This window comes from Micromys minutus (genome assembly GCF_963924665.1).
Source record: "Micromys minutus genome assembly, chromosome: 1".
Classification (NCBI taxonomy): Eukaryota; Metazoa; Chordata; class Mammalia; order Rodentia; family Muridae; genus Micromys; species Micromys minutus.
In genome coordinates, this window is record NC_137969.1 from 74,031,658 (window position 1) to 74,103,746 (window position 72,089).

A 72,089-nucleotide genomic window follows, 5' to 3' on the forward strand; every position below is an offset into this window, starting at 1 on the left:
TGGGGAAAGGTTTTCAGGTGACAATCATCACTGCAAAGCTTTAGGCAAGGCTACATAGAAACCCTCTTGCACTTGTGTGAGGTACCTTTGCCCCTGCGAAGCAGCTGTTAACTTTACCATAAGAATGGGTTCTTATTCACAGTGCTCAGAGTATGAGCCTAGGGAGGAAGGATTTGTAATCAGCATAAAGATGGGTTCTATCAACAGAGGATGCAAAGTACCCGGGACCTCAGTCCTAAGAAAGGGTTCTACTCACTGGGAGACAAAGCTCCCAGTTAAGACAACATCCATGCCAGCCTACCAGGTGAATGGGTGTCAGTCATTTTTTCCCTTGAAGAAAAAAGCCTACCATGTCGAACAGTTCTGATTTTTCTAGCGTTTTCTGTAAACTGTGCCTCTTACACATAGACTATGAAGTAGAAAAGGTTTCATTTGATATCTCACTTCAGCTTCCTAACCAGCTCTATTACCTCCCTTCTCTCTGCCTGTTGACAATACCTAGGGAGAGGTTCAAAGCAGCTCATTTCTGTCACTGAAATGTCCAATCTCATCCAGAGCTTGTAGTCCATCCATTTGTTGATCTCAGACTTTCATTACCATTGTTTCTTTTTAGGTCTTTCCTTTGTCCACTGGAGAACTTGTAAGAGCCAAATTGAATCTTTTCTATTTGAGGCTCCCATGAATGAGAAAAGAGATTGGGAATCGATGCAAAAGCAAGAGGTTTGTTCATCCAGTGCACTGGGGTAGCCTACATCCAGAAAAGAGGAGACCTTTAAACCTATTGGTTAGTGAGCGTATGCATCAGGACCCTAACTGGGACTCTCTAGAGGGTCAGATGGCTATCAGTCAGCACATTCTGCAGTTTTTCAAGAATGTTCCTGCTTCTCCCAAGAACTTTGGCTAGAGAACTTGAACTAGCCTTGACCTGAGACAGTAGAATTAAGTCTGACAAAAGCCCCTAGGGTCATTCAAACTGACTGAGAAAGTGAACTATAGTCATTTCCTGCAGTTAAGATAAAATGCTCTGAGTAGACCAACTCTAAGGAGAAGGGTTTATTTGGCTCTGTTTTATGTTGTAGCCCATCATTGTGAGGAAATCCAGATAGAAACCTGACACAGCTGGTCACATGGCAGTCAAGAGCAGAGAGAATAAATGTATGCATGTCTACTATTCAGCTCAGGACCTAGGGAATGGTACTGCCCACAGTAGGCTACATCTTTCCACACAATTAACATAATAAAGACAATCTCCTCCACAGACAGGCCAATGGATCGATTTGATCTAGCCAATCCCTACTGAGACTCTTTCCAGGTGATTTTGATGAGACAGGCTGAGTCTATGACAGGCTGCAAATTGGCAGTTCAGGAGATTAGGCCTAAGAACTCAGGCTTTAGGCAGCTAATCAGAAACTGCCCCACCACCTAAAGTAAAAACAATGAATCAGCAGTTTCTAGCCAGTCCCCACTTCCATTAATAGAATATCTTTTGAGATAGAGTAAGACAAAGCCCACCTACCCCAGAATTGCCCTAATGTGCTTTATTTAAGTCAGGCCTGCAAGCTTACTTGGTTTTCTCTCTATCTTGGTAATTGGAGACCCCAGAATGCTGGACTTCTGCAGAATAAAACACTCTTTGTGTTTACCTACTAATTGAATCCGGGTGTCATTCTTGAGCAAATCATGGACCCATACATTTGGGGGCTTGTCTGGGATTTGCTGGAGACCCCACCCACCCACCCAAATAGTGGACTGTACACACACACACACACACACACACACACACACACCATCATTTCTTTCAAGGCCTGGTTGTATTTTGTCTTGTCCATACCTGTGTTTCTGTTTCAGGTTTAATTCCATTTTGGGTTTAATCTGGAGGCCAAGAGGGACAAAGCAGTCAACCAGCCAGAGGCAACAGAAGACGCTCCCAACACCCTACCAGAAGCAGAAGAACTTGCTAGTTCTCATTTGGATTCTGAACTGGCTATGGGTCTATGGCCCAATCAAGCTTAGGGAGGAAAACCATTTGAGACAGCCTTCTGGTTTTATTTTCTGGGGAATTTTTTTTTCTTTACAAATTTTTCTTTAAGACTCTGGTCTATTTGTTTGTCCCAAAAAATCTATCTTTTGCAGGAATTAATGGACCACCTATAAAGTAGGATGGCCTAAGGAGGGGACTTTCCATCTCCCCATCATTGACAGGGTGAAGGTTTAGTTTATAGGGCCTGGGGCCACCCAGACCAAGTTCTATAGGCCTTGCTGCTCCCCATCCTTCTTCCTCTAAAGGAAGGTCAGCCTCAGCTCCCTGGCTTGCTCCCCTTTCTGCTACCAAGGAGGATCTCTGTCCCCCTCCTTATATTCCTGCTCCTGCCACCACTGCCTCTGCCACTGTTCAGCCAGCACAGGCAGAGGGAGGAGCAGCCTCTGACTCCCCTGACTCTAACTGGAATCTAACTTTCACTTGGACCAGTACCGCCCAAAGGACCAACTATTATGTCCTTACCCCTCCAGGCTTTAGGGCCCCCAGATGCTCAGGGGAGACAGTTCAGGACATGTGTATCATTTGCTAATAATGATCTTTACAATTGGAAGTTGCAGAACTCCCCATTTTTAGAAAGACTATCAGCTCTGGAGGGTCTTCTAGATTCAATTGAGCTGACTCACCTGCCTACCTGGGACTAGTATCAGCAACTACTCCAGGTCCTCTTCATGACAAAGGAGAGAGGATCATGGGAGCCACCTAAAAATTGGTTCTGGGAGCAAAAGGGGTGCCCACTCAAGTTAAGGCTGAGATCAACGCAGCCTTTCCTTTGACTCGACTCTGCTGGGATCTTAACACTGCTGACGGTAAGGAAAGGCTCCAGGTCCACTACCAGATTCTGATGGGGACCTTGAAGAGGCTGTCAGATGGTTCACAAATTTATCTAAGTTGTGCTAGGTGATACAGTGGGAAAAAGGAAAGCCCCGGGGAATATCTAGAAAGACTTTTAAAAGCCTATAGGACCTATTCTGCTTTTGACCCAGAAGTCAGTGAGCACCAGTCAGCCATGAACAAGGCTTCTGTTAACCTAACTACCCCCGATAGTCATTGGAAGCTTTGAATGGCTTTGCAGCCTGCCTCTAGCACTCAAAAGTCAGCCTTTATTTGCCTTTGAATGGCAAGACTTGGAGAGAAGTTTCAAGGGACAGCTGACTTGGACACACCTGCCTCAAGGATTCAAGAACTCACCCAGGAGTTGCACTACACACGGAGGACTTGGATGAGTACTGGTGTGCACACCCACAGATAACTGTGCTCCAGTGCGCATTGTGGGGCCCCGGACTTGGTGACATGCCTGCTACAGAAGCTGGATCAACTTGGCTACCAGGTGGCTGCTAAGAAAGCCCAGCTTTATCAACTTGAGGTCACCTATCGGAGTTCATATATTCAAAAGGAGCAGCCAAGGCATGCTGTCAAATGCCCTGGAAGCAAACCATCCTTAGCACCCCAGTTTCATCAGCCTGAAGTCAAATAAGGAAATTTCTGGTATCTTCCAGACTTTGGGTGCCAGGGTTCACTGAGATAGCCAAAGCATTATATGAGGCTACCAGGGGCCAAGAGGACAAAATAGAATGGACCCCTGAGATGGATGTGACTTTTAAAACTCTAGGAAGAACCTTACTGGAGGTGCCAGACTCGGCCTTCTCAGACATTCACACACCTTTCCACCTGTATGTGCATCAGAGAAAGAAGATAGCAGAGGAGGTGCTGACCCAAAGTTTGGGATCATGGAAAAGACCTGTGGCTTATTATCTAAGAAGCAGAGCCGGTGGCCCAAGGACGGCCAGCGTGCCTTCAGGTTCTAGCTGCCACTGCCCTGCTAGTCAAGGATGCTGAAAAAATAACCATGGGGCAGATATTTGTTATCACCCCCCCCATTGAGGGGACCCTCAAGAATCCACCCAGCCAGTGGCCATTCAACACAGCGCTGGTGCCCTTTCAGGCTCTACTTTTGAATCCCCCTCACATAAGATATAAACAATCTTAAACCCAGCCACCCTGCTACCTGACCCATCCTCAGACATGAGTGAAATTGCTCTATAGTTCTGGGGCACATCCAGAACATCAGGCCAGACTTGACTGACAGATGCGGAACGTATCTACTTCCTGGATAGGAGAAGCTTCATCCAGAACAGAACCACTTATGCAGGGATGGAGGTAATAAACGTGAACTCTATTATTTGGGCAACTGCTTTGCTGCTGAGAACTTCAACACAGAAAGCTGAACTAAAGGCTCTAACCTAGGCTTCAAAACTAGCAAAAGGAGCCATAGCCAACATCTACACTGACAGCAGATGAGATTACTGACTGCCGAAGGAAAAACCATCAAAAATAAGGAAGGAATACTTGCTTTATTGGAGGCACCATGGCTTCCTCTCAAAGTGGCCATAATTCATTGCCCCAGGCAGCAGAAAGGGACATCGGAAATATACCAAGGGTACAGGCTAGCTGATAGAGCCAAAGGTGTGCGGGGGTGGGGGGGTGGAGGGGCGGGGGACATCCAAGCTTCTGCTGCCAATATCCTACAGAATACATTCTCCCCCAGAGAATGCTTGGTGGGCTTGTACCTCGGCGCTTACTCCATGCATTCATGGCCTGGTTGTAAACTTGACTGAGGATTTTTGTATTCTAATACAGCTTGTACCTAGAGTGACTTATTACTCTGGGAAGATGCCTTTAACCAGCTAGCACCTCCAAACAATTGGGTGAAAAGAATATTCATTTCTCCTGTGTTACTAGGTTCTTCTTGATATAGGGCTGGCCAGAGCTGCTAGTGTAGGGGCCTCAGCCCTCATACTCTAAGGCAAAAACTACAAGGCCCTGTGGATGGCAATAGATGCAGATATACAGGAGATGGAAATCCACCAGAGCCCTGCAGGATTCCCTATCCTTTCTAGCAGAAGTGGTCTTATAGAAGAGGCCTAGACTTGCCGCCCCTCCAGCAAGGCCGACTCTATGGAGCCTAAGGAGAGAAACGGTGTTTCTATGTTGACCACTCAGGGGTGGTCAAAGAATCTATGACCTTATTCAGAAAGAGACTACAAGGCAGACCCTACTGATGTTAGCTTTGACTTGTGGTCCCTGCATAATCAATGCTTTAGTTAGGTATACTGAAGAGGGAAATGAGACAGGCTGAATCCATGACAGGCTTCAAAATGGCAATTCAGGAGATTAGACCTAAAACCCCAGGCTTCAGGTAGCTGGTCAGAAAGTACCCTGCCATCAGAAACTGCCCCACTACCTGACCCAATGTAAAAACAATGGGTCAGCAGTTTCTATCCAGTCCCCAGTCCTCACTCCCCTTAATAAAATGTTCTTAGAAATAGGGTAAGACAAAGCCCACCTACCCCAGAATCCCCATAATGTGCTTTATTTAAATCAGGCCAGCGAGCTCACTTGGTTGTTTTTCTGTCTTGGTAATGGGAGGCCCCAGCACACTGGACTTCTGCAAAATAAAAGACTTTTTATGTTTACCTAGTATTTGAGTCTGGGGACCATTACAACTCTAGACAGTGTCAAGTTGGTATCATTCATCACTTTAAACCATCCACCACAGAAGGTTAACAAGAAACTTTCTAAAGTGCATGGGCAGGTGATAACTGGTTCAGGAAGTCCCCGATAACAACAGAACCACTTGAATAATATTTGCAAAGTAGAGCCCTGTCTTTAGAGGCCTGAAGGATGATGCCAGTCTCTATGTTGATAATAGTCCAACCCCTTTTTAACATTTCTTGCTGTCTGCGGTGTGCATGAGGGTCTGAGTTCCTGCTGTTTAGTGAGTAGCTACCCAGGAAGGTCAGACCCTCTTATATAAGCAAGCATCCACTTAGAGAGTCATTATGTTCTCGAATTTGCCTTGGGATTGGTCCACTCTACCCCCAGTAGGAATAGAACCCTTCCCCCAGATAGTCCCCATTCTTTGGACATTTCCTTTTCCACCTCTGTGAATACAGTCTTGAGGAGACTCGAGACGAGAAGGAGAAGAACCAAAGTGGTTAACTCTGAAAGATTCTCGAGATGTCTCAAGCCCAGCTCAGCCTCTGACCTCAGCCATGGACCACAGAGCCCAGTGCTAGCCTATACCTGAGCCCCTGTCCCCTACATTCCAGAGAGCTCCCCAGCCTCACAATAACATACCACACACTTCAAGCAGTGCCAATATTATATTTATTATTTTCTTTTCCATTTGTTTGCTTTCCATGGCAAGTGAAAAAATAATTTAAACCAATTATATGTACAGAGGCTTGGCTACTCTTCCCAAGAACTGTCAGAAAGACCTCAGCCCCTTAAATAGCAAAGAAGGATCACCTTTAACAGCCATACAAAACTCCACCTAGAAAAGTCTCATGTGTAGAAAGGGTGTGTTTATTACAAGCATCACATTTTGGGGACAGGAAGGGAGGTCAGAGTGGGAGATGGGACAGTGTGCAGGGTGGGGCTACACACACACCAGCCCAGGGGTCACCCTGGGTGGGGAAGCTGCAGCTGAGGAGGTTCAGGTAATCTGCAGTGGGGTCTCCAACATCTCCATGAGGAAGGTGTCAATGGGGGTGTCTCCAATGAGCTTGAAGAAGAAGAGGTGTTCCAGGCATTTCAAGCCAATGGAGCGCAGAGCAGGCAGGCGCAGCAGAAGCTTTGCAAACCTGTAGGGAAGCCAAGGGGCATTGTGACCAGGGAATGGCAAGAAGAGACATGTGCTGTCATTGGTGGAGAGTGATTCGTCTACACCAGGCTTCAGTACAAAAGCGTGGAAGCAGAGATGAAGGAGTTGAAGGATTGTAACCCAGGGGGCTTCTAGGAATGTCCAAAACCAGCTAGAGGGCTGGTTCAAGTTAAAAGAAGAATCAGCATGTTGGCAGTCTTGGATTTTATGACATGTTGCAGAATTGCCCTCAGCACCCCCCATCAATCATGGAACGCCTTGCCAGCAGTTTCCCTGCACTCCTCAGGGTCTGCCAAGAATAGTAGTGGGAGCCTTAGGACAGGGTGTGACACATGAGGTGTGCTGCGCTCAGGACAGCTATCCACACCAGAGGAATAAAAGACGGAGCCTGCCGTGCACCAGGCAGGGGCATAGACACCGATTTTCCTCTCAGTCTAGCTGGTCTCTTTACACTGTGTGACCTCGGTCTGCTTCTAATATCAAGCTTTCAATTTCAGTTAGCCAGTTACCACGAATTTCTGTGGCCAGCTCCCACCTCTGAGTTTAAGTTGGGATGAGGAAGGGAGAGAAGCCCGTCTGTTTTGGGAGAAAATGCATGTACACTCATACACACTGATCACACGACCTCATACACCCGAGACCCACAACATGTGCAGCTGCTATTACTCTCATACATGCGCAGTCTCTCCATCATTCTCGCGATTTGAGCATGGAATATCCCCAATAGGCTCCTATATATTTACACTGGTCTCCAGCTGGTGGCGCTGTTTGGAAAGGTTGTGGAAATCTGGTGAGCTAATGCCTCACTGGGTGAAATGAGCCCAAGCGCAGGACTTGGGGGTTTAAAGCCTTAAAGCCTAGCCTATCTTTCGTCTCTGCTTCCTGAGTTAGGTATGATGTCACCACCTGCCTCCTGCTCTTGCTACTAGGTTTTTCTGCCATGATCCACAGTATCCCTCAGGAACTGTAAGGCAAGATAAATCCTTTCTCCTCTAAGTTGCTTTTGTTAGAGTATTTTACTACAACAACAGAAAGACACCCCATGGGCTTGCATGCCTACCCTCAGTTATACATGCTTACTTACACACATATGTGTGTGCGCACACACGTTTTTGCACATGCACATTCACACTCAGGCTGCTATACATACACAATCCCGTGTGTATGTGTGTGTGTGTGTGTGTGTGTGTGTGTGTATGAACGCACGCATGCGCACACACGTGCAAACATCTTTACTCCCACATGTACACACTTTAACATTTGCCCACACTGTCTATAACGGAGTGCTCACTGCGAGTCTAGAGAAGGGAGAAATAGTCAGGGAAGAGTTTGTGTGTCATTTGTACAGCCTGTTAGGTCCCCTGATTTGAAGCATCCTTTGGTTTGCCTATGTGACTTCAATTTATGATTTCGAGAAAGTTTTGAATTGGAATGTCAGTGTCCCTTGGAAATGTGCATACTTCTATAATCATATCATATGATGTTTAAAAATACAGCACCAAGGCTGAAGAAATGCCTCTGTTAGGAGACTATTCATCATATAAGCATAAAGACTGGAGCAAAAGACGGGAGTGTTGCTGGGGCTAACTAGACAGCTAGCTGGCCCTACACACTCTGAGTTCCAGACCAGTAACCCCCTCTATCTATCTATCTATCTATCTATCTATCTATCTTTATCATACACATTCACACATGTATACACACACACACACTCATAGCTAGCACTTATGAAATTAACTTCTGACCTCTAAATGCACATGCATGCACACCAAGACACACAAATGCACCTATACCAGCATACACCCAAATAAGACAAAAATAATTTTAAACACACACACACACACACACACACACACACACAGAGAGAGAGAGAGAGAGAGAGAGAGAGAGACATTGGCACATGACTAAGAGCTTTCCCTTTAAAGTGCAAAGTTAGGCTGAGATTCTGGCACCTGTAAAGCTGTCAATGTTTTCCAGTCGCTCCACACATATACTGTTGGCACTGGGTTTGAGGACTGAGACCAGAGCTAAGAAAATGAACCCATGCATCAGAAGACTCTGTCATGGCATCCCTGGCTGGCATGTCAGGATCAAGATGGCCTTTCTAGGAGCTTACTGTGTGTGTGCAAGATGTGTGCAGGTCCTTTACCCTGCTTTCATTTCTGCTTCTAACTTTCTCAAAGAATTTGGGCCCTACAGGGTGTACTGTTAACTCCTATCCACAAAGTGGCAGCACTCCACCACTGTGAAAAATGCCCAGCTTGGGCAGTGCCAGCACGCAAGACCATCCTACACCAAGTTAGTGACCTGCCTAACTAAGACGAGCAATTCCCACCTCGTGCACCTGCTGAACCTCTTGTGAGCTCAGACAGAGAGATCACCCCTTGTCCAAGGTATGCTGGAGACAGAAGACACCGCCTCTGATACCTCCTGAAATTCGAACATAAGAATTGGCTTTTCTCCCCAGCATCTAGAGCAGGAGCTGGTTGAGATTCTGTGAGTCGAGATCCCTTTGGGGATCGAATATCAGATATTGGCATTATGATTCATAACAGTAGCAAAGTTACAGTTACAAAGTAGCAACAAAATACCTTTATGGAACTACATGGGCCACTGGAACCATACCCAAAAAGCTCACAGTGAGATTTTATTACCCGATTTTAACAAGTATTTCTCCTAAAGCAGTTGATGCTGTTGTAGTTTGGAAGAAAGAGAGTCAGGCTATTCTGGGATGTGCTTTTATCTTAATGATTAATAGAAATACCCAGTGTTAGTGCCACACTGTAAGAAGACAGCACAGAGTACAGAAGGGCAGGTCTGATGGTACCTGGGGGCTGAAAGCTTTGCTAGAAATTGCCCTGCTCAGAACTTCCTGTTACTGTGGTTTGACCAGGACTTATAATTGCCAAAGGCAGCGTCAGGTCACTTCCAATCACCAGGGCAGGCCCCTTTTGAACAGACTACTAGAACAGGCTACCAAATGGCCACTGAGTTCCACTGTTGCTTTTTCTTCTTTGACATTCCACAGCTGGCTAGACCACAGGACTAAGTTTTGTTTAATAAAAGTAAGAGGGTAGAGGACCTCTCAGGATCTGATCTACCCACTTGATTTTTTCACAACCTGTGACAAAATACCATTTCGTCTCTGCTGAACATTTGGTAAATATCAGTATATAATCAGGATAATCAGAAATTTGACTTCACAGAGGAGTAAGTCACTAGTGTGTGTCGGGAGTAGATATGCAATTAATCATAAGAGTGAAATTAATGTCTTAGGCAGTCTTCTACTTCATCTGCTGTCTATGGGGTGTGTTGATTTTGTCAGTTTGTAGAAAGGGTAAGTCCTTTGCCTACAATGCTTTGAAGGACAGTTTAACAGGTTTTGACCAAGCAGTAATACTATAGACAGATACCCGGGGACCTCTCAGCTTTCAAAGCCTGTCCTTTGTGCTCCATGAGAGTCACCATGGAGCAAGGACTGTGAGAGACCTGCTGCCACTCCATAGAGTCACGGGTCCTCGTCCTGCCTCCACCAGCAACCAGCTTTGTGATCTCCATTAAGTGACTTGTCCTTTCTGACTCTGTAACTTGTTGGAATAGAGATCACACTCCCATACCAATCTATTCATTTCCTTGTTCATCCAGCATTTAAGGATGTGTGTTCTGGCTTCCCTCCCCATCTGCAAGAAAACCCCAGGACCCTGTGTTTTCCTAAAACTGGAGATACGACCGAACCTGTACGTAGACAGACACAGACACGTACGTGTGCATATACACGTATAGACCAGTGGAAAACTAAACTTATAAGTCAGACACACAGTAAGAGATAAACAACAGAAACACAACACAACCATCATATCAACACACTGTCCTAAAAACTACTGAAAGGTCGTCGATTCACTTCTGGAATTTTCCGTTTCTGGAATGTTCCGTTTAATGTTGACGTTTTCAAACTATGTCTGACTGATGGCGACAAAACAGCAAAAGAGCAAACCCTCAGGCGGACTGGGCAAGGTGCTCGTCTACCTGTAGCCATTGCTGTAAGCACTAACAGCAGCACAGGGTGAGTGCCACCCTGGACAGACAGGACCTCACTGAGGCTTTAATCTCATGGTGCTGATGTCAGCCCAGTGAGAAGGTGCTCAGTCGGTGGGGGTGGGGAGTTGTGCTGCTCCTTCTTCATCTCTCTCACCTGCCTGGCTGTTCCGGATACTTCTGCTTGGTATAGGCCTCGAGGGTGGCATAAACCTTCTCTCGAAGTGTCTCCACCTCAGAGGGGTTGGACAAACCCTTGGCATCTGCAGAGAGCAATGGGTTTGATTTCTGGTTAATATCTCAGCAGGACACCCTCCTCCAGACAGTGCCATACTGGCCACCTCCCTTAGAGTTAAGAAAGACACATGGACCTCCTGCATGGGGACAACTGGGAAGTAAGCAGATCGGCCACCTGTGTCAGGCGGATGTCCTTTCTGTGTATAATTTTCCTAACAAACTCTTGGTCTGACGGATTTTAAATTGCTAATAGTGAAACAAACCCTCTGCTGACTGAAGGGGAGGTTAATTTTATCCAGGCCTGTCTCGAAAAGCAATATTCACATCCTCCCCGGATGCTTTCTGCACAGCAAACGGGGCTAAGTGTTGAGATGGAGCATGAAAGCGAAACCATGGCCTGTATCACAGCTACACCAAACTACAGAAGGCTGGACAAACACGGCCACGTTTGATGAAGCTGGCCACTTCCTCCTCTTAAAGTACTTTGCCCTGGACCTCCAAATGCCATTCCCTCCCCACTCCCCACATACTAGGCTCCTTTAACAGCTCTTTAGTCTTCCACCAGCCTGTGGGATTCCCCAGCTCTTTTTGCTGCCTTTGCTCACAAGTAATGTCCCCCACAGGTTCATGGCTGCCTCCCAATTCAGGCAGAGGAAGGCAGCTCTTACCTATGTATTTTTGGTCCTGGCTTCTCTTGGATGTCTACTGTCCACCCCCAAGTTTAATGTCCAAAGATAACACCTTGGCTATCACCCACTCACCCTTAGAACATGCTGCCCCTGGAGTTTTACCGATGCCAAGTGAATGGGAATTCCACATCTGCAATAGCTCAGGGGAATGAACCACTCCTGAGACATCTATGACTCCTGTCATTCTTCCATATCCTACATCCAGTTCACAAAAGATCTTGTCTCCCTCAGCAGACCCTAATGAAGCTCCACACCCAGTTAAAATACGTTCAGGGTGGCTCTGGACAAGAGAAGACTTCATACTCTGATGGGTGCTGGGCTCAGACTGCTCTGTCTCTGCTGAGCTTAGAGGTGGGGGAGGGGCAGAACAAATCAGAGCCCCAGAGGTCAACCTCGAGAGAGGGCTGACCCCCACGGAGTGGCTGGAGTTAAACAGACGTCACCTGGGTTAAACAGCACAATGGCCCGGAGGCATCCCAGCTCCGACTTATCCATCTGCATGTCTTTCATCTTGGACACCAACTCTGTAAGGACTCTGTTCACAGGAAGCAAGGACAGGGAAGGAGAAAAGGGCTGAGTTCGGGATCCTGGACCAACGAAATAAATTCCACCAGTACTTGTGATGGCCCTATTCAGGTTTTAGATCTGCTGTGGGTATTTAGGGTGAAGGAATGAAGACAATGAAGTCCCTCATCCTAACGATTACAGTGTAGAGGAAGAAATGGTGTGGACCGGACCAGCTACAGGGCTAAGTCAGCAGGTAACTGCCTCTGTGGCTCACCAGGGTGGAAGCAATGGCCTCTCAGCAGGGAGCAGAAAGGCATCTTGAATGAGATGGAATTAAGAGCTGCAGCAAGGGAAGCCAGCCCGGGGCACTGCATGCCAAGGTAAAAGGGCAAACATCTCCAGGAACCATGGAAGTGATTGAGTGTGTCATAGAAAAGAGCAAGGAAGATGTCAACCCATCTAAACGGAGCATGTATATCCCTCAAAAAAAGACTATGATAGAGCCTGGGTCCTGGAACTCGATAGAAAGACTTTCTAATTATCAGCAGCTCATTCCTTTAGTCCCAAGTCACTAATCTACTTATTACCTGAATTATTTTTATTTACTATATATCATATTTCATATTAGATGTATACTTTATATTACTACTTACTTCGTTTTTAAACATGCTTTATATAAATATACACTTTATATTATATTTAGATTTTATTTATTTTTTACATGTAAACTTTAGTATACTTAAGAAAATGAATTTCTGTCATGGTATTATTTTCTGACTGAGCTTGCTCCTGCTGTAGCAGAGAGATCTGGGGTTCAGAGAGAAAGAGTCCAAACCATTGTTAGCCCAAAATAATGAGCCTCTTAAAGACAGATCTTGACCCTTTCTCCATGCCGGCCCCATGATACACTGTCTGCTCCCACTGTAGCTTTTCTAGCTGGTGCCAGTGGTCCACTCATCTAGAAAGCATGAGGGTACCAGGTCCTTCTAAATGCCAGGCACTGATGCTGGCTTCTGACTTGCTCTGTTTTATTACCATCACCTTTGCCTAACGCCCTCTTCTGATCTCCAGATTTATATTCTTACGTGCTTAATCTTCTCTGGAAACTGGGCTCACACCTGTAATCCCAGTACTTGGGAGGCTGAAGCAGGAGGATTATCACAAGCTTGAGCCTAGCCAGAACTATAAAATGAGACATTTTGCTATAGTCATGTGCACCTGTTTGGGCTGCCTACTGCATATCGGAATTACACAGAGGGAGATGAGTGTGTACAATTGTGTGCATATGCACACAGGCATATCCTGGAAACAGAAGGGAATTACAACCTGTCAAAGATGGAGCCAACCCCCGCACTGTGAGCACTGCTCCTGTGGACGTGGAGGCCCGTGGCCAGCAGGATGCCATCCTGGACAGAAACCGAGCGGTGAGAGAAGGAGGCAATCAGCAATTCATTCCAGCCTGTGAGCACAGAGAGGAGACCTTGTGGGGAGACATTCCTACCTCCTGGATAGTCATGCAATGCATGGTTTAGCATCTCGTGCAATGAAAGCAGAAATGAAAATCCTGGGAGGTTACGGCCCAGTCCAAGGTGACACATGTAATTAGTGACAAAAGAAAGGACACGGCTCGAGGTTCCTCAACTCCATGGCTCTAATGTGCCCCAGCTGCTTCTTAGATGCAGCCTAGAAAGACAGCCTGAGAACCAGTAAATGTGAACCAAACCTTACCAGCGATAGTCACTGTTTATCAGAATGGTGGATACGGTGTTCATAGCTTATAATCTCCGCCCCAGGACCTGACAACCTAGCTGTACTGCTTTGGTGTGGCCTATGAGAACGGCACTGTATGTAGCTTTCAGTGGACACCCAGTGATCTCTCGTCACCCAACAGGGAGGAGTGGAGTGGATCGCCTCACAGTGCTCAGCCACTCCTCAAGAAACTTCCCTGATGGCTCTGTGTCAAAGAGGAGCCATGGTAGGTGTCAACAGACTGCAGTGTCCCTGATATGAGAGACAAAGCTGTAGCACAAGGAATTTTAAAATGGAGAAAGTCTTAGAATTTCTAGCTTTCTTTGTGCGTGCATGAGTGTGTGTGTGTGTGTGTGTGTGCATTCTTCATCTCTCTTATTCTCAAAACTGAGTGAGGTTCCCTCACGGAACCTACAACTTGCTGTTTTTCAGCTTGGCTGGCTGGACAGCAAACCATCAAAATTCCCCCATCTTCACACCACTCCTAGCCCCCAGAGCGTGGGTGACAGGCACACACAACCTCCTCCAACTTTTTTGTTCACACCTATTGGAGATCCCATCTCGGTTCCTTACACTTGTACAGCAAATACTTTTACCCACCCTGCCATCTCCCCAGCCCCCAAACCTCCAACTTCATTATTTCACCTCGAAAGTAGAAACATCTGTTTGTTATAAGACATGGCTTCAAATTATCACCAACAAAGTGATTTATGTGCCTTTAAAATTAAACGTAAATTATAAAATACAGAAATTTTTTTATTTCCCACTCCCTCCATAAATGGGGTTTCATTTGGGAATGAAAGTCCTGGGGGAGGACCATTTGAATGCACAGGCAGTGAAGGGCATATAATGAAGACCAGGCACAGTGCTGCACACCTTTAATCTCAGTGCTTGGGAGGCAGAGGCAGCTGCATCTCTGTGGATTTGAGTCTAGCCTGGTCTACATAGTGAACTCAAATTGAAAGTTGTTCCCTTTAAGGTCGCACAGGTCCTGTCAGCATAGCAGTGTAGGGAACCGTCTCAGGACAAGAGGAATCCTGGAGTCTTACCTGCCCGGAGCAGAATGACCTGGTCCTCCAAGGTGAGGTCTGAGAAGTGAGGGATGCGCTTGGCCCACTCAACAAGCGTGAACAACTGTTTGTCGGCAGCGTGGCATATGTTGGTAACGGGGTCATTTGTCTGAAAGAGGAACAACTTCCTGTGAGGGCCTGGGGCTCTACATTTCCCCTCTGTCACCTCTAGTCCCACCCGAGAAACTGAAAGGAAATAGAAGACAGCATACCGAGTTCTCCATGTTCATGTCACCGTAGGATTCCGTCTTTGGTTCCACAGCAAGTTCAGCTTCTAGAATTCTCTCCACCGGCATATCTTCATGGCCACTGCTGGCACATTCCGCCTCACTCTCTGCTCGCTCCCGGCTCCTCTGCCTTTCTTCTTGCACAGCTGACATTGGGGTGAGACTCGCAGATGTCACAGAGTGTTCAGGACCGGTACAGGGTGATTACCTACCTAAGCCTCTCCTATATAAGATGAGACTCACCATGGTATTCAAACTATCATGCTGACAGACAGACAGAATAAAGATGTGGAGCTGTTTTCTTGTTGAGGGAGAAATGGGGTCACTAGTTATATTATTTCCAATGTGTTGCCAAACCCCTCTTAATCTTGCTATTTTAGCTTCAGGAAGCTCCAAACCCACCTTTCTTTGAAAGAGCCTCCATTTCCCCCTATCCCCTCCCAACCCTGTGTTCTTCATCCTTCCTATACTGATGCCTCAGATAGACTGTGAGCATGCAATGGTTAAGGAACAAGCCCATTACTGTACAAACTCCCTTTGTCAGATCCCATGCATCTGCCCTGGCATTCATGCCCCATTAGGTAGGCCCCCTGTGCACCAGCTTGAACACCTGATGTTGATCACCTGATCCAACTTGTCAGGGAAAATCTTCTGGGAGCAAGCTGTGGGGATTTAGTAAGTGAAGGGGTGGAGGGATGTCACCTAGAAGATATTTCAGAATGTGCACTGATTTCATGGGTGGGGGAGGGCCCAGAGGCAAAGCTGTAGGCTGGAGTTCCTACAGCCTTCCCCAAACTTGGGATTTTCATCAAAGTTGGCTCTACGTCTCAGAACCCTTGGGTCTACACATCAGGTTGTGACACAGACCTCATACCCAACACTGCCCTCTCGAGAAAAGTGTTGGTTGGGTTCCTTTCTAACTGTCTAGAAGGCTGCTACTTCCAATGTAGAGCCAGCACCAATGAGCAGAATTCAATACTGGAAGACAGTTTGCATTCCCCAAAGAGCAAAACCTGCCCTAATTTGGTAAAGTCCCTTCACAAGTAGCCTCTGCCCCCCAGGCCTCTCCTTCCTCACTGGCTAAGGAGCCCTTTCCTCTGAGGGCATTACCAGCCACAGAGGCTATCTGAAGATCTGGAGCCGGGATGCCACACACTGACTCTCTCTGGTGAACGATGAGACTGATTTCTCAAGGCCAAACAGAGAAGAGGGCTCAAAACTACCACTAACACCCCATACCACATAGAGATGGGACTACTCGGAGAGACAGAAAGAGTAAAGAGAGGAAGAAGAAAAGGAAAAGGGAAGAAAGATAAGAAAACGAGGGAGTAAGTCGAAAAAACAGAACAGAGGGGAGGTGAGTTGAGAAGAGAAAGCAACAGACTTCAGATCCAAAGAGATCTTTTTCTGGATATATCTGCACCACATACATGCAGACGCCTGAGGATCTGTCAGTTGGCCTTGGTTTCCTTGTCCATGGGGCTGAAAAGGCAATAACTTTCTGAGACGGGTTTGTGGGAATTACCAAAACCACTTTCAACAGAATCTATCTTTTCCCTTTCCCTGTGTCTTCCTGCCCTGTAGGCTGGCCCTCCCCCCCTCTTCTCTCTCTCTCTCTCTCTCTCTCTCTCTCTCTCTCTCTCTCTCTCTCTCTCTCTCTCTCTGTCTCTGTCTTTCTCTCTGTCTCTCTATTTCTTGCTCTTTTTCAGTTCACTCCATCTCTGTTCAGAGACAACCCGTGAGAACTATAGTGCCTATTTTTCTCTCAGTCAGAGGTTCAATGTTCTCTCACCTTTCTTTAAGAAGTCGATACATTTCTCCATTTGTCCTGCTTTAAAACAAAGACAGTGGGCAAAGCAGAAGCCAACCAAGTCACCACACTCCTCCTGTGACCCTGTCAGCTCTCCTAACAGACTCGCAACACTCGGAGAAAAATAACACGGAAGCTTCAAAAGGAAGCCTTGGCATCGGGCTGCCAGGTTCCAACTCAGGCTATGGAGGATGGTCTACATGACAGATATCTCCAGTGCCTGTTACAACATACATGACAATTTATGCAGGACAGTAGCTGATCTAAAACAGCTTCAGACTTCAGCTTCTCAGGTTTCCACCCATCCACTTAGCTACTAGTTATTATGGATTTTCAGGTTCTCCAGCAGAGTATTTATACTCAATACTTTACATAGATGTATCTCATTTAACCCCTTCCAACAACTCTGGGGGTGGGGTACTATGAACCACAGAGAAACTAGATAACCTGTCTGAAGTCAAAAGCTAAGGAGTGTTTGTACCAGGATACAGACCCAGGCTGGCTGTCTCCAGAGCCTACTTAAGGACCTTCCACATGGCCTCCAGGACACCAGAACAGGCTGAACTTGCAGGACAAAGGAATACCTATACCTTATACAACCTGGAAATTACAGCAAAGGTGTTTTTCTCCTTTCTTTTAGTGAGATCTGGATGCTGTGATGGGGGAATGGCTTTCTTTGCCATCTTGTTCACACTGGTGTTTTCCCAAGGAATGCCACAGAGAAGCTAGGGTGATCTGGGATGCCCCTTAGCTCTCAGGGTCTTCCGTTATCTGTAAACTGGTTCCCGTTGGCTGGGTGATTCTGAATGTACCCTTCTCCTGTCATGTGGCCTTACTGGTGCTCCCTCTAATTATGGGCTCAAGAATCTGTTCTTTCATTGGTTCTTTCTGGCAGACCTCCTCCATCTCACCATAAGAGGCACGGAGAAACTCACTCAGTGAGCCATCCCAACCTGCAAGGGGAGGGCATTCTTCTTGTACAACAACCAAGATTTCCCACTCACATCAGGCCCTCTGCTTAATGAACTGCCCACTTCAATTTATTCGTGTTACTTAGCAGGATGACTTTCGATCTCTTAAAGCAAGAACAAGAAGGAACGAACACTTTCAGATTTGTTACTCTCTGACGCAAGGATAACCCACTAACTCACACTATAAATTAAAAGATGAAGCCCGGTGGCACTCGGGAACTGAGAAGGCCCATCTGTCAGACCTGTGGATGCCAATAATCCACAAAGACTGAGGAATGGAGCCAACATGAGGGGATTTATAGCAGGCCAGGGTTCTGAATCCCAGAAGGCAACAACAAACCTGTAGCTGTCCCTCCAGAGAGAGCTGAGGTTAGAGAAAGAAGCCAGCTCCACCTTGAAGGTCAGTCTGATGCTCCCCGGGGGCAGCATAGAACAAGACCACTAAACCTTGGAGTCCTGCTACCCATTTACTGAAAAAAAAATGAAGAGGGCCATGAGTGCCTGTCCTTGGGCTCCCAGAGAAGAGAGATAATGGAGGAAGAGATACCTTTTGCTCTCTGAGCTCTAGAGGAAAGCCTTGAGAGGTTGTGGTATCTAAGACTCATCTGAACGTCCACATCAACCTTCTCCCTCCCAGAGTGCAGCCCGGCTCTGCCTTGTGCTTTCCTTCCTAGCTCGTTGCACGCCACCCGCTCTCCTCGGGTAGAGGGGAGCAGGGGGCCCCTTACCTTCCCTCTTCATGCCCATGACTAGGCACTTCTGGTAGCGACAGTACTGGCAGCGGTTTCGCTGGCGCTTGTCGATGAGACAATCTTTGTTATCCCGACACGTGTAGATGAGGTCTTTCCGTATGGTTCTTTTGAAGAAGCCTTTGCAGCCTTCACAGGAATACACACCGTAATGCTTCCCTGGTTACGAGAGACCAACCCATAGACTGTCATTGTATTTATACACACCGTAATGCTTCCCTGGTTACGAGAGACTAACCCATAGACTGTTATTGTATTTATTCAGATTTTTTTTTACCTCACAGAAGCCCATGTCCAACCCCTAAGGAAACGGCCATATCCCCTAAGAACAAATAACGACTCCCAGAGAAGCTGGATCACCAAGGAAGACATTCTTCGTGTCTTCCTTCTGTATCTCCAACTCCAGACAGCATCACTAGAAAAATTCCTGGCCTTAGATTTTATTAACATTTATTTTATCAAAGCAACTCTTAGATCTTGATGCAAAAAATATCCCACCTCAGGTCAATATTTTAGTGTACACAATAAATAAAAAGGTGTTTAGTTGCCATATATTAATTATCCTGCAGGAAAAGAATCCTGGTTTAACTGACATTTCTCAAAATTGAAACCCAAGGTCTTAAAAGCCGCTAAAACTTATTTTGTACCAAAAACTATGAACAGAATCCTGGGCGACTGACTGTTGATGGAAAGAAGAATCTGTAAACTTTTTACAGAGTAACATTATCCTCAATCTTGAGTAGGGAATGCATTCTGATGGTGATTTTGCTTCATCTAGAATAACTGGTTGTTTCACTGTCTCTAGGGCCCCTAGTTGTCCCTGGCAAGAAGGGCTACTTTTGTGTCAAGAGAACTGCCTGCCATACCTGTCTTCACACACGCTCCGTGAGTCAGTTACAGTGCTTGCTCTAAGGAAATCTACGCTATGGCCATGTGGCTAACGCCACAGAACCTGAAAATGTATGGAAGTCGATCATTCAAAACACATTTAGGTCTGATTCTAGAACTGATGGTTCCATGCAGCCACAGGCCCAATTTTCTAATTCTGTTTTATTTATGTTGATGCCAAAATCCATTTGAAATTCCTGAGAAACTGCAAATGTAGCATCCTGCACCCCAGAGCTTACCTGTCTGTGGAGGCCACCCTAAGATGAAGCTGTGGCTAGAGACATCCTGCCTGTGCCCAGTTAGTTGACTATGCTAATTTTCTGAATTCACATATTGATATATATCGGCCTTTATCTTGGCCCCAACTAACCTAATACTTTTGGCTCTGAAATATAAAATTTTGAGAAGCAGGACCCTAATTTGACCACAGTATGACCGTCATCCTGTGTCTTTACTATCCATGGAGGGACCTACCACCTTCAGCTAAAATAAAATGGAGAAAATGCTTTGTCAGGCTGCAACCAATATTCTGTCATGGCAACGGCCATCTCTGTGTGATTAGAAAATGAATTGTAAAAGCAAGCTAATGTTGGCCATGACGCTGAACAAGTTGGGAGCGTCTGTAGCTCTCTGTGTTACAAGCATCCTTGAGAGGCTGGAGAAACACTTGTCAGCCCCCGCATCCTGAGGTGGGAAGAACAGGCTCTGTCTTCTCACTCTGAAGTAACTGGAATACAGAGTCTCACTGTGTAACCAAGACTCACTCAAGCTCATGATCCCCCTGCCTCACCAGTGACTACTGGTGTTACAAGCAGGCACAGACATATTTGTCTTTCTCCTTCTTCAAATCAGAGACTAAAAGTATTAAAAATAAGCTGATGGGGAAAGAGGTTGGAGTAGAACGAATAGAAAGAAAGGAAAAACAATTAGGGAAAAAGCAATCTTGGCAAAATGGAAGAGATAAGCCAACAAAAACAGGTTTTGCCCATAAAAGCATGCTAAAAACATCTAGCAGGTTGTGGAAGAATAAAATAAAATATGCTCAAATATTAAAGAGTTTCTCTTTCATGGGGATATTACAATTTTTTTTTACTTTCTCTTTGTACTTCTATGGTTCTCCAATTTTTTTATTGGTTTTATAATTATTTATTTGGGACATTTTGTGATTTTGAGAAGTAACTTTTAAAAAATTAAAGAAATACTAGTATGGAATATTTCACACCACAGCTTCTCAATCCCAGACATGGACACAACTGTATTACTCCAGAGAGGAGTCAGGAACATTTCCAGGGAGCCTAATACTTCAAGATAAATTTAAAAACTGTATTTTAGAATCATCAAAACTGCAGGCTCTGGACCCCTTAAGAGAAATCTATAGGCTATGCCTCCAGCTGGACCATTATAAAGGTCTTTTCATTTCACTGGGTGTAGTGCATTTAGAGCAGGGGAAGGAATGTTGTCTGGGAGTCTACCTCATGGGGCCCATACCTGAGGATCTGTCCCCACAGATGGCACAGATGTGTTTCACCAGAGACCCAGGGCTGGTGGATGGGTAGTTCATATTTCCAATCCCAGGTAGACCTGGTAAGGGCTTGATGTCCTCAGAGCTACTGACACTGTTGACCACATTTAGCTGCAAGAGAAGCAGACAAAAGCAAAGAATAAGACATAAATAGTCGGGGTAAGCCCAATCCCAGGCCTCCTGCAAGAAGCATGCCTGTGAGATTAGCTCCATTTCAAGGAGTAACTTCCAAGTGCAGGGCAGGCTCCACAATTTTCTCATCTGTGACATGTACATAAGGCCATGGGACAAGCATACAAGATGAAAAGAAATTATTTCTAGGAGCTAAAACAACCCGAGCACAACAACACACTCTATTAAGCTGTTTGGGTTTTTTCCTTTTATTCATGTGTTTTACTTGAGCCAAGCTGCACCACACCCTTAGGACGATGTCAGCTGTGTGATTTTAAATATTTTATCAACTACTGACTGAAGCTTCAGCAGGGCACCAGGAGGAGCCATGGCCCTAGGGCAAGATGAGCAGACACTAAGAGATAAGCCCCTCTCTGAACACACACACACACACACACACACACACACACACACACGCACAAAAATTCACTCATCAGTCAATCACTGGACATTCCCCAGAGCTCCGAGACACAAAGGCAAATAAAAATGCACATCTAGGGGACTATGATAAACTGGAAAAGAAGGACAGGTACATGGCTCATCTCTATGGCACACTGAAGACGCTAGCCCCTGTGCTCAAATCACAGAACAGCGGTAAGTGGGAAGGGCACTCCAGAGCTTGGTTTTGAACTTGGTGGTAACTAACAGATGATCTTTCCACGAAAATACAAAATCTGTACAGCCAGATAGATACTAGATTCTCAGGATTGCCCAGCAAGCCCTGCCCACCATGGCATGGGTGCTTGTGATTGTCTGAATACGTAGGTCAGCTTGACTTTTCTGGTCCCCATCTCTTGTCAAAGGTAAATGTTTCCTCCCCACTTCTCCTGGTGCCCTTGAGGAAGTGTCCGAGAGGTTGAAGCTCGGTGTTTTGAAGTCATCGGAGAAAACAGCCATCCAGTCAGAAACAGGGGCACTCAAGCTCTGGGCCCACGCCCGTGGGTACACGGCGGTGGTCTTGGCTAGGAAAAAGAGATCCATAAAACCTAGATGATCTGTCTCTTGGTCCTCAAAGATGTTTGGTCTCCTCGACGAGTCAGAATATGCACGATTAAGAGCCAGTATGAGAGGGGCAGAAGATGGTTCAGTCAGTGAAGTGTTTCCAGCACAAGTGAAGGAACCTGAGTAAAATCGCTAGAATCCGTTAAAAAAAAAAAAAAAAGCCAAAACGTGGTGTGTGCTCAGAACTCCAGTTCTTGAAAAGTGAAGTCGATTCCTGGGACTGTCTGGATGGTTATCCTAGCTAAAGTAGCAGGTTCCAGGCCAACGAAAGACTCGGAGGAAAAGGAGGAGGAGGAGAAGGAGGAGGAGGAGAAGGAGGAGGAGGAGAAGGAGGAGAAGGAGGAGGAGGAGAAGGAGGAGGAGGAGGAGGAGGAGGAGGAAGAGGAGTGGTGAAAGTAAAGACAGACAGACAGATGTAAATGTAAAGAAAACCTGAATTTGTCCCCTGGTCTCAATAGATATAGGTATACACTTTACACACACACACACACACACACACATTGTACAGGCAACTTAAAAGAAAGGGAGGTAATGTGTATTTGCCCACATGTATCCACTAGAATCACAAATACCAGGTCCACGAAATCCCTGATTTCTGAATTCTGTTGTCTAACCTTGTAACTTTAAGTGCAAACAGGACCAGAGGAAGGATTTCTCCCTTTTTCTGAGACATTGGAATAGGAAGAACAATCAGTGAAACACAACCTACAATCACACCACATTAGGTTCCTTTCAAAAGCACTAGCTTTTCGATTCACCGAGCAAATATTTATTGAGCACAGGAGACAACAGAGGCTCTGGGTTAAAGGCTGCAAATATTTTATTAATTTGTATAATACGTAAAAATGCAAGATGGAAGAATTCTTTTCCCTCTTTTTACATGAGGTTAAGCCAGCCTATCTGGAGCACACCCCCAGTATTTTATCCGGCTTCTGTATAGTATAGAGAGCTCCTACTCCTGGGAACTTCAAGAGAAAATGAGGCCCAGGCCGGTGCCTGGAGCTTGTCATATGGCAGGTCTGGGGAAGGCTCTTACTGTGGGCTTTCTAGCATTTCGCCAATGATGCCGATATACCATTGCAGGTAAAGAAATGCTGGGCATGGTGTGAATTGTGACAATGTGAGTTCTAGGCAACAACTTTTTCTAAGTGTCCTAAGAGCACAGAAGCAAACACTTAGATCCATAAAATAGAAGTCCTTACATCAGATGAACCCAAAGAAGAGTGGCTTTCAACCTTCCTCGTGCTGTGACCCTTTAGTACAGTTCCTCATACTGTGGTGACCTCCAACGGTAACACAATTTTCACCGCTACTTCATAACTGTAATTTCGCTACTGCTATGAGTCATAGCGTAAATATCTGATATACAGGATATCTGATATGTGACCCCTGTGAACGGATCATTTGATCTCTCCCGAGGGGGTCATAAGCCACAGGTTGAGAACCACTGCCAAAGACGGAGCTTTATATTTGATCACAACCCTATTCCCAGATCCTCAGGTGACCAAGAAAGATCCTGGGAATAAGGGCCATCATCTCAAAAAGATGCCACCGGTCCCCTGCCTCCCACCCATTCCCTAATTCTGCAGCTGCAGCAACCATAGAAGAGTGGTCAGTGCAGTGTGACCATCTAGGGGAAGCTTGGTCAGTGCTAACTGGTACTGAGAGTCCTCATGACAATTCAAGGTCTTCCTGTCTTTATTCTGTGTAAGGATGGAGGGCTATACGTGTGTGAACTCTTTGTCAAGTATCCCGTTCCATTATTCCACCTTTATCCACTTGAGACAGGGTCTCTTAACCAGTCTGGAGCTTGATTGGCCGTAAGATCCATCAATCTTCCTGTCTCCATCCCACACAAGACTGAGACTGTGGGTGCATCTCACACCGAGCTTTTTATATGGGTTCTGAGGATTTGAACTTGGGTCCCCATGCTTGTACATTCTGTGCTCTTACTCACTGAGCCATTTTCATAGCCCCGTGTTTCTCACATAAAGACCATTAGCCTTGCCATAGTTTTTCCATTTGTTCGTTTGACATGTACGAGGATGCAGGCACCATCTCAAAGAGTTGCCGAGTAAAATTGGGTGGAACAGTTTAGGAAGGAAAGACCATACATGCTGTGAGATCAGGGAAGACTTCCTGAAGGTGGCAGTACTTGGGATGAAACCTGACCTCAAATAGGTAGGAAATGGGTAGGAGATGGTTGGGTAAAGGCTTTGAGAGTGAAGGCCTGAAACCCCCAAACCTGTGGAGCAACTGTGCCCACCGGATAGATGTGTAGGCCGATGATGTTGAGAGGCAGGCATGGTAGCCTTGGGGACTCAGCAGCCTGGCTAGGAGGATGGCAATTAGGGGCCACTAGAAATTTTGAGCAGAGGAATTATGGCTTTGAAACTGAGCCTCAGTGAAGCATGGGATACAGTAGATGTAGGAAGGATGCGGAAAAAGACGCGCTTAGGTACCCGCTAGGTCTGATTGCCTGGTGCTAGGTGCCCGGGCTCCTGGATTTGAAGTACTCAGCTGGGGTTAACAAGAGACACTGAGCCCTCACCTGCTCTCGCAGCTACCCGCCCCTCCTCCTCCACCCGGAGGCAATGAAGGAGAAGAGCAGTTTTCACACATTCTCTCTTCGTTCTGAGTCAGCAGCCCCTCTCCCATATCTCTTCTTCATGAATTCCGATGGTGGTAGGACAAAGTGCTCAGGACAAGTGGGCCTTTCCTCCATCCACACCTCTGGCTGGCTCGGGGCTTGTGTGGGCTGAGACGGTGGTGCGGGGCAACTGAAGGGAGCGGGCAGTGGAAGGCAGCTGTTGTCAATACAGGCCTATTAGCTGCCTCGCCCCGGAGTCCCTGAACCTCGGCTGTCTCATTCCATTAGAGGCAGCTCTGCGGAAACCGGCACTTTAGCGGAAATTCAGCAGGCGGGCTGACCTGCCACTGCACGCAGGCTGGCTGTGCCATCAAAATGAGACAGAGCACACGGGCTCATCTCTTCTGTGCAGATGCACCCAATGGTTGATGCTTCCTGGATACCTCTGGAGCCATTTCAGAACGCTGGCTCCAATTCTGAGCCATCTTCAGCCTCATTAATTCCACCCAGGCCAGGTTTGGGGTGGTGTCTGTATTCCAGGTTACAGACCCCACCGCAAATGTCGGAATGGGTTCAGCCTTCAACCAGAAGCTGGTCTGGCCCTACTCTTCCTTATAGATCTTAACTAGGCTCTTTCTACCACTTAGCAGAGATTGTTTCCTCGTCTCTGAACTAGACCGGTGGTTTTCATACTGTGTGTGTGTGTGTGTGTGTGTGTGTGTGTGTGTGTGTGTAAGTACTCACATGTGCACATGTGTGTTCCCTAGATATGAAAAAGTTGAGGCTTCTTATATTCTGAACATGCTTCAGCCAAATCTGATTTGTTTCTTGAGGCAGCATCTCACTCTGTATCCCAGGCTAGCTCTGAAATAACTTTCCTGCCTCTGCTTCCCAAGCACTCACTAGCACTGCAGGTGATGGAAATGTATATTGGACTCCCAAATACCATTTTATTTTGAAGATTTTATTGTTCGATTTTTAGTTATCAACAGATCGAATGATCTCTGTGTCTATTCCAACTATAAGGTTTTCTGTTTTGTAAAATTATTCGCTATAAAAATGCAAGCATTTGAGTGGGTAAGGACTCAGTTGTCAATAAACTACTAAGCCAAACAAAACAACAACAACAAAAATTGATAAGGATGCTGGTCAGGCAGTGTAGGTCAGCAGGGAGAGAGAAGCCGGGGACTCCCAGAATTAGTGGGAAATTTTCAGTCTGTCCGACTGAATTATACTAACAAATATGCAGCATTTTGTGTGCGAGCGTGCGCACGGGCACACACACACACACACACACACACACCTGCATATGTGTGAACAACACATACATGGAATATGCAGCCTAGATAACTACCTATATATGGTATTTAGAAATTGCTCTTTCTACTATGATACTCCCAAAGGAGACTGGATCATAGCATCATATATGACATATGTATCATTTGTAGGACTCATATGTATGATATATATTATATAGATATGATTCAGTCATGAATGTAAGTCCTGTGTGCATATATATATATATATATATATATATACACACGTGGTCTGTGACTACTGATTAAGACAAACTTTTCTGAAACGACTCAGGAACACACTATACCTGATCAGTTTGGTGTACAATATATATGTATGATATGTAGGTATGTATATATATATATATATATATATATATATATATATATATATATATATATATCATGCAGGAATCATCTTAATAATATTAATAACAGTATCTTCTGGCTGCTACAGGGCATTAAAGACCTCGAGAAGCATTTTTCAAATCCTCATCTCCTATGACATTCATTAAAATCCTTTTAGGAAAATCGGGGCAAGCATTTGTGCCCCACAGTAGAGAAAATGAAACTCAAACAGAAATGAGCCGAAGTGGTTTGTGAAAGGTCACACGGTCCCTTTCACTCTGTGCCAGCTCAGCTCTCCTTGGTCCTCAAGCTCGAAAACCCAGAGTTTACTCATAGGAATTCAAAGAGAGAAAGAACAGAGCACAGTGGGAGACCCTGTCTGCTGTCCCACACCGAGTACTTCCTCCCCGCAACACTCCCGAGCCGTACTCACAGGTCACGAAAAGAGTATGCCTCACGGGCGAGCTTCCACACACCCGGTGCTGAGCGGAGAAGGCAGGATGTAGGCACAATCCCTACCCAAGTTCCCTGAGTCTGTCTCCGAGACTAGCACCAAAGCCTTTATCTGCGTATCATCTGGTTAACTAGGCAAAGTTCTGTTGCGTGTGGTTCTGGAGCCCAAGCCCAGAGCGCAGTTCGCCGTCTGAAGCTGCTTCACCAGCATTTGGCAAGCTTAATATAGCTTCCAGTGCCAAACTTGGCCCAGCCTTTGCACACAGCCCAGTTGGCTAGCACCGAAGCTTTCAGCTGACCTTTCAACCCCGATCCCTCTGTACAGGCATATGGTCCAGGAATAGCGGCCCTGACACACGCGGCTGTGGAGATGAATTCGCTGGCCAGGTTTGGCTTTGTCAGGAGATTCTGTTGTTATTGCTAAAGGCAGCCTTCAGGAGACAGTGGCTGCCTACTTCCTACCCCCAGGTCCTGTCACTCTCCCAACTTACCCTGGTTTATATGTCTTCATAGATACAGTGATTGCTGTTTTAAATTGACTTGTTTATTCTCTAGGTTTTTAATCTGTTTTGAATGCTCAGCCACATTTATACCATTTTTACACCCCTCCCCCAAACCGGGGCGATATTGAATAGTACTCACTCATTATAGGCCCTCACAGTTTTTTTATTTATGTATGCATTTATTTATGAACTTAAGTGTGCAGACATGCATGCCTGTGTGTGTTTGTGTTTGTGTGTGTGTGTGTTCCTATATGTGGAGACCAGCAGTCAGTCATAGAGAATATCTATTATTCAGTAGCCATTCACCTCATTTTGTCGAGATAAGTTCTCTCACTGGGGCCTTCTCTCATTGGTATGGCAACTGAGACCCAGGATCCACCTCTGAAGTGTAGGGGTTACATGCACAAGAACCACACCCAACTTTATCTGTGAATTCTAGGGCCTGAACCCAGACCCTCAATCTTGCACAGCAAGCACTTTACAGACTGCTGTATCCCGGCCCGTGTCCTTGGTTTTTTGAAACAGATTTTCATTCTGTAGTCCAGGCTGGCCTTGCATTCATTATACAGTTTCCCAGGCTGGCCTTGAACTTGTAGGAATCTTTCTGCTTCAGAATCCCAGGCATTAGGATTACAGCCATGAGCCACTACGACTCATTTATTTAAATGAATGGCAATGCCCTTTGCAAAACCCGACTTTCACTGAAATGCAGCTCTCTAACTATCAGGCTTTGTTTGACTCTGCTTCCTTGAATGTGCTTCTAGAAGAGAAAGTGAATAAACAAACCACACTTATTCGGAAAGGCAGGAAATGGCACATGAGTTCTGACTGCTACCTCTGAGGCCCAAGCACCCATGATCAGGCAATAAATGGGCCTCTCCTCTGCTCCCCCTGGGTTTTGTTTTTGCACATGTAGTCCACACGACCATGTGACTTCTCTGCATGATATATCCAATACCCATTACCCTGATTTCTTGGGTGTCAGGGTAGCAGGCTCTAAGAAATTTCCTCACACAGTTTGAAGGCTGACCAGTCCCAGGATCTGCAAACAAACTCTAGGAAAGGTCATGCTGTACATAGCATGAAGACCACCAAGCTGAACACGAAGAAAGAGCCAATATGTCAGCGTAAGACCAAAGGCGGGAAAATATTACATAACACAGCCCAGGACTAGAGAGACCACTCCACAGACAAAGTGGCTACTGTACAAGCATGTGTTTGGATCCCCATGTAACAGCCACATGTGGTGGAGGTCATCTGCACGCCACCCCACTCATGCTAGGAGTGAAAATGAACTGATCCTATGGCTGGCCAACCTAGCTAAGAGATTCTACTCACGGCTCAGACCCTGTCTCAAAGAGTAAGGCTGAGAAATGACTATAAAAAAGTAAGAAAAAAATACCAAGCTGACTTGTGGCCTCCACACTTGAATGCACACATACAAACACACATACACACACGTACACACACACACACAACTCCTAGGTTGTAGAATTGAAAGACATCTGGAAGAAGAGTTCTTATTTACTTGTTTGAACTACCAGCCTTTTTTTTTTTTCTAATCTGACCTTCAGGTGATCAGATAATAACTGTCCATAGTAGATACATATTCTATTTCAGTCATTCTGCCTACGAGCGACCCATAAATGTTAGCCTCATCGAAAACTGTCATAGAAATATTCATAATAATTCATAATGTGTATACAAACCGAGGATCATAAAACCTACCAATGCAAGTAAGCAGAAGGAAGAAGCAGGGAGTCCTGGCTGCTTACACAGAGAAAGGAAGGTATAGTGTATGAAGTTTTTGTTCCTGGATCTTCACTTCTAATGCTCCACAGTGCTGTGCCTTTGCCATAACTCCCACTGGAACAGGGACAGCCCGTTTCTCCACTCGCCAATAATAGAATCATCTCTATGGTTTCCTTTGGTCATGGTGACTATGGGGGAAATCATCTTGGTAATGTTCATTGAGGTAAGAAGACCTGCCCACTGTGGGTGGCATTGTCCTGTGGGGAGGGGTTATGGACTTGTGTGATCACGGAGCACGCAAACTGAGCACTAGTATCAAGGCAAGGCTGATCTCAGCTTCTTGACTATAACTATGATGTATGTCAACTTCCTCACAAGGATGGGTGGACTGTGACCCAGATTGATGAGTCAGAGCAAACCCTTCACAGGGACAGGAAAAGAAACCAAGACAAGTACTCCTTTGAAAGACCATAAAGAACCAATTCCTGATTAGCTGTCGCTCCTTTAGCCTAAGACACAGGGACTAGCATGCTAGGCCCATTTGAAGCACAAGCATCTTTAAGCAGAAGGCAAATACTTGGTTTTGTATGCTTTGATAACAGAAATTGTTTTTCTTTAAAGAACTTTTATGTCATGGGTATATGTGTTTTCCCTGTGTATGTACCTCACATGTGTGCAGCATCTGAAGATGCCATAACATGCAGTGGATGTGGATATTTGATACCCTGGAGCAGGAGTTATAGGCAATTTTGAGCCACTCTATGGGTACTGGGAACCAAATGCAGGTCCTCTGTGAGAGCAGTAAGTGCCCTTAACCACTGAGCATTCCAGCCTTGGAATTGTATTTTCATATAGCATTATTTTAGCAGCGGACAACCAATCTAAGAGAGAAAAGCTGCCAATCTTAGAAGAAAGGCAAGGCCATCTGGCCATCTGGCCATCCTGGGGGTGCCACCATAGGGAACAGAGACCCAGGTCTGCTGTATGATACACATTTTTTTCACTGCGGCAGAAGACACTCAGAATACAGGTCAAGTTTTCACCTTCACTCCTCTGTGTCCCAGACATACGTGGATATATGGATACCTCGTTCGAGATTTGTCTGTGTGCTGTGCCTGCTTCTTTCCCCTCAGTTGAAAATGCTTAGCAAAGACTTGCCCTGATCATATCTGTATTCCCTTTAACAAAAGCACACAGTATCTCATCATCTCACCGCTTAAATACTTGTGTGTATATAAGCATTCATGTGTACACATATGTACTGAGGCCAGATGCTGACATAGGTGGCCACAAAGCCCCCAGTCTGCACCTTCCCAGCACTAGGTCTGCAGGCACATGCTGTCGTGCCCCACCCCCTTTTGGTAGAGGCCAGGGATCTGAACATTGTTCCTTATGCTTGTATGGCAAGAACTTTGCTGACAGAGCCATTTCTCAAAACCCCTAGATCACTGCTTCTCAACCTTCCTAATGCTTCAACCCTTTAATACAGTTTCTCATGGTGTGGTCATCCTCGACCATAAAATTATTTTGATTGGTATTTCATCACTGCAATTTTGCTACTATTATGAATCATAGTGTAAATATCTGATTTATTCCATTGACCCTCAAAGAGGTTGTGACCCACAAGTTAAGAACTACTGCCCAAGATACTCCTTGAATTAGAAGAATAATAGGGATCTACAAACATCCCCCAGAGAGATATTAAAATCAAAGCCATTAAGCCTACTGGGAATGTGCCTTTGTGGTCACAGTCTCTGGGACCACAGGTTGCTGTATGGTCACAGGATTTTTTGAACTGAAGGCACAGATAGGTTCTGAAGACAAGCAGGCCCCAGAGCCAATGCAATTGCTTCAGCAAGCCCACAGTAAGCACTTGCCTATGGCTCCAGCTCAAGCTGTTAGTCTGCTCTGTGGTCTACTCTTGGAGTGGCCTCAGGCCTCGGAGATGGCTAAACTAGCCTTGGAGAAATACAACATACCTGAGAACTGGGTGGAGCCACCAAGTTGATTCCCGGAGGAGCTGCCAATGCTCCCGAGGGTGGACCCATGGCAGAGGTGATGACTCTGTATGGAGAGCCGAGAGCATTGAGGGGGGTGCCCACAGCACTCAGCGTCCGCGGGGCACTGACGGGGGTGTCTGTGTAGCTGGGGTGGCTGTCCATTGGCTTCCCTGTGGGCAAGGCTACTGACGGGCTCATGGATGTGGAGCCAGTGTGACCAGGAGAGCCTGTGAAAGAGAAAGCATACTGTGAGGCATTAAGGAAGCGACGACAGAGCTCCTGTGGACACAGAGGTCTAGCCCATCACTAAGTTTTCTTCCTGGGTCCATCCCCTCCTTTTGGCCACTTCTACAAATACTAGTTGCTCAGACAAGCAAAGCACACGGATAAGAGAGGGCCTAAAAGAGGGAAACTCATTGAGTTTACCTCTGGATCCACTGTAGTCAGACCAAGATGCACAGCAAGTACAAACCATGACATGTCTCACGAGCCCCAGGCCTCTGTGTCTGTGTCCTGGGCCAGTCAGACAGGAAGAGCAACTCAATGCCCATGTGAGGAGCAGAGAGAACAGGTGCTGGAGCATCACCAAGATTCCCTTCCTCAGTCCACTCACCCGTATGCCAATTGGCATGACTGAATGGCTTTATGGGCACCAGGGCCTGGGAAGCACAGGAAGACTCATGTGCACGTGCTTGTAGACAGTACTTTCACCTCCAGGAACAGGGTGCTGTGCCACCAGCACCTATGGAAGAGGTTCCGGGAGCAGGGGAGTAGTGATCATCGTAAGCTACGCCTTGGCTCAGCTGAACCATGTTCCCTGTAGCCAGTATCCAAGGCAAGATGAAGAAGATGGGTGGGTGCTTTCCTGTCCTGTGAGCCCACCATGGAACATTCTCTCCAGAAGAGATAGAAAGTCTAGTCTTTGCAAAGCAGGAGTCGAGAAAACACAGTAAGAGCAGCCCACCCTGAAGACCAGATGCAAACAAATGTGCAAAAATCGCTGTGCCTTCAGCTCTGTCGTGCATCTTGTTATATACAGGGACAGAAAATGAGAAAGTGGAGTTGTCAGGGAACATCGTCTGCAGAAGCTGCCCAGTTTCATACCCCTCCTGTGAGGCACACTCTGTGTGGGGTTGGGTCCTAAGCAATGAGTGTTAGGATTAGGAAACGGAGAACAGCCTTTCCCCCTTAACACTCTGGAGTTGAGCAAGAGGTATCAGAAAGTAACTGTGGAATTGGTTGGAAACATAAATACCCACTAGGAAAATGCCCACCTGGAATTACCTAAGCAAAGGAGTTACTCTAGGGCTGGCAAGGTGGCACATTTGGGAACGGCACCAAGTACCAGGTCTAGAGACTGGAGTTCAACCCTGGAATGCACATAGTGGAAGGGGAAAAAAAAAAACTGGCTTCCTCAAATTGTCCTCTGACTCTTGTACATACACTGTGGCATGTGGGTTTATGAAATTAAATACACGAGAGAGAGAGAGAGAGAGAGAGAGAGAGAGAGAGACAGACAGAGAGAGAGAGAGAGAGAGAGAGAGAGAGAGAGAGAGAGAGAGAGAGAGTGTGTAAATAAATAAATACAAAAAGTTAAAGAGAGGACAATTGTTTTATCAGAGAACAATCTCAAGACCTCACACTCATCCACACCTGGGCCCAACATCCCACTTTTGCCTAAAATCGTTATTCTGAAGAGAATTATTTAAACTTATTTTAGAAGCAATAAATTAGTTTTAGAGAAATATGAAGTATAATGGCTAATCTTCATTGTCAACTTGACTACATCTGAGCATGTCTATTTCCAGAAAGGTTTAAATGAGGAAGGAAAACTCACCCTAAAGGTGGGTCACCCACAGATGAGGGTTCTGATCTAAAAAGGAGCAAAAAAGGACAACACCGGACAGGTGCTGATGCTTTTCTCTGCTTCCTGCTCTGTTTAATGAGCAAACATCGCCACACCACAGACAGAAGCTAGTCCTGCTGCATCGTCTCCTCTGCCACTTATGGACTGCATCCTGTGAACCTGAAGCCAAAATAAATCCTTCTTCCCTTAAGTGGTTGCTTCTTCCCAGGTACTTTGTCATGAAAATGAGCCAAGGAGCAATATACCACATAGAGAGTATATTGTATTTGGAAGAAAGGAAGGAACAGGCGAGGGGAGGGGAGAAGTGGGATGGGGAGGGGAGAGGAAGAGTAGGGGGGAGGGGAGAGGAGGAGCAGGGAGGGGAGAGGAAGAGGGGGTTAGGAGGGCATATTCTTACTGTAGCTAATAAAAATGAAGGCAATTTGACTGTGAACTGCAGTACCTGGAAGGTTGCTGGGATTGAATAAAATTGTGCATTCTTGTTCAGTTTTTAATTGTCTTAGAGGGTACAGGGCCAGCAAGAAGTCTCACAGGATAAGGGCACCTGCTGCCAAGCCTGAGGATGTGATTACTTGTCTAGGCCTCACATAGTAGGAGAGAATCAACTCCTGTAGGTCATCCTCTGATCTCCCACATGTGCCATGGCACATGTATGCAGCAGATGAACACACACACACACACACGTGCGTGCTCTCACACAAGCAAATAAATAAATAAATAAATACAATTTTAATTCTTTAAAAAATTAATGTGGTTTACTTCTGATATATCAATGAACCCAGAAGGAGTAGACAATTTATAACAAGACTTTCAAAAACAATTAATTTCAACAAGATAAATGCATCTTGCACAAATTTTTTTGTCTGATTCTCACAATGACCCCACAGTCTTGACAATGGTGGCTTTGCTTCTAGCAAAGATATTGAAGTCTGCTATGGATTGACTGTGTAGGTCCCTTCAAAACTCAAACTCAAGGTTTGAAGACCTGAAGAGAGCCTTGGGTTGTACCCTCATGGATGGATCGTTGGCCTTCTTAGGTTCAGAATGCTACCAGGCCTTCCTGGTCTCCTCTGCATTCAAGGACACAGCACTTGTCTCTTCTACTCCTTCTATCAGAGAATGACTTAGCCAATGGGGTTTCCTCAGGAGGCTACCTTCTGTCCTGACAATAGACCAGGGAAAGTGTTGTCTTTTCCTGGGCCTCACTTCTCCCAGCAGGGAGCAAGTACTGGGTAACCTCTGTGGTTCTTCCTGCTAGCTCTGTTCTGTGAGTGATGCCCAGAGCATAGGTTTCAAACATCGGAGAGAAAGGACAGACAAAGGTAGTCTGAAGTGGTCTGAGCTTAACCACTGGCTGTGGGGGGCCCTGCTATCACCTACTTGACTTTGTTAGGCCTTCAAGGGGTCTAGCAAGTATAGTTTAAGAAGCTGAATATCATCAGGAGCCAAACCGTGACAAGAATATGTATAACATACAGAAAGAACACCATCATTTTTCGAAAGTTCCCGTATGTTGTGGCCATGAGTACAATGCTATAGAGAAGACAGACACAAGCTCTGACATAGAAAACTGTCCAGTGTTAACCTTCAGGCACCACTCTTTCTGCCATGAAGACTCTTGCTTTTTTTTTAAGATTCATTTATTTATTTTATGTATGTGACTAGGCTATTGCTCCCTTCAGACACAGCAGAAGAAGGCATCAGATCTCATTACTGATGGCTGTGAGCCACCATGTGGTTTCTGGGATTTGAACTCAGGACCTCTGGAGGAGCAGTCAGTGCTCTTAACCACTGAGCCATCCCTGCAGCCCAACTTTTGCTTTCTTAAACAACTTCATTGGAGTTAATAGACACTGAGAGTCCAACATCAGGATGCTGGCATGGTGTTGAGTCCACTCTCCTCCATGTGTGTCCCTGCTACCGGGTCTCTCTTCCTCTTCTTAGAACCTAAGTCCTATTGGACTTCTCTGAGGAATTGTGTAGATTGATACAACCCTGCAGACCTCGGAAAACCAAAGAGAGTGGCTGAAATCAGAGCCCAGAGGCAGCAGCTGGAAGACTTAGTACTCTGCAGGGGCTGTGAGGAAGGGGCTGCATGTAAATTGAGAGCCCCCCCAGATTAGTTTCTTAGAGATCAAAGGGCGGGGAGTGCGGCTCAGTGATAGTCGATGCCTGTGCTGCACAAAGCCTTGGCTTCGGTGTCTAGCCCTGAAAATGAATTAGTCCAGTGTAAGTGGAAAGTGAAATCTCTGGTAAGGATTTCAGTTACTAGGCACTGACACAGGAACACTGGTTTTGTTTGTTTGCTTGTTTGGAGACAGGGTTTCTCTATGTAGCCCTGGCTGTCCTGGAACTCACTCTGTAGGCCAAGCTGGTGTGGAACTTCTATAAAGATCCACTTGCCCCTGTCTCCAAAGTTCTGGGATTAAAGGTGTGTGCCACCACCGGCTGACCACACTGTGGTTTTTAAGATTGAATTTTCTGAATGACTGGCTCATAAATAGCCTAAATGCTCCTGTCACCCCAGTGCCCCTTCCTTAGATTCCCTCATATCCTGTCATAATTCAGCCTGACACACAGGCTGGCTTTGGTGACTTCTCTTCAGGATTCTTGGTGACCAATGGCCAGTGGCCTCTTTGCTTGTCCTGCCAGCACAGGCCACATGCATCTTGAATTAGCTGTGAATGTTACCCGACACATCTGTGGACCCCCAACATCAAAAGGTTGGACACCCTAATATAAACTACCATCATGATTTATGTGCTCAAAATATGATTTTTGGCTAGTTATTGAACATTGAAACTTCTGTGTTTTATATATAATGTATAACTAATATGTATATAATACATTATATATTATATATAACTAACACATATTGCTATGTATATAGACTATATATGAATGTAGAGTTAATAAATGAAAATTATTTGAATAAAAAAAATCAGTGTTCCAGACAGTTATCAAACACAAAGTCTGTGAGATCTCTGAACAGCAAATGAAGTATGGGCATGTATAAAAAGAGAGAGAGTGTGTGTGAGCGCGGGGGGGGGGGGAGGAAGACATAGAAAACAGAGAGAAAGGAAGAAGAGAAAGAGACAGATACTTATTGAGAAAGAGAGAAAGGAGTACTGGACTTAAGGAATTCTTACCAAGGTAAGGGGTTGCTTAGCAACCGATCCTCAGCCAATGAAAGTAAAATGTCAAGCCTGTATTCTTTCTGACTGGCCAGACAAGGGAGCAAATGGTTTGGCGTGGCTGTCCATTCCTTTGCTGCTGTACCAGGGTGGAGAGTTTGTTTTCCCATTGGCAACCCTCTTCAGGAGGGCAAGAAGCCTTGTCATGAGCCATTGATAACGGTTAATGCCCACCCATGGGGAAGGGGGCAGCTTCTCAGAACTGGATTCTCCACAATACATTGGGGTGAGGGGAAGAATCCTAGGGCTCTGCCCCACTCTGGTTTCTCCCACGGTGGGGACAAGCCCACACCCAAACCTCCCCTCTTTCCATCCAGTAGAAGGATATTTTGCCTAAGCTGACAATCAGAATATGCGGTGCCTGGCTTGTTCTTTGTTTAAGAAAAACTTACACATCCTTTCCCTACTTGGCTCTGAATGCACAGGCAGACTGCTGAGGGAGTTCGGCAGGGGACTGCCACATGAAGAGCTTTAATTGACACTTTTGTGTTGTCTCCCCTTCAGAATGACAATAATAGCTAATATTATTGAGGAACTGCCGTGAGCCAGACAGCTCTCAACTCTTCCCATACATTAACTCACCTCATGCCAACAGTACTTGGATGCTCCCACTTGGCTTTTTGTTTTGTTTTTAAACTAGCTGATATTCATGGTATGAATTAGGAGGCTTGCACTGTCATTCTCTCGTGCACACACGTGTGCCATATACTTTGAGGCTGGCATTCTTATTGTCTCTGTTTGTATGGATGTAAAACTTCGAGACAGTGGGAATCAAACAAGTTACCTAAGAGAATAGGGCATTTGAGACCAAGAGAAGCAACAGGGCTTGAGTTTAACCCAGTGCCTCTGAGTGTACATCAGTGGTTGCTGGTAGATCCCTAAGAGATCTAGCAATTCTTTTCTTCCTGATTCAGCTCTTGGCCTCTCTCAGGATCCTGACCCTGACTCTTTCTAACAGGATACTCCTAGTCCTGACTCCAGCCCTTTCGTGGTCCAAATCTCAGCTGTGGCTCCCTACTGCAGGGCCCCTGCCCAGCATAACCTTCCATGGAAGAGCCATCCTGAATTAGGATTTGCTCAGATACTTCTTTTGCATTTGAATCATTGTTGACCTTCTCCAAAACACTTTCCTATCAATATCTGGGCTGGACGGGAAAAAAAATATATTTACCCACTTGACTAGGGCAGACTGGCTATCTACAGGTGTGGGAAATAAGTCATAAAAAAATCAGACTTTCTGGTGATGAGGAGCCCAAGCAGAAGCAGGTCCAGCTAGAAGCCCCTCCTTAGCAAAAAGCATTTCCTGGCTTTTCTGAGAAGCAAGAAAAAGGAATTTTGTCAGAGTGGAAAACATGGGCAAATGACCCTGCCCACCTATGGGATGTTCTGCCCAGGCTATGGCTGTGGCTGTGACCATTGAGAGGGAAAAATGGGCGAGGCCAAAAAGATGAATTGCTGGTGGCCTAATACAGCTGCTTGCTGCCCAGCTAGGACCAGTGGCAGAGGCAAACAGCCTTGGCTAGGTACTGCCTCAACCTAATCAGTTCAGGAAAAGGCTTGTGTGGTAGCTTCTTCCAATGCTGGGAGGTGGGGGGGTGGGGGGAGAGAAGGGCTTTTTTCCCCATCTTTTCTCTTTCCTCCACTTCCCCTCCCCTTCCCTATTCCTCCCAACTCCCTTCACTCCCGCCCTAAAAATCTGTAATGATGGAGTGGTGAAAAGCAGGGAAAGATTGATAATCAGCCTCATTATTACCAGCATTATATATAATTATAGCAAAACCTCACTCATTTGGATCAATTGAGAGGAAAATCAGTTTAAATTCGTGACAAGTTGGCAGATTACTTTTAAATTACAATTTTATTACTTCCAAGTAACACACGTGAATAGTTTGTGTTTCAAGTACCGTAAGCTAATGGTTACTAAGTGGGGATTTTATAAAACCTGCTTTAAAAGACTCTTTTGTAATTAACACCCCGTTAATATGCTAATGACACTCCTACTATGCTTTTTAAATTGCTTGAAAACAGATGTATCTTAAATAGGCTCAACGCTTTTCTCACCAGTTTATTTGCTTAACAAACCTTTTTTATTTTTTTTTAAATCAGCAAATACAAACTAGTTTATACCATAACCAGTTCTTTTATATTTATTATTTGGGAATGCATACAGATTCTGGAGTGCAAACGCAGTCATACATGAATGAGCCAAGGCACATGTGTGTAGAGGTCAGAGGACAACCTCGGTGTCAGTTTTCACCTTATTGGAGACAAGCTCACTTTAGTGGAGGTATTTAGATTAGTTTTCACCAGGCTGGCTAGCACCCGGAGCTTCCACTCCTGGCTCTGCCTCCCCTTTCTCCTGGCTCCGCCTCCCTCTCTTGGCTCCTCCTCTCATCTCCTTGCAGACACTGTCCAGCTTTTAAGCGTTTTTCTGGGAATTCTAAATCACATCCTCACACTCATTCAGAAAGTGCCATCTCCCCAGTGTCCTATGGCATTAATCACCTTTCTCAATTGATTATGTCATAAATCAATAAGACTGTATTGCTGTTGATTAGGAACCAGACTTTCAAGAATTCAAGAACCACCTTGATTTATAAAAGAGGGAATGAGCTCAGAGACAGGTCTGCTCAAGGCCACACAGTGTAAACCTCCAGGCCCTCTGATTTCTCAAGCCAAGCACATTGTACTCACTCAATAATGCCTATAGTCGTGACATTCTTCATGAATCTATGCTGCTATTTCCATAGCAACTGCTGGCTTTTTTCAAAACCTTTTTTGAGTGTTATGTGCCAGGCTCCAAGACAAACCTTTTAGATAGAGCCATTTCCCTTGAGGCCACTGTCTGCTTCATTCCAACAATACTCTGATAGCAGAGTAGTTTGCAAGGTAAGACTTAGCCCCATTAGACAGATCAGCAAACCAAGATTCCTGGTGACCATGTAGCTCTTAGAAGAGGGCTTGCTGTGAATTACTGCAGTCAGGACTGTGCAAAGCTTAAAACTGGGGTCAAACCTCACACTGAGTCTGTCTGCCTGCCTTTCGAAAGTTTTGCCAGCACAATATTTCCCACTCAGGACCAATTTAAACCAGGCTGGACCAGATGTGCCTGATGTTGCCCCCCAACAAATGAGATGTACCAGTGGATCTCACTGACAAAATTGCTAGCATGTGCACCATGGTTCTAGCCGTGTGCCCACAGAGCTTGAGGTAGGTACTGAGGGTACCAGGAAATAACCTTTCACTACCGATGTCTCTGAACATTCATTCTACCCACCATGGCTCTTTAATTCACGGCCTCCATCTCTCTGGGCTTCTTGTTCAAGGTCTCCCAGTCTCTGGGTAAGGATAGACTTTTTCAAAGACTGTAGTCACCTTACGTTACTGTAAGTTGTGTTCCTATAGAACATTACCCCTGGTGTCATCTGTTGTTGGGGTCTAAATACCTGAATTTTTCAGATCAAGACACTTAAACTCAGCCTGAGAGAAACTTCCAGAAATAATGGAGCCTCAAATGCTTCCAAGACTTTGGAGACTGTGTGTATACTCCAGCCAGCCAAGCAGGGGACAGGTCCTCAGCTCCCATGCTCAACACGCCAGGCTTTTAGACCTTATGCTGATTGAGTGGTTGGATGGATGGATAGATGGATGGATGAATAAATGGATGGATGGATAGGCACTTTCCCATCAGTCCAGGGTACTACTTCCCTGCTCACTGACCACTGCTTTTCTCTCTTCATTGCTGGGGCTGTGAAAACACAGGTGCTCCAAATGCTTCATATTCCCGACTAGTAAAATGGCAAAGAAAAAGCTGTTGAGTCCCAGAAATGAAATCCAAGCAAACGGCCTAAAATATTTATTGAGCACTCTTCCTGCTGGCCCTCTAACTTCTTGTAAATGCTCTTTTGATTTAAAGATCACAGTTTTTTTTCCATTTTTAGAGTTCAAATATTAATTCTGAGATGGGGGTAGGGGGTGGGGGCTGGAAAGTCCCCTAATGATAGCAGCCTCTTGCGCCCCTGCCCTGGATTGATGTGCTAAACTGTAGTTGTCTGGAAGCAGGAGCCAAATCCAAGTCATGCCTACTTCAGCATGTCCCAGTGTATAGCCTCATACTTTAAGGACCAGCATCCCTATTGTAGGGGAAAATGTACATACAGAACACCAGCCAGATTTAATGCCAGCCTCCAAATGTTGAATGGAAAGGAGAACAAACTTTTATTACATATTTATAGTTTTCCATGCTCAAAAAAAAAAAAAAATCTAACCCTTACAACTGTAAGTCAATGCTTACCCACTCATAACTGCTAGCAGGGAAGGGAAGGACACTGTGGCTTAGCTGCCTGCCCCTGTTCCTCATTCTGCCCACTCAGTTTGCTCCAAGGGAACTGCGGAAATGAATTTGAAGATGACACACATCCCCACATCCCAGGCGAGCCACTTGCGCTTTCTTAAGACTCTTCACCAGTCACCGGATGATCAGGGACAGATGACTTATGGGATGCTTTGTCAGAATGAGAACTCTGCTCAGTGACTGAGAAAGCAGAGGAACATAGTGTTTTACAGCCAGGGTGTTAGAAATCACAACTCACAGAAAGGCAATCAGAAATGGAAATAAAACTTCCCTGGAAAGATCCCCCTAGGGACCGGCAGCCTTGCTGAAATGACCATATCTACAGCTGCTTCTTACTACAAGTTGATGTAAGAACCTCATAGACGCAGTGTAGCCTATAAAAATGGACACTGCTTACTGTCTGGCCAACCCCTGCCCAGAATGGAAAAATCCAGCATATGTTAAAATAAACTCTGATCCAGGTAGGGAGGAAAAGATTAACCTCTGTTTAGTTCCCTGCCTCTCTTTTAAGATATTTTATTCTTTTGCTGCAATGATTTAAAAGAAAAAAGAAAGTGCTCTGAACCAAAATCAAGTTGTAAATAATGCAGGGGGAAAAATAAGTATGTAAGTGGTTCTTACAAATAATTCCCCATTTTAGGTGGATCTGGAATTCCCTTCTACCTTCTAACCTACCTTCACCCTCCCTCTATCCCTGGGTGTGACCAGTGTCAGATTAAGTTTACCAGCTCTGGGCTAAATCACCTGGTCTCTGCTCCTTCCTGGGGAGATGACTTAGGACCCTTTGCCCAAGCTCTTAAGGGTCCTGGTTTCCTGTCTGCAAAGTGAAGGAAATGACAATAGTGTCTTATCTCCAAGGATCCCAGAGAGTACTACTTGCATACCCAGCATGCACGCACGCACGCACACACACAGAGCCCCAGAGTATGCTTGGCACACAGTAGGTGCCTGGTAACTGCTGACTACTGCTTTCTCTCTTTTGTGAGGATGACTGAGCTAAGGATGGTTTTATCTCATGAAAGCCATCCAAACCTGGTAATTCTAAAGACTAAACGTCTTCCCTTTTCTGAGTGTGTGTCATCCACTTTCATAACAGAGAGGAAGGAGACCAGCAGCTTCTTTCGGTAGCCGCCACATGACATCAGACACTCGGGGCTAAAGCCCAGCTCTCCTTAGACTCCAATGTTAGAGCGCTGGCAAAGTGAAAGATTTCTTTTTGTATGGTTTCCCCTCTTGATTTCTATTGATCTGTCTACCTCTTTGTAATATTGTAAATGCTTCAGAAAATAGTTACCCTAAATGTGTTCCTTCCTACATCTCATAAACAGTTATTCCATCCTACACAAACCCTAACCACTTACGCCCATGGTAGCTTTCAATTAACCACCCACACATCTGCAGAGGGAAAAATGTGTTCTGGAAAACACACACGTGTGTGTATGCATATGTACACAAACACTGCTGCTCCGCTCTCCTCTGTAACTATTCTCTAGTTGAAAGGAGACAGTGTCTATATCAATAGCCAGGCCAGGTGGGCAGGAGGTCCCCAAGAATGTACCGGGTCACTGTTGCTCCTAACCTATTCTGCAGTCACTGATCAACTAGATTGTCTAGGCTGGAGTGAGGTGGATGCTGCCCCTATTCTTGCAAAGTAAGTGTGCCGGCTTTATAAGCTGTGAGAGGCAGCTCTGCATAGCACAGACCTGCAGCCCAACTATCTAGTCTTAAGGGTCAGCTGCGTCATTTTCTGGCTTTCCCTCCCAAAGCCTTCCACTACTCTTCTCTAAAGAAAGTTAGAAAGGCAAGCGGTTGTCAGCCAGCCTGCCTGATGTTGGATTGTCCCCAGCAGAGCACTGATAGCCAGTCCCTATGTTGTAGGTACTTGTCACCTCTGCCCCTTAGCTTCTCTACCCTGGGATTATTGCACAATTGGATGGGGTATCACCAAGTTTGTCTCAAACCTTACAAGGGGAAGTGTCCAAGGTTTTGGGTTTTTGTTTTTTTGGTTTTTGTTTTTGTTTTTCCCTGTACGGTTGGCAAACCCAAGACTTAGCCAAGAAGAAGAAAACGGTTCTTCTAGCATACAGGGTAGAGTCCAAACTCAGAGAGTGGGTACTTTGCAGGTTCCTGTGGGCACTGGCCCTCAGTCTCATTGTAAGCACATTATAAGCATGGCCCAGACACAAATGTTACTTCTTCCCAACAACAACATTTCTACCTTAGAGATTCTTACAGGACCCCAGAACCTTCTGCGGCTCCATTTGCTACTGTGTGAAAGGACAGGAGTTACCCATCAATGTAGTTATGAAGGCAGAGGCATTATGGCTGCAGGTGGTGTCCCCAGGTTTCCTGAGCCTACAGTGGGATCCACCTCCTTTACAGAAGGGCAATCCTTTGGCTTTGAGCGTAGGTGTCCTCTTAACAGGTCATGCAAACAAAATGGAAAACATCAACAGAACCAAGCAAAACAAACCATTCCTTCTCTAGGCATGACAATGAAAAGCAGCGAAAAGCAGCGCCATTAGAAGAAAGTATTTGAACACCCCTTCCCTGTGTCATGTCAGATCTGAAACCCAATAACACTAAAGACTGGAGCCTCCACAATTATGAAAATCAAAGCCAGCAAAACGTGTGGAGTTTTAGTTGTACATTTTTCCAGATCCCCAACTCCTTCTTCTACAGTAATATCTGGTATTTAAGTTAATTTGCATGTTGGCTTCTGAACAAAATGGGAGAAATGAAAATATTAATTTGTATTTGGTACCAAATGTACAGATAACACTTTTTTTCATGGACTAGCTATCTCATTTAATTCTCAAAACAAAACTCTTAAGAATGAAATAGCGAATTCCGCTTTAGAGACTGAAGATGTGTGGGCCTAGAGAGGTTCGGTAGCTTGCCTGAGATCACAAAGATGAATGATAAAAAACTAAGGACCAAAGATATCGGTCTCATTCTGTCTCTCCGTGGCTCTGTCTCTGTATGTGTGTGTGTGTGTGTGTGTGAGAGAGAGAGAGAGAGAGAGAGAGAGAGAGAGACAGAGAGACAGAGAGACAGAGACAGAGAGACACAGAGAGAGAAAAAGACAAAGAGAGAGAGACAGAGACAGAGAGACAGAGAGAGAGAAAAAGACAGACAGACAGACAGACAGAGAGAGAGAGAGAGGTTTCGGGGAGAGCACACAGTTTTTTTTTCTTTTGGTTTTTTTTTTTTTTTTTCTTTTTTTTTGCTACATCAAGTGAAAACAATTCTACTTTAAGTGTTGAGTATGAGGCATTTCGGGAAATATGCTGCAACTCTCTATCCTTTTTCACCTTGGATTAATCTCTGCCTTCCTTTAGGCCTCAGCTTGGTGTCTGTCCAAATGAGACAGCATCCTCGACCCGCCCAAGGAATTCTAGACTAGTCCCTTCTTCTTCTTCTGTCTTGGAGTTATCATTTCACAGACCTTGAGGGTCTCAAGAATCTAGCAGAAGATAAACATGACCCTCAAACAACCAAGCTCACGAACAAGGGGAAAAACTGTTCTCAGCCCTAATGAGGCCTGAGATGGGAATGGAGAAAGGCCAGGGCAACATCCATGAGGCCACATGCCGGGCCATATTCTTGGTTACTCTCAGGCATCAAATTAGTCCAAATAACTTGAGCTTTGCCTTGTGCTAATTCCCATGTCACCTTGCCCCTGGGACCAATCACAGTCCAGCATCACCGAGTATACTTAAGAAGATCACTCAAGCACAAAGCATAGTGTGTCACTCACAGTCAATCTCCAGGTGGCCAGCCCCTATTTGTCTCATACAGTCACTGGATGCACTCTGAGGGAATGGGATGCCTCCTTACCCAAAGCCTCCAAGCAAGGGGACAGCAGTGTGTCACAGGACCTCAGAGGACTCAGTCCAGTAAAGAAGGCAAACTTTCCTCCCAGGCCTTTGGATAAATTGGCTGCCTGTTCACAGAGGAGGTCAAGAGAGCAGGGACTTCGGTTCCTCGGATCTTGCAAATCTCTCTGCTTTACCCTGCCTGCCAGAATCTATACAGCACAGCCTCTGACTTTGGTTCCCAAGAACATGAACCCCATGCCACCACCAGACACATGAGAAGTCAGTTGGTTTAGCTGCTGGTTGCATTTACACGTGGCTGGGTGGCTGGGCTACTCCTGTCCCTGAAGGGAGAGGTCCTTTAGGACAGATGTGCCCTGGCATGAAGGCAGCCAGTGGACTCAGGCTCCTGGAGCTTCTAGGGTAAGTGAGGGACTGCCCTGCCTGGCTTGGCTACTTGGAGCCTCAGTTTGCAGGTTCTCAGAGCCTGGCCTTCCCTACCCCCAGCCCTAGATCTCGACCCCCAGAGCGGAAATGAAGACAGCAAACCTTGCAGTGGAATTGGGGGCAGCAGCAGGGGAGGAGAGAAGAGGTTATTAGCAAATCAAAAGGGAAGAAAGCAGGGAGGGAAGCAGGGTGGCAAATTAAAGGGCTATGTTTCCTTTTTGAAAATCCAACTGTAAAGAAATGAGCTTTTAAGTAAAAACAACCTTGCCCTTGTTGTAAAGTATTTCCGGGACTTTTTGCCCAAGCAAAACCTTTTACATCACCCCCACCCCCGCAATTACAAATTAAATTAAATAATAGATACGTCTTAGCAGTTTCCCTCACTCTCACTTTTCACACCCACACAGACATGTGGGGTTGTAGCAAAGCTTTGTTTAAAACCCTTTCCAACACACTGGTTCAGACTTTCATAAATATCCCAGGACCTTCTGATATGCAAACACGCCTTCACCTTGGGACCATTCTCTCCTCTGCACGGACAGGCACCCACGAAACGCGCTGTTGTACCCACTTACACATGCATATGAACATACATGTGGCCTTCCGATTCCAAGCTATGTTATCCCCATTTTCCTCCCTGCCTCTCTCCCCGACAGGTTCACACTCAGCACGGTGAAGCCCAAGTGAGGTCCTTACCACCAAAGCCGGTGGGAAACTTCATGAAGTGGGAATAATTTCCATACATGTTTGCTGTTTCAGTTCATTCCCCTGCCGCGCTTCTGAAGAGTACAGCCTCTCTCGGCTCCCAGGCACAGCCGGGCTTCCGTCAACTTGGGCTAACAAGAGTGGCCATCGCTTGCTAGCAGCCGGGGAGCGCAGGCTGGGCCAGCCCTCTGGGATTAGTCAGGAATCTGCCTCTAGATCCGAGAGTCCACATAGTGTTTAGAGGCTGTGGCGGCGGCGGCAGCTGGTGCCTGTCAGTAATCACGCATAATGCTTCCGCCGTTGCTACTCTTCTTGCCTCTTGCCGCCGCCGTCGCTGCTGCTGTTGCTACTGCCGCCGCCGCCGTCGCCGCCGCCGCCACCACTGTGCCTGAGATCCTGTTGCTAGTTTGATTAACTCTGGGTTGGGCTGCTGTGAGCGACTCTTCCAGCTCCCTCTAGTCCCCAGAGGTCCCTACCGGGTGGCACAATCTATTAGCTGGGAACCAATCGATGTGTGACTTGCCCTAGTGGATCAGGAGAAAGGGGGCGGGAGGGGGGGAGGCGGCAGGCGATAAAGACTCTTTAGGTGCCTTTTCCTTGACGCGCACCCACAAAAAAAAAAAAAAAAAAAAAAAAAATCAATGGGGTTTTATTAAAATGCATTTTCTCACTCTGGCTCCTCTCTGTCCAGTGCACTTGTTATTTGATCTGTGAAAGGGGGCGGGGGTTGGGGGCCAAGAGAGAACAGAGCCCTTTCATAAGCACAAAATTAGAAAAGTATGAGACTAGATGTCCAAAGACGGGAAAAAAACTAAAATAGAGCAGCCTTTAGATTTGGGCTGGGCCCCTCCTGCTTGGGTGGCCAGCAACAGTGGTCTGTGCTCTAACAATAGAAGCTTGACAGAGCAGGTTCACAGGGAGCCCTACCCTACAGGTAGAAAGAGGATGCTGTGGCCACAAAGTGCTACACACTCCGATGTTTCACTTCACCTTGAGCACCATCTTTGTGCCCGCCATCTGCTCAAGATGGTCCCAGCATCCTTATGACACTGAGATTCTCTTGATTAGAGCCAACCAACCCACAATGGAAAGTGTAAGTTCCTTTGATATTTGGGTCTGTTGTTCAGATTCCCTGAGAAAGCACTGCTCAACCTCTATCTGAACACACTAGTGTTGGGAACTCACTACCATCCCGTCCCATCTCTAGGGAGCAATATCAACAACCTACTTCTCCCTAAAGCACAGGATCTCAGCTACTTTTGAGGCCACAAAACAGACACCCATGGAGTTTGTCGCTGAATTATCTACATGATCTATCGGGCAAAATAGTCATGCCTTCCCTAGATGCTCCTGGTTCTTCCAGATCAGCCACATACCACTGAGGTTTAGAGACTATTCAAAACATATGGCTCAGTGACTAAGAATGTTTGAGGATCTGAGTTCAGATCCCCAGACCCCGTGGAAGAAAGTCAATGTGGGTACATGCACCTACAAGCCCAGCAGTGGGGAGGGGAGGGGAGTCAGGAGGATTGATCGATGGACTTGCTAGCCATCAGCCTAGCTGAAGAAGAAATGGTGAGCTTTGGGTTTAGAGAGAGACTGGAACAGAGAAGGAAGCAATAGAACATACCTGGCATCCTTCTTCTGCCTTCTGTATTTGTGTGTGGGGGTATGCTCACTTGCATACATGCATACACCAAACACACACACACATACACCTTGTTTCTAATGTCATTTCTATAGATACCCTCAAGGTAGAGAAAGGGATTAGCTCCTTTTGTATGACTACTCCAGTATGGGCCAAGCTGTTCTTCAAGTTGTAATAGGAAGGTGGCAAGGGCCAATGTCATGGGATGAGAACTGAGGGACTTCACAAAGGATGTTGTTTTCCCCTGACACTGTATAGGGCATGGATGGTCAGAGAGGTAAATCAAATCAGGGTACTATAGGATAAAAATCAACTCTAGGAGAAACCAAAATGAAAAGTAAGAAGAAAGTGCAGAGGTAAGAACAAAGATGACAAAGGAAGAAGCCATGGAGGGGACCAGAACGACAAGGGTCGAGGAGGAGGGTCACATTGTGACAATGAGGAGCTATACAGACTCTGGTGTTCCTGGCTGGACATTGGCTCTCAGCATTAATCAAGGGTAGGGCTGATGTGAAAGCATAGTACAGCTCCCCAGAGGCTCGCTTGCTACATGGGCCAGCATCTGAGCAGCTCCACATGTTAATTCACAGAGAACTAAGCTAATGAGACCTCCCTTCACACTGTGGTCACCTTTATATGCATCCCTCATCTCACCCCTGGATGGTTGGTTCTGGGGAGGGCTCCTTGCATTGGGGTACCTCCTTGCATTGTTCACTTACATTTCCCTAAAATAAAAACATTGTAAGGGGTTCCTTTCTCATTCCAGATATCTCAGAGCATGTTTCTTTTACCCAGTGTATCTTTTCCACATATCCCCCATTTCATGACTTCTGAAAATACAACAGATGGCCTTCCATGTCTTATCCAACCCATCAACCAAAATGTTGAAATAAATATAACAAAGATAGCATCTTATAGCACTAGGAAGTCCGTCCCTTGGTGACAAGTCACAGGCCAGTCTTGCTGCAAATCCTGACTGTTGCTATAGCCTGGTGACACCTGTAAATTACTGGATCTCCCTGGGCTGTGAGTGAACCCACACACACATACCCGCCACTTAGACTGTGTCAGAGGCATAAATAAATGTTCCATATGTGCAAGCTAATTTGATGGTGACAACGAAGATGGCAAGAAAACTTCAGTGAGACACTTTAGTCCACTTTCTTTAAATAAGCTCCATCTACTATCCTCTTCAATGAGATATGGGCAAGCAAGCTAATCCACACCTGTCCCCAGCTGTCTGTCTTCTCCACTGTGGTGTCTGAAACAAACTTCTCCATCAAGAACAAACCACAAGTTCTACGATATGACATGTGGAAAGGGAATACGTTGTTTCAATAGGCTATTTGATGATTATATGCTTTGCAAGGGTTCTTCTAAGCACTCAAGCCCGCTGAACCCATCCTTTAAAATGTCTACTCAAGAGCCTTAGCCCAAGGTTAACATCTAGATGATTTGTTGGTTCTTTCACTTTTAGGCATCGTGCCTACTTCCTTTCCTCATAGAATAAGCAAATTACTTTTTAAAAATGTTTTAATTATTATGTTTGTGGGCGTTTTTCTTGTGTGTCTGTGTACCATACATGTGTTTGGTGCATGTGGAGGTCAAAGAGGGCATCTGTGGGTGCTGGTTATTGAATTCAGGTTTTCTGGAAGAGCAGCAGTGTTTTTAACCACTAACCTGTCTGTTTACTCCCAGAATAAGCAAATTTCTTAATCCAGCAAGAATACCTCACCACTGGATCTCAACAGGACCTTTGAACTGTAGAGGAAAATGCTAAGGGACCATTGTCAAAAAGCACAGGGTCTATACATGCAATTTTGTCGCTCTCTGATCTGGGGCAAGCTGACTCTTGGTGGGGAGGGGATACCCATGCTGTCTATCTTATTGAAAGCACTGGACATTGTTTTTGTTTTGTGGATTCTGTATGATGAGAACAGGGCGTTTTCTTTATTCTGCAAAGCAAATGCAAAGAATCAATCCTTTCTTGTTGGTTTTCTCACCCATACCTCTTTTTTGTTGGTCCCTTCAGTCTAGATATTATTCGTTTTCATTTAGTTTTTCCCATCTGCCAAAATTTTTACCTACCATTCAAATTCCAGCTCAGTTCCACACCTTTACAGGAAAATCGGCCCCCAGCCTGGATCTGACAAAAGTTTGTTTGATGTGTTCCAGTGAGACTTCACAGGTGAGGGCTCACTACATCCCGTTTCCCTAGCTTCCCTTTGCATGTGGTTACTTTCCTTTGCATTAGTGGTCACTAACTTTCTTTTGCATGTACCTTGTGTTCACTGCATAACTGTTAACTCCACAAAGACAGTCAGTGACGCTGGATTTTGTAAGCTCTTCCAACATTGATGCAAAAAGATATTCAATAAATGTGATGCCTAAAAAAAAAAAAAAAAAATGTTGTCCTGGAAAGAAGGCTCAGTGACTACTCTTCCAGAGGTCTTGAGTTCAATTCCCAGCAACCACATGGTGGCTCACAACTGTCTATAATGAGATCTGATGCCCTCTTCTGGCATGCAGGTGTATCTGCAGATAGAGCTCTCATAAACAGTAACAAAAGAGGTTTCTGTGTTTTCAATATCCCCAATGTACCAATAACACATAAGATCATTTTCCCTGTGAATAATGATGAATAACTTCTATGAGGATAACTATCCTATTACAACCAGAACTTTATGCAAAGTTAAAAGAAACGTGGACGTTTTTTTCTCTCCAGTCTGCCTTTTTTTTTTTTTTTTTTTTTCTCAGCACCAGTGTGCCTTGCCCAAAACCGTTAGTGGTATAACAGTATCCTGACTCTCTATGTGTAACATAAGCCCTTCCTAGACAGCTACACAAGTGCCAGCCACTCTGATATCTCCTGCTCCCAGTGAATTCTCATTAAGATGTCAAATGAATGACCAAACACTCCTTGTCTGTAGAAGTAACTTTAATTCATTCATAAAAATTCTGGGCTTGCTTTTTGTCAAGATTAAATGTCCTCCTGAAGTTGTATCAGTGAGCTCTAAGTAGAGTGTTTGATTAAATGAGGAACCCATTTGCACTATAGCATTAAATGTGAATGCAGCCTGATAATCAAAGGGTACAGCTTCAGCTCTGGTTAGTTTTGATTTTCTTTTGACCAATGGTAATATAAAACAATATTTTGCAGCAAACACAAATGAAATGCTAAGGTTATTCTTCTCTTGATGATTATCAATAAACATTAGGTATAGAATTCAGATGTGCCTATCTTATAGCTATGTGAGAGATTGGTGCTTTTATATTTTCTAGAACTTTAACTAGGTAATAGTATGTTAAGTTACAATTTGTTTTCCCAAATTGCCAGACTTATGTACTCCAGGCTTCATTATCTCAATTTTATAAGTGAACAAATTGGCATTAAGGTAGTGAAATTAGAGAGGAAAAGACAATTACTCAAATATATACATATAATTGTATATGAATCACATATGTATATATACATTCATAAACATATATGTGTGTAATATCTTGTCTATACATATATGTACATATATGTGTGTATATTACACATTATATACACATATGTATACATAACATTGTACACAGATACACACACATTTTGAATGTGGTCTCATAACTCGCAGTGACAGAAATGGGTATGACATCAGGTCCCTGGAGCTGGAGAGATGGCGCAAGAGTTAAGAACACTTGTTGCTTTTGCAGAGAACCCAGGTTGGGTTTCAAGCAGACATTTGATAGCTAACAACCATCTGTAATCCCAGAAGTTATAATCTGGAGGTTCTGATGAACTTTCTGCCTCCTCAGACACTGCACACACACACGGCACACAGACACATATCCAGGCAAAACACTCACCAACATAAAATAAAACTAAGTGAATCTTTTTTAAAAGCCGTATCCCCAAGTCTAACTCCTAGTCAGCAGGAGTCTTCCAGACCCCTGTCCTCTCACTGATGATGATGTCCTTAGTTAGTTTTCCTGATGTGGTGATTAAATACCCTGACAACGCAACTTTATGGAGAAGTAGTTTATTTTAGCCTACACTTCAGAGGTGTAGTCCAGCTTGTTTGGAACGTCATGGCAGCAGAAGCGTGCATTGCTAGTCCTTGCTTCCCCAGCCAGGAAGCAGAAGCTGGTAAATGTTAGCGATCTCCTTACTTTCCACTTTTTTTTCATCAGTTCAAACCCAATCCTTAGAACGGTGCCACCCTCTGCTAAGAAGGGTCTTCTACTCTTAATTAATTGAGTGGAGATTATCTCCAACAGACATGCCCAGAAGTTTTTTAGGTTACTCTAGATTCTTCCAAGTTGACAATCAATGCGAACCACTGCAGTATGTTTCTATCACATGCGTGTGCTCCACAGTGGAAGCTCCTGCATACTGTTTCACCTCCTTTTTACTCTACACTCATGGGCCTCTAACTTTCAGCAAAGATATATGGATAGAAAAGATGGATGTAGTCCCTGACATTCTGGGGCTTAAGCAGGCTGACGGAGGAGATACATATTAAACACACAGTCACAAGCACATACGTCATCACGCAGCATGCTAAGCGCTGGGAAGGAAAATAAATCGGATGAGTTGGCTGACTCTAACATCAAAGACTTTAATTCAAATGGAAAGGCCATAATACACTTCTGAGGCAATGGAGACAGACGACAGTCATGTCTGAATGATCGGTAGCGTTCAACAGGACACAAAAACAGGAAGGTGGGGAGGAGTGCGCTGGGCAGAGAAGAGAGGGTGGGGAGAACAAAGCAGGTCTGGCGGCTGAGGAGGGAGTGAGCAGGGGGCATCCAGAGGCTTTGGGGACAAAAATGTTCTTTCTCCACATTGAATGGCCTGGCTCTCTCGAGCTCCATCTTCTTGCCATCTTACCCATGGTTCTGTGCTGGATGTGCAGCACCAGTGCTGGGTGATGTGCAGAATCTCCTTCCCGCCTCTGACTCTCCTCACTGCTGCTCAGATGGCTAAGCCACCATTTTGCAGTGTGCCCCTTTTGCTCCTCAGTTCAGAGAAGTCTCCTGCCTCTGCTCTCTGCTAAAACACTGTCTGTCCCTGAAGGCCGTTCACAGGAGTCCTTTAGGTGGTCCTCTTACCATGCCTCCCTAGACTGCCAGAGCTGTGGCTGGCACCACCTTGTATCAACATGCCTCTCCTCGAATGATCATAAGTGTCTCTCGGGAAAGTCTTAGTGAACAGCAAACCCTAGATGACCGGCAGCTAAGTCGGAGTTATTTCTGAAGCTTGCTGAGCCCCCACAACAGAATCTTACATATAGAAACCCAGTAACTAGATGATAAATGTAACCATATGTTGAGTACAGCAAGATCTCCCGATATCAACTCCAGGATGCTGAGCATGAGGAGGTGAGTGTGGGTGTGTCCAAATTCCAGTTTAATTTTGTTTATGGACATGTGCATATGTACTTATTTGTTACACATAATAAGCGTGTGCATAGTCATATGGAGACAGCCATTAGCATCTTGTATCTTTTCTCTATCTCTTTACACCTTTATTTTTAGAGACAGAGTCCCTCATTGTAGACTCACCAATTTGGCTATGCTGTCTGGGCAGCGAGCTCTAGCAATCCTCCAATGTTAGAAGTACAAACCAATACACTACCACATGCAGCTTTTTACCAAGGGTTTGGGGATCTGAACTTAGGTCCTCTTGCTTTCATTGTAAGTACTTTCCCAACTGAACCACCTTACCAGCCCTCTATGGGATTTTTAAAAATCCAGATTTTGCTGTTCTGGAATTATAGGCTTGTATGGACAATATAGCAGTCTCAGTCATAGAGATAACCTGAGGCTAGATACCAGGTACCTAAGCATGAAGCTGATTAGCTTTAAGTTAGAACTGTCTCGGCTATCATTTTAAAAATGCAAATAGTCTAAATATGTCCAGGGTGCAAATTACAGGTTCAGTGTCTTCAATGGCTTAGAAATCAGCTATTAGTTTGTATCTTAGCCAATTGGCCCGGTCACCGGTAAAATGAGTTGATGGAGTTGCTCCCACTTAGTTAAGTTATTGGCACTTGTCTGACACTGGACTCAGCCAAGAAAGTTAAACACCACCACACATGTCTACCACCAGAGATGACATGGTTGGTATGGGGTGAAAGCCTGGGTTTTGAAGTTGTTAAAGACCCCAAGGGTCTCTACTATGCAGCCAAGTTTGGGAACCTACTCAGAAGAACCCGTCAGCAGAAATGCCAAAGGGCATTCCCAGAAAATTCCCAAGAAACAACTAACATCTCTTTTGCCTATCCATTAGAATGTCTAGTGGTGTCTTAAAAGCAAGAAGCTCCTGCCTCTCCAAAGACGTGGGTGGCTGTATCCACTTGGTGTGGAGACTTAGCAGGTTCTGACTTATGGTACATCGGCACTGTGACCCCAGCCTGGCCTGATCTCACCCTACTGTTTCCACTGTCAGAACCTTACTCATCAAAGTCCAGTTCCTCTCTTAAACTTTCCCTTAAAGTACTCAATGTTTCTGCCGCTCTCCTAAAGAAACGATTAAGGAAGTGTCTTACAGCCCTAACTTTACACTTGAGTCATAACTAGTTGTTAAACTTCTTGCACACATGGACAATATTTCTTACACTACCATTTGCTTTATAGATTGGTGAATGCTTGGTACATGCCCTTATAATGTAAGACGATGATTATTAGGTGTGTGTGTGTGTGTGTGTGTGTGTGTGTGTGTGTGTGTGTGCTCATGTGGAGGGCACAAGTAGATACTGAGCATCCTCCTCTTTGCCTCTCCACTTTATTTTTCGAGACAATCTCTCATTGAATTTGGGACTCCCTCACTGGGTACACTGGGTACACTGTCTGACCTGGAAACCTCAGGATCCTCCTGCCTCAGCTGCCTCAGCACTGGGATGACAGGCATGCACTACAGCACTCATGTGTGTGCTGGAAACATGAGCTCAGGCTGTCATGTTTACATGACAGGCACTCAGCCCGAGATGACAATGACCAACAGAACAGACTTTAGTCTGCTGCTGCAGACTATAAGCCATGGGTGTTAGGGAAACATACTCCTAATGAATTGAGGTTGTTATAAAGTCTTTAAAGTAGAAGGAACAGTTGCAAAGACTCCTACTTCTCTTGATTCTGAGCCATGCAATGATCACAAAGCCCTCCTGTTATGAACAAACCAGCTGCAGCTGCAATGCACATGGGAGCTCTGAGGATGCAAAACAAGGGTGATCGTGCTAGGAGAAGAATGGAGCTGAGGCCGGGGGATGGGGGCAGAGGAACATCTGGTCTCCTCCAAAGGGGAGCCATCAGTGCAAATATGGAACACTCTAAACCAGTCTGGGTCCAGATGCAAGAAAACTCAGCCAAAGAGGTGGATGTCACATGCAAGTTCGAGGAAGTCCCTCAAGTCCCTGAAAGGGAAGAAGAAACTGTGATGTGCAGCATTGGTCTTAGGCTGAAGCCATTGGTACTCAAATTCCATGGGACTGTTTTGCTTTGTGCTGGCTACTGGCCACAAGTGTCCACATATTCAGGTATAGGTTGGAGGTTGCAACCCAATCGCACAGAAGCGAAGCAGTCTATTTTCAGATCCCACTTACTCTTGGGGAAGAGGCTCTAAATATACCATCCAGTGACTGCAGGAGGCAGATTACCCTTGCTGGCAGCTGAACAGGGTGTGGCAGAAAGGGACGTCAGAAGTGCCACCATTAACCTCAGCACATCTCAAAGGTCCTACCACTTGTAGAGCTATATTTACACGGAGGCAAATGGCTATTGCATTTGATTTTAGGAACGCGTGGAGATAAACTCTGCATAGCAGGAAAAGCTACTATACCGGCCCCGAAAGATCCACCGAGCAAACTGTGTAGCTTTTACAAGCTAGGATGTGGGCCAAGCCCATTTTGCTCTGCTCTGTGATATTTACTTGATAAGGTTTGCAGTTCTAGAAACAGACTAATGAAGGTGTTTGTGGTCTACCACCTCATAGTATGCACCATGCTGTTGTAGCCCATTTCTAGCTGGGTATAAACTGCTATTAAAAAAAAAAAAATCCAAGATGGTTCTGTGGATAAAGAGTTGGTTTGCTGTTAGGACTTATTTTGACTTCCCACAACCCACTGGTTGCCAGACACTGTTGGCACAAGATGGGAAGCAGAGACCAGGAACTTCCCCAAGATCTCATCAACAAAAGAGAGACCCCGTTTCAAAGAAGGTAGCAATGACCAGTACCCGAGGTTGTCCTCTGACCTTTACAAGCTTGCTGCCAGATGCATGGGCCCCGCACTCACACTGCATGAGCCCCTCTGTCATGGTCTATTTACTATTAGGCCAATAACTCTGAAGGATAAAAGGTATTTGGTTTTGCAGGGAGTTCAAGTGGGGATCAGCATTCATCAGCTAAAGCAAGCAGAAATGGCTGTGGGAAGAGAGAGGGTTGATTGGAGTAAGTAAAATCAGAGTGTTTAACAATGTCAGCGTCCTAAATTAGCCTTGGGCAAGGGATATGACTCAGTGACAGTCTTTGAGTTCAATCTCCCATGTCATAAATAAACAAGTCTTACAAAAGGGATCCCAGTATGAGTATTTTATGGGAGCGCTGAAGCAATACAATAGCATTTCTGGGAGCTAGAAGAAGGCAGGATCCTAAGCAGGGCAGTACCCTGTGCACACCAGGCCTCCCAGGAAGGCTTGCAAACAGATTCCCAGAACTGCCTGAAGTTTTTGAGTCAGGTTCTCTGGGCCTGGAAGATTCCTGGACATGGGCACCGTTAACAAGCTCCACAGGCAATTGCTGAGGGCATGCAACGTGGAAATCCCAATCTGGAGAGTGAAGGCTCGAGTCTTAACAGAGTATGCTGCATTACAGGGTCAAAGTGTGACCTTTCTCCTCCTCAGAGCTCGGGTGAGTGCCTTTTTAGCGTGAGTCCTACTCACAGTGACTGTAGGTTAGTTTGGTTGTCACCTTGTGACAAATAACCAGAGAGAAAGTATTTATTTGGGGGACACAGTTCCAGGGGATTCGGTTCAGGGTTGCTTTGCCCTGTTGCTTCTGAGCCCAAGCAGCTGAAACAGAATAACCTGGTAGAGCAAAGTGGCTCACTCCAGGGCAACAGGGGCTAGGGACAAGCAAAATATCCCTCCAGAGTCAGTCTTCCAGTGAAGTTTCTGCTCTAGGTAATTTCTACATTCCAAAGTTCCTACCATCTCTCAATAACACTATCAAATTATAAATCCATCTGTGGATTAATCACTCATGGCCTAATCATCGAATCGAACCCTGCCCTGCCCTGAAGCCTACCAGCAGTCAACCAAGCTGACAACCACAGGGATAACTTTATATCTAAAGTAAGGTGAGAAGCCAATTGTTTTGACTTCAAATTCTGTGCTTCTCCCCCCATCTCCAACTTCCCATTCTACACATGTATCCTGAACTGTCCACACTCTAGTTCCCAACATCAAGAAGAGGCTCATCAAGAAGAGCCTCAGGCTCTGGTTCAGTGCAGGTTCTAGACGGTGTGGTAAGAGTAGGGGTGAGGTAGAAACCATGTGGTCTACAACCACTGATATTAGAGAGTCTTAGTTGGAAAGAAGTCAGTGAGAATGCCCAGCTCAGCAAGAGCAGTTCTAGGCTAGCTCAGTTAAGAGAAGCAGAGAACTCAACAATAAGGAGAGGGCTAGGGGGAGAGACCATTCCTGGGGCTTTGGTATGCACAGCCGAAGGCTTTCTGACTGCTTGTGACTTCACCCATGAGCAGCTGTTGGGATGCTATGCTATTTCTGAAATGACCCAAACATCACTGACTCCTATGGTGGAATTTCAGACATATCAGAAGACTAGTATTTAAGGACCAGATATTTAGGGACTGGAGCCTTTCTGACACCGAGTGCAAGGCCGATGTTGTCCCCACACTTTCCCCTATGAGGCCTCTTGCTCTTCTATGATGCTTTTTTTCTAGTCCCTTGGACTTCGGCACACCAAGCCTGGAAAAGCTGTGACTGTGACATTCAGAGGCAGAGAGAGGCAGCAGAGGGGGCTTCACCTGACAGATGGAAAAAGAAACTTTCAAAGTCTTCAGACCACCAAAAGCAAAAGCAACAAAGGAAAAGATTAATGCCACAAGTAGTTCTTAAGCTACAGCTGCTTTGAAGGACGGGGTCATACTCTCTCCACACTCTAGTGGTCACTCATTTCTGCTAATTAAGAAACGCACTAATGATTAATGATTGGTCCTGAGACTGAATGGCCCATTTCTCACTGGAAGATGGAAAGAGGGTAGGCCAGGAGGATCCTGTTAGTATGGCTGCCATCTCCCCTCTCCTACTGGTCAAGAGTGCTCCTGACACAATCTTCCTTCTAATGCACAGCTCAGATTCAGTTCCTCAGACCAAACATGGATAGTGGTCCTCTGCACCTTATGTCCCTTCCACCTCTCCGACTCCTTTGGAGAGCTCAATTTATATGGTCCTTGGTCTTGCTTTGGCTTCAACTGCTTTCCCCACTCCCCTGGGTCACTCTCTCCCTCACTGCCATCTGCTGAATTGTCAGGCAGCCTAAATGTCACCTCTCCTTGACCCTTTGCAAACAGACACTCTCTGTGTGTCTCCTATGTCTATATTACCGTGTGTTACATGATCTATGAATTTTCTGAATATGGAACATACCCACAAACTGATACCATTTAACCTACTGCAGTTAAAACCTGCACTTAATTCACACCCCTTGATTATATATATATATATATATATATATATATATATTTGGGTGTGGTTTTAGTTGATGTGCCTCAGGCTTCCCATGTTATATGGAGCTCATTTCACTTCTGGGGGACAGGCCATGCCACCCACCTCTTCTGGATCAAAATTTCTTCCTTAGGGAGCGTGTGCTGCCAATGTGGTTATTTTCCAACCCTGGGCACAGTTGAAACTCCTGTTTCTGCCATTTCTCTATATCCACTCTCCATCTTCAGCACATTTAACAGTAACAATCAAATCATCATGTAAGGAAGAGTTTAGCAGCTGACTCCCTCCATGGACGTAAAGTTCCTGGAGGGCGGGGCCACAATCACTTTGTCCTCACTGGCTGAGACGTGGTTGACCATCAATAAATAATTAGTAAGTGCGGGTGGTGCGTGTCATGCTCCCTGCTGGACCACAGCTTTGTGAGCACAGTTCATGTCTCATCCGCCCTTCATTGTCTTTAAGAAGGCAAGTGATGTGAGACTCTCTCTTCCACACTCCCAGCAGTGACTTGTCTGTCATAGCTGGACACAGAAGCCTGGTTGAGTATCTTACTCTGCTGGAAGCCACCCAAAGCCAGAGCTGGAGAGGTAGTAGCATCCTACTTGACCTGCAAGGAGCTACCTGTGGCACAGAGGCTCAGTGGGTAACTAGTGAGCACCCATTCTGCAAAAGCAACACAGGGTTGCCTGTCCATACGCCTGTCTGCCCGCCTTCTCTTCTAGCTGCATATCGGCCTACCGTCTGTAAAAGAAATGGCTGGAGAGATGGTACGGTGATGCTTGCTCTGTTGCCCTTTGCCATTGAACTATATCTCCAGCCTTCTTGTTGTTCCTTTTTTGGGGGTTGGGGGTAACAGAATATCAGTATGTATGCAGGTCTTGAACACACTGTGAAAACTGTTCGGTTCTTAAATTTTTAATTCTCCTGACTCGGTCCCTAGAGCATCTGGGATTGCAGACCTTTACTACCAGGCTGGGTCTGAGTCTGGCTTTAAGTCCTACCTTTAGCCCCGAGTGACTATATGAACATGAGCGTCAGAGCCCTTCACATTCAGTTCCTATAGCCTCCCCAGCCTTCAAAACGAGCACACAATTCAGAGTTCAAATGTATATTGTGAGAATGGAAAGCAGGGTTGCATTTGAACACCTTTGTACAGCACGAAGTACAATAACACCGCGTCTGGAGTCTCGGCCACCCTCTCCACGATGCCCAGCTAACTAGAAGAGAACATCAGCCCAAGCACACAGGTCCTGTTTGTCCTGACCCTTGACAAATCCCTAAGCCTCCAAGACGTGGGTTCTTCATCTCCTCTAAAGGGCTGAAGTGCCTGGCTCCCTGAGAGGGAACAGGCTCACTAATAAAGAGATTGTCTTAATAATGTGAAGTGCCCGGGTGCTATGGTAACGGGCATTACACGATTTCGAGAAGAGCAGCTTTTGATAAGAATAGGGAGGCTGCAGATGGGAAAAGGAGGCAGGGATGCACGTGGGATAGGGTGGAGGGAGGCGCAAAATGGATAGACTCAGCATAAACATGGGGCGGGGGTGGGGAGGGGGGAGAAAAAGCAGCAGAATAGCTAGTCCTTGTCTCACAGAGTGGCCCCTCCCATCTGGGACCTGCCAGCCGGGGGGGGGGGGGGCATCCTGAGCATCCCAGGCCCCAGCGCAGTTGCAGCTCCCTGGAGCATACTTAAGATGGCAGCCCTAAGAACATGCCAAACCTATATAAACTCACAGTGTGATTTCAGCGATTAGAAGCCCAAGTTATTGCTGTTGTTTTAAGTTTGCTATGGAATGACTTTAACAAGTTGTTTTATGAGTCGGTTTGGCACAGCCTCTTGACTGAAGGTGTTTTCCCTGAGTGTTACTGCTCTGGTCTCCTTTCTGTTGAATGATAGAACATGCTTACTAAAAGCGACTTGGGAAGAAAAGGGTTTATAGTTAAAAGTCATAGTTTCATCATTAAGGGAAGTCAGGGCAGGAACTCAAGGCATGAAGCACAGACCTTGAAGTTTACCCTGAATTCAGCCTTACTGGCTGACTCTCAGCTCGCTTTCTTATACAGCATAGACCCACCTATCTAAAGATGGTACCAGCCACAGTGGGCAGGGCCCCCTCACAGACATGGCCACAAGCCCATCTTATTCAGGCAGCTACGGTTCAGTCTTCCCGTGTGACTCCGGATCGTGCCAAGTTGACAATTAAAACTAGCTAGCACACCTTCCAACATGGAGAACGAGAATAGAAAGTCGTTGTTGCCAGCACTGCCCATGTCGCCATGCTTCCTTCTATTAAATACTATCTGCCAACGTGAGGACACACCGCCGAGCTTAGGAGCCTGGCAGCGCAGTGAGAAGCGCTTCAGAGGGAGCTGGGGAAGGAACCTCGTGCCTCATGAGTTTTGCTGCAGACATTGGCCCCGGCAGTCATGCGCACTCCCTTCTGCCAGAGAGTCCGTTAGCTCGGAGTCTGGCTTGACAGAGCAGCTGTAAGATCTTAGATTTTCTTAAGGAGAAGCACATCTGTTCACAGACAGTTTTAATGGTCCTCTGTTGAAAGAGCTTCTTCACAGAGTCCCAAGTGCATCCTCATTAACCTTTGCTTTTTGTTCCACTCCCTGCTATTCCCTCTGTTGTACACAAGGCCCTGGGCCAATCACCATAACCAATAGTGTTTGGAGTCTTCTTAGCCTTGGGTAGGATAGGCTCCTTTGGCAAAATATTAATTGCCTCAAAAGCAAATTGAATGTGGTCAGTGGTCAGTTTTTTTTTTTTGGGGGGGGGGTGGTTGTTGCTGTTGTTTTACTTTTTTGTTTTGTTTTTTACTTTGTTGAATAACAAGGGTGTTTTTACCGCCAGGACCAGAGGAAAGCATAAAAAAGAGGAGGGTTTCCCGTAAGGAATCGGGAAGCTTTGTGACTCAGGCTGTTGGTCTGAGGGAATGTAGCATACGGGGAAACTCCAAGCGTTCTCTTTCTGTAGATTTCCTTTCTTGAAATAAGAACTACACTCTTCCCATACTCCATTAGCATAAGATTAATTGTGTCTGTAGGGAAAAGAACTGACTGTGGTTCTTTTTTAATATTTCATATGAATTTAAAGTGGAGCCAGAGTGGATTTGTCCATCAAGAAAGCAAACAATCAAGAAAAAAATGCTGGTGGAGAGAAATACAAATGAGTATAGCCATTATCGAAAATGAAAGTCCTCAAGAAATGCATATAGTACTTTCAAAATACAGCTATACCATCGGTGGGCATATACTCAAAGGAACAAAGGTGACTTATAAGGTGACGTAGATGCATTCATGCTTATTGTCATGATAGCCACAATAAGATGAGTTATAGAATCAACTCAGGTACCCACCAATAGACAAATGGATGAAGAAAATATACACATGTACACATACACATATATGTGCATATACATATACACATCATGTACACATACACACCATGTACACATACATACATATACATCATATACATATACATCATAAACACATACATATACACATACATAATGATACACACACAATAAGTTTTATTCAGCCATTAAGAATGAACTGCTTACAATATTGTGAGTGGAATTGAAGATCATGTTAAGTGAAATTAGATCTGCTTGCAAAGTAAGTAGCACATATTTTCTCTCACATGTAGACTGTAGAAACAAAGACAAGGACATAGAAGGGACATTGCTAGATAGGATAAAAGGATTGAGGGAAGGGGAGAGAGGATGTAATATGGTTAGAGGAGGGTGAATCTCACAGAGGTACTTGCACGCATGTATAACAGCTCTGTAAGGAAGCTGATCATTTTGTACAACTGGACTATGCTAACAAAAATGCTGACACAAAAGTGAATGTTCCCAAATCACTTTTAGAGTCAGAAGAGATACCACAGAATTTAAACAGTGATTGACACAAGGCCGCTTGATTTTGATTTCCTTTCAATTTTCTTCTGCAAACCTCTCAATGGTTTATAAATTCTCTTTATCTATTGTACTTACATTAATTACCATATATGTTCATTATGTTTATGTTACCTACTATATTTACAGTGGCAATAAATACTTTCAATTTTTAAATTAAAAATATTCTTCTGTCTTCTGAATTGTCTGGCTTTGCTATTAATATCTCAACTCTCAGCCTATTTCTCCTTCTCCATATGTTTCATCTCCCAGGCAAGTCGCTGGAAAACAACCAAACAAACCAGAATGGCCTGTAAGGTTCACATCCACCAACAAGCAAACAAAAATATCTGCATGACTAAAGTGAAGTGCTATAAAAAGGCAAAAGATAGCCAACGCCAGTGAGCACACACCGTGGCCTTTACGGAAAACACGTAGCCAACGCCAGTGGGCACGCACCGTGGTCTCTACGAAAAACACGTAGCCAACACCAGTGGGCACGCACCGTGGTCTCTACGGAAAACACGTAGCCAACGCCAGTGGGCACGCACCGTGGTCTCTACGGAAAACACGTAGCCAATGCCACTGGGCACGCACCGTGGCCATTACGGAAAACATGATGGAAATGGCTAAGAAAAATTAAAGACAAAACCATCACACAGTCCAGCAACCACTCAGACAACACTCAGCTCCTCCCACCGTTGACGACGCCCTCCTTGGTGCTGTGGCCTGGCCTGGACATCCGGTGATCAAATGTCAGTCTCTCCGAGGCCATCCTTTGCTCTCAAATTCCAATACGCATGTCTAACCATCCTTTCTTGGCACAGGTTCCTCTGTCCCCTTGATTCAGTTCTCTCCAGATCTTAGGATCTACGCTAAGAGGTGGGTATACTTGGACGACTCCCAGTTAACGTGGCCCAACTAGACTCAGGGGCTTCCATCTAAACCAGCCTATCCGAGTTCTCCGCTCCAAAAGGCATTTCTGTCTGCCATGCTTGCAGTCGGGAGTCCGAGTCTCATCCCTGCCTCATTTCTCGCTGCCCACCTCACCCTATCCATTCTCTGCATAGAAGGAAGGAATCTACTGGTTCCACCACCTACTTTCACCCTATAAAAACCTCCTGACTTCTTCCTGGTTTGCGCTGTCAATTGTGAAAATTAAACTTGTTCCCCAAAACTTAATCTTCAAGGCTCCCATGCTCTGGCCTCTGCCTGGCCCTTCTCCACACACTCACACATGGACATATACACATGAAAGGTGAATATCTGTGCCCTTGGTCACTGCCTCATAGACACACAAGCCTCCCTTCAGTCCCTGCCCCAGGACCTCTGAATGTGCTATTTTCTCTGCTGGGAAGGCTTTTATATCCACGCTGCCCAGCAATTTCAGTCTGTTATTTTAGCCACAGCATAAAATCAATATCTACCATCTCAGAAAAAAAAAATTAGAAACTCTGGTGTAAATTAAATCTCCAGGCTGTGTTCCCAACCGTACTCCTTGTTCCTTCTTCTCATGATTATTATCAATTTTTATGTCTATTATTCCATAAAGATCTTTGCATTTTTAGGATTGTGTGTGTGTATGTGTGTGTGTGTGTGTGTGTGTGTGTGTGTGTGTGTGTGTATGCAGAGAGTTTGTGACTTTAACTAATGTCATTTTGAAAAGAACCCTGTTAAAAACCAAGAATGAGGCTGGAGAAATGATGCAGCAGTTCAGAATGCTTGTTGCTCTTGCAGAAAACCCAGGCTTGATTTTCAACACTCACACGGTGACTCACAACCATCCGTAAGTCCAGTTCCAGGGGCTCTGATACCACACATGTCAAATACATACATACACACAGGCAAAACACACATACATACACAATATACAATAAAATAAATAAATCTTATTTTTTTTTCTAAAGAAAGAAAACAGGACTACACTCTCACAAGAGAAATCTACGCTGACTTCAGAAATGAATCAATTTACAGTGTCAATCGAAAACTATGAATAGATGCCCAAAGGCTGTTAAATGTTTGTGGCAAAGCAACACACACACACACACACACACACACACACAAACATACCTAGGTGACTAAATAAAACACAAACTCCAGAAAACAACAGCAAAACTTAAAGTTTAATTTTTATTTTTAATTAGTAAATGTATGTAAAAGTATATTTACATAAACACAGGTGCCAAAGGAAGGCATTAGATGCTCTAGAACTGGAGTTACAGGCAGTTGAAAGGCATCTAATGCAGGTACTGGGGTCCAAACTTGGGTCCTCCGCCAGGGCAATACCTGCTCTTCACCACTAAGCCATCTCTCCAGCAATTACTCAAAGTGAAACCATTTTGAATAATTCTAACTGGAGCTAGAGTTTCAGAGAGACATCCCATGCATAAAACAAAAAAACTGCTGCTGTAAATATGTAACATCCAGACAGCAAGAGTTCTAATGAATTAAAGTAAAAAAAAAAAAAAAAATTCTCCAGCTACAGAGGTCAAGAGAGAGAGAGAGAGAGAGAGAGAGAGAGAGAGAGAGAGAGAGAGAGACAGAGAGAGAGAAGGGAAGAGATGGGAGGAAGGGAAGAGGAAAAAAAAGAAGGAAAGGAAGGAAAGGAGAGAAGGAAGTGAGAGAAGTAAGAAAGGAAGGAAAGAAAGAAGGAGGAGAGACAAGGTAAGCCAGCCAGGTATTGTGCCACATGCCTAGCCTGGTATAATTGCAGCCCTTGAGAGGCTGAGGCAGGAAGATTCAAGGCCAGCCTGAGCCAAGACACTTACTTTACACAGATGACCAACAAGAACACAACAAAGATGAAGGAAGAAAATATCAGGGATGGGGCGTGGAGGGCCAGAAAAGACCAATCCAGTGGGTGGTCCATCCATTTACAGAGTCCAGGAAATCAGTGTGCAGAATATAAAAAGGAGAGAACAACATATCAAAAACAGAAAAGACAAATGTCTGGAACTTACACAAACTGTAAACGAGGGCACGGATATCATCTCCCCACATGCACATACACACTGAAACTGAGAAACTAGGTCAAAACCGCTCACATCCCAGTGAAAACTGAGAACACTAAAAGCTACCAAATCAGTGAGAAGCAATGCTGGCCACCTACCCAGCAACCATGGCCACACAGTCACCACCAAAACAGTATGTTCTGAGTCAACACTCAGGAAAAATAACCCCAAACCCAAAATTCTAGATAAACTAATCGGAAAGGAGGAGAAAGGATTTCACACATACAAAGACCCAGGGGACCCTTTGCTGTCCTGTCCTGTAGCTACTTAAACAAACCCTCCAGCCAAGCAAAGCATGTATCCTAGAACAGAATACAGGGTCACAAAAGACAAGGAGTGAGCTGAGATTCCCAGAGAATTTTTCTAGCAAGCTAGAGAACAGAGCACTCAAAGGGCCATATTCTAGAGCAAAGGACTGCTCCTGTGACGAATGGGAATTGGATGAGTGTATTGATCACCTTTCCTGTTGCTGAGATTAAAATACCCTCACAAAACAAAGCAAAACAACAACAACAACAAAAGCAGCATAGGGGAGTCTATTTGTAGTTTTTGGTTTAAGGAGATACAGCCCAAGGCAATAGGGAAGCAGAGTAGTAGGACCAGAGGCCGTGCAGTTAGGATGCATCAGCAGTTAGGATGCAGAGCATGGTGAATGCTAGGACCCAGCCCACTGTCTGCTTTCTATTGTGTCCAGGAGCCCAGGCCATGGGATGGCGCCACCAACTCAATGCACCTATCTAGACCATCCCACACAGGCATAGCCAGAGACTTGTCTCCTAGGTGATGTACAATATTAATCATCACAGTGACTGCAGGGCTAAGTTGAGAGAACAGCATTTTATTATAAAGGAGAAGAAAGGAAGGAAATTTAGAATAGCAGAAAAATTTTGCCAAGACCTACAAAAAACAAAAAGTCACAGTTAGAATGTTCAAAAATGAAACTGCACCATAATTCTGAGTGCTGATCCTCGACTCTTCAAGCATTCTCCCTAGAATGGAAACTTAATAGCATGGAACTGTGCTTTTCTTTTTCCCAATGAGACTAATCACATTTTTTGGTTCTGAAAAGAATAGTTGCATAATCACATTGTCAACATTCATGCAGTTCTAAGTTTAAAAATCAACATATACGTAAAACAGAGGATTTAATAATAATCAAAGAACACAATGTAATCGCCCACTCTAACATGGAAGGGATCGGAAGGCTGTCAAGAGTCTACCTGTGGTAACAGGGGAATCCTTCAATTATAGCGTGGAAGTAGAGAATACTGTTTAAAATGGAAATTTATTTTTTTCAACAAAAAGATCATCCTTCAAAAATACAAAATGAATGGTTTAAAACTGTATGGCTTGGGGCTGAGGCGTGTAGCTCTGTGGCGGAGTGAATGCTCTGTGTGGATAAGCAATGAAAAAACAAAAGGCAGGCAGATGTGATAGGCACTGCAAATGCTTCACATTCTTCCTCCCCGATAGAGGGAAAAATGTCAGTCAACACAATCTGAAATAGAAAAACTAAGGAGAAGGCAGATAGGCAATTAGGTGGCTTATAAATGGTCATCAGAAGAACCAAGAGCAGACCTGTTGGGGGCCAAGTGAAGGAGCAGAGGGGAGCCCCTTCAGGTTCTGTCTGTTTCGTTTTCAACAGTGTCGTGTATCCAAGACTAGCTTCAGTCTGGCTAGACGGCCAAGGATGATTTTGTCTTTCTACTCCTCCTACTTCACCTCCCAAATGCTGGAAAGACAGGTGTGTGCCGCCATACCTGGTTTATGTGCTGGCATGGATCAAGCCCAGAGCTTCCTGCACGCAATGCAAGGATCTACCAGCTGAGAGTAAGAACATTTTATCCTCCGACAATTCCATACATGCACACACTGAGATTTTATCCCCATTCACTTCTTCTGTCACCCCCAGACCTGTTGAAACACTTCTCTCCAGTAAAACCTTCCTAACTTGATGGCATTTCTTTTGGTTACTAACTTTAATGAGGATTGCTTGCAGTTAGAAATGTTTGTTGGAATGTGACACCCAAGAAAAATTTACACAACCCAGGATATATAGGCAGAGAAATTAGGTGTCAAGCATTTACTGATAATAAATCATAAGGAAACTTATTTTGAAGTCATTCTTTGATACATATATAATTTGACAAAGCTAAAAGCAAATTTACATGCTAATAGATGTACTTTCTTGTTTTTACACAAATAATAAATCTTAGCAGAATTGTTGACATGGTAGGATGTAAAGAATCTTCAACATTTTTTGGTGTTGGCCTGTATTTTTATTTTATAAAACTCAGTGCTGAGAACATCACAGAAGGTAAATACAGAGCACAAAATGGCTGAAGTCTGTTTAGGGCCGTTTTAGAAATTGTTGGACATCTTGTTCTAATCCCAAACCAAAATCTATTCAATTTTTTAATATAAAACCCAAGCAGTAATTCCTGAAATCAAAGTCATAATATAACACAGTCTCCAAATATACTATTTTGATGGTTACATGCTGAGGAATGACGAGGGAAAATATTTAAAAAAACTCTTTGTTTCTCCTAATTAAACCATTGTGTTTCTATGAGAGCAGAAAAACGTGTGTGCAATAAAAACAAATGACACTGTTTGTAGCATTCCACCAGTCTTGGCTCTGAGTTGAGATGCTCTGGGCAATGCCCATTGCTATGGTATGTTGTAATAGCCTGTCTAGGATGACAGCATACCCGTGCACAGTGTGCAGGTCGTGTGTTCAGAACCAAGACTGTGTCAGAGCCAGGATACCTCATGGACGAGCACTGCCAGCAACACCTCAGATTCGTACACATTTGATATTAAGTTAATTTTTGGCTATGTGTACTTTCAGAAACTTTAAACTCTCGTCGGACTGTCCATGAGCTCCACTCAACATGGCGTCCCAATACACTGCTTATGAAGCTTATAGAGGGGACAATCATGAAGGCTGAAGAAAGAACATATGACTTAGTGGCTGAAATCATGAATGAACTGGAAACAAACAAAAATAGTCTTGCTGGACTGTCACAGTCTCTATGATATCACGCAAGTGAGGAAAATCTTACCCATCTGTAGGGCTTTCTTGGCTTAAATAAGCTGTTTCTTTTTTTATTATATTTTATATAATATATTTATATTAGAAACTGTATATAATCATACATTATAATATATATAATATAGGTTTTATTATATTAAGCTATTCATTGCAGTGGAAGGGCAAACCTACAGTGAGAACCCGCTGGCCATCCTGTGAACTTGAAAACTCCCCAAGATTTCATGCCCCATAACCAATAGAGACCACTGATTTCAGCCTGGGAAATGAGACCACCAAGCTAGGGACCCTACGAATATCCATGCCAATCTATTAGCTAGCATATATTAAGCATCATGCTAGGAATTATGCAAAGCAGTTCACCCTCAACTCCTCTTTACCACCACCAGGTGAGACAGACTTCATTATCCACTTTCTTTATCTTAAAGAATTATGTTATACCATATGAAAAAAAAAAGTCATATGGCCTCCTTTTTACTTGTAAATAAATAGCAATTTGGCATAATTCCATTTCAGAGCCAAATAGCCCCCAACTAGTTCCCAGAAGAACTGGGATTCATGCTAGGTCCCAGAGTGAGGACATGATCAGTCTCACAGAGTGTCTGAGAAGGTTCTTGGGATGATGGATAGGACATCAGAGACCAGAAGGGCTACAATACACACATGCTGGTGACTAGACTTTGTGGTGTTGTCTGAAATAGGCTCTAAATTGTCCTAAATTCTTTTAATGGGCTGACAAGGTGAATCCAGATTTGTAGGACTTGAAGATGTCTTACTTTGAGAAATGCTGGGGGAAAGAGTATTCAGAAGAGAGGGAAGGGGGGGAAGGAGAGAAGGGGAGGGGAAGAAAAGGGAGAGGAAGAAAGGAAAGGTGGAGGAAGAGAAGGAAGGGGAGGGGAAGGAAAGGAAGGGAGGAGAGGAAAAGGGAGAGGAAGAGAGGGAAGGGGAGGGGAGGAGAGGAAAAGGCAGGGGAAGAAGAGGAGGTGAGGGGAAGGAAAGGGAGAGGAGAGAGGAAAGAGTGAGGAAGAGAAAAGGAGAGGGCAACTGAGCCTGGAAAGATGGGTACAGGTTGCCTGTCAGCATCTGGCAAATGTGGGGACCTGAGTTCTGAGACCCCACACCCTTGCAGAAGCCAGGTATGGCTTGCATATCTGTAACCCAGTGCTCTGAATGGAGGAAGACAGGCAGATCCCCTGGAGCTGCTGGCTGACAGGCTAGTCTTTCCAAATCAGTGAGCTTCAGGTTCAGGGAAGAGACCAGAAATAGACTTCTGGCCTTTACAACACACACACACACACACACACACACACACACACACACACACACACACACACAAACAGAGCACAGACAGAGACAGACACAGAGACAGAAGCAGAGACAGAGGCAGAAACAGAGAGACAGAGACAGAGGTGGGAGTGTGTTGAGGGAAACATAAACTGTATATTTTCCCATTGTGTCTTCATGTGTGTTTTCAGCTTCCTCGCCACCATAGCTGTCCTCAGAAACGCACCACTTCCAGTCAGACTTGTCTACAAGGAGTTTCAGTGAGTAGGAAATGCCTCAGAAGGCAAAAGTGCAAAGACATCAGAGGCTGTCTGAGTTTCTGGGAGCATTCCTGCCTCACCCTAATGCAGACAGTACAAAGACCAGCTCAACCCCGAAGGTTCAGTGCTGGCTCCTGCTGCACAGAGTCTTTCTTCAGTGCACCATGTATGGTCGGTCCCCTTAAGAGTTGGTGAGTAAGAGTAAGGTCCCCCTACCCAGTACTTTTTACCCTAACCCTCATCTTACCAGCCTGGCCTCACCTTGGCTGTGCTCCCTCCCCTCTCATCACACACCTCTGCTCCCTGAACACATGAGCACACTCGGGCTTCCTCTTCTTATTACTTTGAGAAAATTCTGTAGGTGGAAAGAAATTTAATCGGTAATAATAATGCTTTCTATTTTTAGAGCCTCTGCCTTCTGTACAACCCGCAGAACACCACAGTTATATCGGAATCAGGTAAAGGGTTGAAAGAGTCGTCAAAAGGTCTTCTAGGAAAGTCTCCTACAGTGAGGCAAAACTTTCCAGAAACTTCCCGTAAGCACGTAATGGCCTCTGCTCATCTGACTCTGAAATTAGACAGGCCAGTGAGCTCAATAGAAGAGCCCCCTCCAGGCCTGGGAAGACCCTTTCTTGAAATGTTTTCCTCTTCTTGCTCTCTCTGGGAGGGTTAAGATACGGAAACTGCCTCCAGATGCTCCAGATGCTCTGCTGGCCCAGCCTCCCGTCTACCAACCTCTATCCACTAACACGGAGATTGTCCTAACCCTCGGCACTGATGCACATTTAAAATGAAGAGTCAGATAGATGCCGAGATGTTATAGGGAAAGACATGAGATGATAAGATGTCACCAGCTGGGACTCAAAAGACACAGGAAGTCATCCAGAAAGGTGATGGGAGGGTACAGAGCAGCCAAAAGGCGTGGCCAACAAAAGCTTGAGTTCTAAAAGGGAGAAATGTGGGACAGAGTGAGCTGAAGCAGAGAGTATCTAACTATGCAGGATGGAAGCAGGATGGGGCCTGATTGAAGCCAGGACTTCTTTCTGATGGACCTGGGGGTGTTGAGCAGTGACAGCCTCAGGGACAGCCTTGGGTAGCATTAAGTAGAAAGACTAACTCCAAGGAGATGTGTCAGGAAGGAAAGTGCAGAAAGAAGATGCAAGAGTGCTTCCCCCACCTCCATTACAAAGTTCCAGGTTTTTACACTGCTTCCCCAACCCCTACAGGCAGTCCCTCTGTAGTAGCTTGCTTTTTAATACTTACTGTTACCCAAAAACCTGTGTGCAGTATCCCACATGCAGACTAAAGGAAGTCTGCAGCTAGTTGGCTCTGATTGGGAAATAAAGTTTTCTAACAGTCAATGGCTGGGCAGACAGAGGAGGGACTTTTAGAATTTCATGGGCTGGGACACAGGAGAGAAGAATGGAGAATCTCTATGACATGGAGGCAGAGGTATCAGATTTAAGAGCTGCAAGGGAGAAACCATCCAGCGATGTAGGCAGAAAAGGAAAGTGGCCCTATGGGGATTGCCCAGAAGGTAACAGGAGAACAAAGATAAAATATAGATTTGGAGGGTGTTAATTCAGGTATACCAGAGCAGAGTGTTTGCTAGCTGCAGGAAAGATTAGAAGTTCCCAACCCTTGAGCTAGCCAGGCATATCAAAATTAACTGGCATGCACCTGTGTGTGTATGTATGTGTGTGTGTGTGTGTGTGTGTGTGTGTGTGTGTGTGTATGTCTTTCATTTGAGAATGCAGAAAGCTCTGGAGCTCAGAGCAAGTTAACTAATTTCTGCTACAGATGGTGTCCAATGTGTCTGTCAAAAGCTCACTATTAAAAATTATCTTGAGATTCTCGGATGGAATGCACACACTCCATGATGTTAGATTAAGATTTGGGAAGAATTAGCTTCTTAATGGTCTACAGATTTTGCCTAAACCATCTGGGGATTCTTCCTGTAGTTCAAAATGATGTAAAGAGTTTAAGCTCAGAGACATTGTGAGCCCCTGCTGAGCAAAGAGGCTGGTTGCTCTGAGGAAGACAAAGGTAGGCAGACAATAGAAGTTACCTGCCTCCTGCCACCAAATAATCAAAGGATAGAGATATATAGAATTTGATTTAATTGTTTTTAAGGATAGGAGGGAGTATAATGGTAACTGTTTAAATGTTCTTAAGTACACATGAAATAAAGAAATCCAAGTCTTTGGTCTCAAATGTAGAAAATAAAGGCAAACATAGAATAGATTGAATGAAAAAAATGCTTTAAAGAAGGTGTATACCATAAATAGTAGGTTTATTCACTAAGTAGAGGAAAATTTAATTAAGAAACATAAGAAACTTACATTAATTCAAGTTACAGAAAGAGAAAGGGACTATATACCCACAGAGACATTAAGTTCTACAGAAGAAAAAGTATAGAGAAAGTGAATGAAAAATGCTTTAGAGAACATTTGAAAAGGTCTTGCCAAGGCAAATACTCAAGATTTTTGAACATGATCTACATGGGATTTCTGAGATTGCTTTTCCTGGTCTGGAATAGAGCCT

The 72,089-nt window shown here is 45.0% G+C and overlaps 1 protein-coding gene across 2 annotated transcripts; it reads right to left on the minus strand.

Annotated features, from left to right (window-relative positions):
* Positions 1–6,185: 6,185 nt before the first annotated feature.
* On the minus strand, positions 6,186–46,005 carry RXRG (retinoid X receptor gamma). 2 transcript variants are annotated; one of them, XM_080938791.1, is made up of 10 exons: positions 45,649–46,005; positions 31,252–31,499; positions 21,125–21,269; positions 18,728–18,907; positions 15,204–15,364; positions 14,971–15,100; positions 13,499–13,631; positions 12,109–12,200; positions 10,897–11,002; positions 6,186–6,684 (listed from the first exon to the last, which is right to left on the minus strand). In XM_080938791.1, the coding sequence occupies exons 1-10, from the start codon at positions 45,695–45,697 to the stop codon at positions 6,537–6,539; spliced, it is 1,392 nt and encodes a 463-aa protein (XP_080794917.1). In that variant the 5' UTR covers positions 45,698–46,005; the 3' UTR covers positions 6,186–6,536. The 2 variants fall into 2 exon arrangements, with proteins under 2 accessions (XP_080794917.1, XP_080794918.1); XM_080938792.1 differs by lacking the exons at positions 31,252–31,499; positions 45,649–46,005 and adding an exon at positions 26,998–27,211.
* Positions 46,006–72,089: the final 26,084 nt, after the last annotated feature.

Excerpts from the sequence above, each read along its gene's own strand:
- RXRG (XM_080938791.1), bottom strand. The coding sequence starts at position 45,697 with ATGTATGGAAATTATTCCCACTTCATGAAGTTTCCCACCGGCTTTGGT. Across the intron at positions 18,908-21,124 it reads CTGTGGGGACAGATCCTCAG|GGAAGCATTACGGTGTGTAT; the intron begins GTATGGGCCCCA and ends TCTCGTAACCAG. Across the intron at positions 15,101-15,203 it reads ACATGAACATGGAGAACTCG|ACAAATGACCCCGTTACCAA; the intron begins GTATGCTGTCTT and ends TTCCTCTTTCAG.